Source organism: Callorhinus ursinus, unplaced genomic scaffold, assembly GCF_003265705.2.
Source record: "Callorhinus ursinus isolate GAN/ISIS: 27379988/994484 unplaced genomic scaffold, GSC_fseal_2.0 scaffold41, whole genome shotgun sequence".
Lineage (NCBI taxonomy): Eukaryota > Metazoa > Chordata > Mammalia > Carnivora > Otariidae > Callorhinus > Callorhinus ursinus.
This window is the reverse complement of record NW_027397103.1, coordinates 214,811-284,887: the sequence shown is the minus strand read 5'-3', so window position 1 is coordinate 284,887 and position 70,077 is coordinate 214,811. Positions and strand designations below refer to the sequence as shown.

Below are 70,077 nucleotides of genomic sequence, written 5' to 3'. Positions count from 1 at the left end.
CCTCAACTGCAAAATGAGACCCAGGTGCAGCCCCCCCCCACACACACACATACCTGTTACAGCCACATGTCTCACTGACCTCATTAGGGCAGTTAGCCTGGAAGCAGCGGTCCCTGGCGGAAGCTCGGCCGCAAACCCCGTCTCAACTAGGCCAGCAACAACAGGATCCCCCTGTGGGCATTTGGCCTAATTGGCATCGGACCCCCGGGAGCTGTGCCAACTTCGCTGTGATCATTTTACACACCCAGCAAACACTCGCCTGGAGCACCTCTGAGCCAACCCTAGGACTCAGCTCCTCTGTGGCTGGAATACGAGCTTCACACCCCAGACCAGGCTTCTCTCCCTGCCAGGCCCATGCTGGGTGCCTCCCGTAGATGCCTTTGCTTGATTCCCAAAGCACCCGGTGAGGTTAGTACCTCTGTCCCCACCTTCCAGAAGAGTCCCAGGGCAAAGCCAGGGAGGTGACCATCCACAGAGCCCTCACCATGCTGGATGCAGCCTGTGAGGGGCTCCCTGGTGTTCCAGACCCTGGTCCCCCCACCCCCCGCTGTAAAATGAGGACGATGAAGGCCGTCTCGTGGGTAAGGCACTGGTCACTGGCCTTGTTTTTCTCATCTGTAAAATGGTGTGGACCTGACTTGCCAGGTTAGTGTAATAATTAACCCCCCAAATAATAACAAGAGTGCACAATTACTGAGCACCTGTGTGTCGGGTACTTTTTAAGGGCTCTGAGTGTATTTACTCTTAACCTTCATAGCAGTCACAGGAGGTAGCTCCTGCTGTTATCCCCATTTTGCGGTTGAGCAAATAGAGGCACCAAGAGGTTAAGAAACTCACCCAAACTTAGCACAGGAGGCCAAGTCAATAAAGGCGAGCTTTTATTTCTGTTCCACTCCCTTTAGCGTCCAAAGAACCCCTGCCCACATTCCCCAACCTTCCTGTATCTTCTGCCTCCTCCTAGCCAGCGACAGAGGGTGGCCTTCATGGGATCACCTGGGGGACAGAGTTGCAGATGCTTTTACCTTGACTCAAGTTGGACAGCAGAAGGAACTTCTGAGCCACGGGGGCTGCGAGGAGAAGAGTGTGTTCCTCATCGTCAAGGCCAAGAGATGCCGAGGTAAAAATGTGAACCAAGCCAGCAATAGGGAGACACACGCCAGCCCCCCAGAGCAGCTGGGCAGCATTGCTGCTGTCTGCGGGCTCATTTATCATTCCGAGGGGGGCATTGCCGCCGTGAGGTCCCCTGGGACAGCTCTGCCATGGCCCCATCTGATTGAAATCCAGGCCCCGTGCACACCCGGCCCAGGGAAGGGGCCGCCCAAACCCGAAATAAATAATACCACAGGCAGGAGGCACAAATCTGCCGCTAATTACGGCATATCCTGATTAAATGGGGTGCATAAATAAATATTTCAGCTTGGAAGATGAATCAGTCAGGAGGACTGCCATACCAGCCCCACTCTGAGCCTCTCTTGTTCTGCTGCTTCCCCAGAGGGGCAGACAAAGACAGAGCCTTGCCCCCCCCCCGCCCCCACCGTGCGGCTCAGGATCCGTCACCACCCACCCCACCCCACCCCCCAGCTTGGCCTCGATTTCCTTATCCATCAGATGGGGTGTCAATGATCACCCCTCAGCCAAGCCACAGGGAGAATCTGAAAGAGCATTTGGGGTGATCGGGTTTTGACAGAACCAAGGAGGCAGTGATTATAGATAGTAGAGAACAAAGAATTCGGGGCCAGGCGGTCGTGTGTTTGAATCCCAGGTCTGGGACCATCCCTGTGCCTCGGTTTCCCCTTCTGTAGATTAGGTGGGTGTGACCAGCCACATGCTCTGAGCCACACCTAGCACACAGCTTAAGAGGGAGCTGCTGTGAGGAGGAGGAACACCACACGCTCAAATCCTGGCAGTCACTGTCATTAACTGGGGAGGTCCCCAGAAGACCCAGCCCCAGGCATGGTCCACACTCTTCACACCTGCTTGGAGGCCCTGCCTAGAGACCTGTGCCTGTCCTCACAGACGCCACCTACTCATTTCCGAGAGGCAGAGCGATAATAGAATCGGGGGCCCAGGGGAGGGGGGAGGAGGGAGATCATCCTGGAAAAGTTTAAATCAATTAACTCCCTTCCAGAAAACAGCCTGAGAAATGTAATGGAGAAATAATGACTTTTCTCCACAGGATTAAATGACATAGACCAGGGCCCAGTGAGGAATCAGGAAGGCGGGCACAGGAGCCATGTCTGTGACTTTCTGTGTGGCCTTGAGCAAGTCTTATTTTCTTCTCTGAGCCTTAGTTTCCCCACCTGTACAAGGGGAGGGCTTGGGCCAGCACAGGAACGGCTAATAGAAGGCATGCCTTTTGTCACTCTCCCCACCCTCGCCCACGGCAGGCATTGCTAATCGATTGTAGTACTGTTCTCATTGAGCCTGGAGGGGAGAGCAAAGCCAATCCAAGCCAGAGCTCTGGGCATTCCCTCCGGATGGGCCAGACCTGACACACAGGCACCAGGTTAGGTTTAGATGGTCTGAAAGGTGTCCCCTCTAACACTAGGTTGATATTCGCCAATAGTGTTATTACTGCTGTGATCGACTCAGAGTCTCCTTCTCTTCCTCCGTCTCCCTCTCTCTCTGTGTAAGTATGCATATATATTAAAAAAAAAATTTTTTTTTAAGTAGGCTCCACACCCAACGTGGGGCTCAAACTCACGACCCCGAGATCAACAGTGGCACGTTCCACTGACTGAGCCAGCCCGGTGCTCCTATGCTTTCATATGCTAACTCGTTGAAACCTCACAACCATCAGATAAGGAAGTTACTATTATTACTGTGCTTATCTTACAGAAGAGAAAACCAAGGTCCAGAGAGGGGAAATGATTTGGCCCAAGGTCACAGAGCTACTATGTGGAGTCAAGATTTGAACCCATACCCATCTTCCCTGGAAACAGTCCAGATGGGGTAACGTGACCCTTCTCTTCTGATCGGCAGTCTGGGGAGGAGGGTTGCCATTTCTCTGCACCGAGCTCTGTGCCCCATGCGTCACACACACTGTCGGTTTGGAACTACAGTTATCTTCATTCTCTAAACGGAGGAAACTGAAGCTCTGAGGGATGATGGGACCTGCCCAAGGACATGTGACCGATCATTCGCTGGGGCAGGGTGAGGTGGCACTGTTCATTGTCCTGCTGCCCCTCTCCCTGCAGGAAAGGTGCCTATTTCTCCTGGAATTCCAGTGCCCAGCCGAAGCCTGGCACGCTGGAATAGAATCAATGAATGAATGAATGAATGAATGAGTGAATGAGTGAATGAATGAATATGACAGCTGGTACTAGAAGAGTTCCAGAGTTAGGGTATACCCCACCCCTTCCATTACTAGCCCTCAGACTCCCAAGCTGACTCCCTGGCCCTGGCCCTTACTGATCCACCTGCCCTGGCTGGCTGACCTCTCACCTCTGCCCGTGGCCCTGGATGACCCTGGGGGCTTCTGGTCAGGGCCCAAATTCATCATTCCTGAGTGGTCTGTCCCAGCCCTGCCTCCCCCCATCCATCTTCTCCCCATAGTTAGAGAGAAGGGGGTGGTGTGGGGATGGAGGGGGAGGGTCCCACTCCAGGACACTCCTGGTCCCACTGAAGTCTTCTCCAGGGCCCCCCTCCACCACCTCCCAGGCGGTCACTCCCCACCTGCAGAACGCTTAGGTCAAATACCTTGGATCCCAACATAGAAGACAGCCAAAGGCCAAAAGGGCTCTAGCTGGAGGGTGCAGGATATGAAGGAGCCCTGTCTGGTGCCACACCCACCCTCTTTGCCTCCAAGCAGCCCCCAGGGTGAAGACCCCCCGGAGAACCTCCAGAAAGCCATGGAGAATGACTGTCCTGGGAACCAGAAGACCTGGGTGTGAATTTCTGCCCAGCCACTGGCTCACCGTGCAACCTGGTGCAAGTCTCTTCCCGCTCTGAACCTCACATTCCCCATCGATCACCCCCAGAGGATTGAACTCAGTGGCTTTCAGGCTTTTATTGTCAGAGCAGTGGAAACCTTTTCTCAAATTAAAATCACATGCAGAACTCCAATATGAAAAAGCAAGGAAATGGACCACGCTCTAGTTGAAGTGGGTGGGGCAGAGGGTGATAGTGGGGACCCCAGAGCTCTCCCTTTTCCAGCTTCCTCTGCCCACCCCCACCATAACCAGTGGTCCCTGACACATCTTCCTAAAGCCCTAAGGTTCCTTGGAAGATTTTGAAACTATCAGAATAGATATTTTTTTCAATCATTTTATTATGAAACATTTCAAACATACAGCAAAGTTGGAAGACATTTACAATGAACACATATATCCACTACGTGGATTCTCCCATTCGTGTACTTGCTTTATTAAATAAGGGTCTCCTCTCAGCTCTGTAAAATTTCATGGCTTGGAGAGGACTGCGCTGGTGTGTGTGTGTTTGGGGGCAGCAGGGAGAGGGGGGCGGTGCTCTGAGTCCCTTCTGGGCAGCCCTGTGATTTTGTAACAGCACCAGGATTGCTGTAACAAACAATCCCTGGCATCTTACTGGCGCAACTCAACAGACGTTCATCTCTCATATAACAGTCCAAAGCCTGTGCTGTTGGTCAACAGGTGGGCATATTTCCTCCACGAGTGATTTAAGGACCCAGGCTCCATCCATCTTTTGGTTCTGCTCTATGCCAGAAAGGTCAGTCGTCTGCCCTGGGGCAGAAGAGAAAACTTGTGTACGAGAGGCATAATCACTTCTTACACTGTGCTTGCTCGCATTTCAGTGGCAAAAGCTACTCATTCCGCCCTGCCTAGAAATGTGGCGGCGAGCTACATACTCCCGCTGAGCTCTGCTTCCCAGTACCCATTTCATCCCATGGAAGGAGGTATGAATTTCAGCAGTTGAGTGGGTTGTCTGTGCCAGACCCAGTGTGGCGAGAAGCACCCCCAAACCCATCCCAAATCATCCTAACCATCCCGCTGTCTCCATGCTATCCCATGCCAGATGGAGAAGTCCTAGTCAGCTCTCCAGATGAGTTTAACTTTGTTCAACAAACACGCACGGAGATCTTACTGTAGACCTGGGCTTTGCACCAAACATTGACCACGCAAAGAGGAACAAACATTGGCCCCTGTCCTTAAGAACCTTCCAGATAACTCTTTCCTCTGGAAGCTTTCCTTTCCTGAGAGAAATCCCATGCAAGCTTCTGTTCTCTGAGGGTGGGTTGATCTGATGTTGGAACACTGGAGGAAGGATCTGATTTGATGACTCTTTACTGGTCACTTTCTGCATGCCCACAACAGTGAGCTCGTTTTGTTCTTCTTTACTCTTGTGAAGGCACTTTTTCTCTACTATACAAGGGAATGAATGCCCAGGCTCAGAGTGGTCAAGTGACTTGCCTAAGGTCCCACAGCTGGCAGAGGAGCTGGGATCTGAGCCTTGATATCACTTCCTCATTCCCTGTTTCTTTCTGCCCCATCTAGGTGTCTGCTGGAATGTGTAGTAAAGAGAGACACAGAGGGTTAGCTTCCTGACACGGGCCCTAAGTGAGCAGCTTCACATGTGTCCCCTCACTTCTTCCTCCCTGCCCCCATGAAGTTGGTGCTGTTACTCTTAGAAAACAGGAAGCCAGGGCTCAGAGAGGTGAAGTGACTTATCCCAGGTCGCCCAGCCAGTGTGGTTTCATATCCTGATCCATTTGACCTGATTGGGGCACATCTTGACAGATGGGTGGTTTTTTATGGCTAAACGTAGAGACAATGGGATCGTCCCTTGTCAGAAGGATGGCTCAAAGGCAGAGGGATGCTTTTTCTATTAACAATGGGGTGAACTTATTTTAAGGCAATGGAATGGCATCTCTGAACCATAGAATGGTTTACAAAACAGCAGCAGACAGCTTAGCAGATCCCCTCCCTGCTGGATCCCAGCCAGAAAGGGGCTCCGGGACCAGGGCGGAGGCACCTTTTCTCTCTGGGTCTGAGCCAGGGGCTGGGGCTGCGGGATGGAGCTCAAGGCAACCGGGCAGGAAGCGGGGACTTGGCCTATCGACAGCATAGGGCCCAATCAATGCTATCTCCCCAGGCCATGCCTGGCCAGACATTGATTTCTGCCGCTGTTGTTAACTCCCTGTTTATGTAACGCCTGAACTTTGCACAACTGAACAGTTTCATGTGCAGAAGGGAGCCTGAGAAGAGAGCCTGTTGCCATGAAAACCAGGCCGCGCATGACAGCCGGGATGCGGCGGTATCCCTGTTTTATTGGCCTGCGCTGAATGTATTTTAACCTTGATAAGTCAATAACTTTTTGTACAAAAGGAGATCTGCCAGGCGGGCCTGGGAGGGCCTGTTGGCCTTTCCAGGCCAGGGCGGGGAGGCAGGGTGGGCTGGGTTTAATCCTCTGGAAATCTCCCTGCCACTCAGAGCCTGGGAGAACCAGGCCCAGCGGGGCCAGAAAAGCAGAGATCAACCTTGTAGGGGTGTCATGGGGACCACCCCCCACATCCGGTCACTGTTTCCTGTGTGTTAAGGCCTCCAGCTAAATCGGAAACCTATCAGGGAGACCCATCAGTGTTCACATCCAGGTGCCGCCCACCCAGGAGCTCCGTGCCACCTCAAGCAAGGCCACGGACGTCAGCCTCAGGGTCCACATGTGTAACACAGGCCAGTGGTTCCCCTCCGTGGGCTTGCTGCGAGGTTTACAGATCACAGAGCAGAAGTACCTGGGGTGGTGCCAGGCCCGTAGTGGGGCCTCGCTAGATGCATATTCCTATTACTGTTGCCACTTTATTTTACCCTAGTTATCTTTGATTACCTTTTGTAGAGCCTGTTCGATGCTTTTGGAAATGTTATCCCCGTTTTCTCATTATAGTCCTTCCTTGTAATAGGCAGGGCCAGGGTAAGTAGTCCCAACTTTCGGTTGAGGAAACTGAAGCCCAGGGGAGCTGCCTGGCTTATCTAGAGGGGTCCCAAGATAAGAGGGTGGTGCTGATTGAAGGAAAGAAATCCCAGACTCCCAGTCCAGTGCTCTTTCAAACTCCTGTTCACAGGAATAGCCTCTGTGCAGCTACTGACTCAGCAGACATCACTAATCGATGGCAGCACAGCACTTGTTCCCTTCGGAGCCTGGGTCTGGCCTCAGAATCCCCCTTGACACAGAGCTGGTATGTGAGATGAGACTCAGATGAAACTCTGTGCCCCAAGAGGGCTCTGGGCTCAAGTCCCACCTCTGGCCCACACTTACCACATGACTTTGAGCAAGTGCCTTCCCCTCTCTGGGCCTCCTGATCCCCAGGGATGAAATAAAGGGATTTAACAATTCCTAGATTGTCTCGGGTTCTCCCAGGCAGAAGGGACCCCACTACCTTCTGGTTGCTATCCCAACTCCCCAGACATCTTGAACCTTCTCCAATTCCATAAACAAGTATTGACCTAGAACCTACTGTGTGCACATGATCACGTGAGGTGGTAGCAATACAGCACCGCCGAAGATGATGACCAGGAGTCCTCCCCACACCCCGCCCCCCGCCCGCAGAGCTGACCGCAGAGACAGGGAGACAGAAAATAAGCAAGTCAATCCACAAGTGCACAGGGAGTTGCCGACAATAATAAGCACTGCAGAGGACAGGCAAAGGAGGGGCCTCTGGGGAGAATAACTGTAGATGGGGTGGTCAGGAAGGGCTTCTCAGAGGAGGTAACATTGGAGCTGAGACCTAAAGTATGATAATGAGTCAGCTGTGCAAAGAGCAGAAGGAAGAGTGTTCCGGGCAGAGCGAACAGCTTGGCCAAAGGGCTCAGGGGGAAACAGTTTGGCATCTGCCAGCAATTAAGAGGAGGCCAAAGTGGCTAGAGGTGAGTGTGGCAGGGGCCAGTCCCTGAGGCTATGTGGGCCTCCTTGGCCCTCCCTCCCCTGGGCTCCTGGCCCCATCTCCCTGGGCCTGCCCTAGAGAGAGGCTCCAGGTACTGGGGGGCAGGGCTGGGTGAATAACAAGGTTACACGTGCTTCTTCTTTCCCCTTTTCTCCAGGAGGAGCATAAAGAGCTCTTTCTTTTCTGCTTATTAATAGCTCTGATTAAATTATCTCTGAAAAACCTACATGGTGTGCACCAATGGGGGCTCGGCTCCCTCCAGGCTCTGGCCTAGATTATGGCAACAAGGGCAGGTGAGGCAGGTGGGGGCTGGGGAGGGAGGCTGGGACAGGCCTGCTCCCCCCACCAGGACAAAGACTCAGTCTCTGCCTCCCCACCCCACTCCCCAGCCCAGCTCAGACTCTGACCACCTCTACTCTTGGGACATTCACAGCCCCCTCACTTGGGACACTAGGCCTTACGTTGGCGATTCCCTCTGCCAAGACCACTCTTCCCCTCACCCCTCCCCTTGGCTACCTTCTACTCACTTCTCACAGGGCCACTGATCAGCCTTTCCACCATCACCAGCCCACCGGCTAGGTCAGGTGCCTGGCTCTGTGCTTTTCCCTTCCCCGTTACCATTTTAATTACTATGTGTCTTGGTGTGGACCTCCTTGGGTTGAATTTGTTGGGTGATCTCTTTCCCTCCCCAGATATGGGATGTTTTCAGCTAGCCGATAACTGCTAGTTGTCTTATCTGTCCCCCCATGAAACTTGAGCCCCCCAAGGTCAAGGACTGTGTTTGGATCACTGCTGAATCCCTAGTGGCTGGCACAAAGCAGGTACTTAGGAAATGTTGAATGAATGAATGAACGAATGAGCAGATTTAAAGAGGGAACGGGCATGACTCGCCTTACACACATGGGAGGGTGGAAGCAAAAGTTTCAGGGTCCAGACCCCTTGAGCAGTGCCTCTGTGACAATTAACCCCATTTCGAAGATGGGGAAAACCAAGGCACAGAGCAGATGAGTCACATGGCTAACAACCTGAAGAGTCAGGATTCAAACCCAGTCGGTCTGATTCCACTCCTCCTCTCCCTGTTTTTCCACTACAAAGAAAACCTGGGCCATATTTATTCATTGATTCAGAGATTAATTCAACAAAACTGAATATTGAGTGCTGACTGTATACCAGGCTTGTGCTAGGGCTAACACAGTTCAAATGCAGCCCCTGCCCTCTCAGAGTCCTCAGGTTGGTGGGGAAGACTGTCCAATAAGTGGGCCCTTATAAGACAGACCAGGCACATCTATGAAGGGGGAAGGACTCCAGCCTAGAGGGCAGTAGTCAGGGAGGGCTTCCCGGAGGAGGTGGCACCCTAGCTTAAAATCTGAAGGAGGAGCAAGAGTTAACTACCCGGAGGGAGGCTATTCTCGTTGGAACGGACAGAATGGGTAAAGAACTGGAAGTCAGAGAGACACCTGGGAGGATGTGCAGGCATTTCAGCAAGGCTGAAATATAGGCGATATACACGGACAGTGAGGACTGAGGTTCTCTCTGTTCCCCAACCCCCTCAGGGCCTCTTGAACCCCTGGCTGGAGCCAGCATTCGAGCGCTGGCCGGCCTGGTGGTTCTGCGGACCGTGGCAAATCTATCTTGACACTGTTTCCATTCACATAATGCAGAGTTATTGCACATGACCATAGCAAGGGGAGGCTGTATCAAGGCTGGGAACTGGGGGGCCGGTGGGGGGGCATGGACAGGAGGGCCTGACCTCAGGGAGGGTGTAAGTGAAGGCCTGCGGCGGAGCATCTATGAGGCTGTTCCCCTTCCCGGACCGGTAGGAGAGGAAGACTCAGCTCTCCGCTTCTATAGCTGCCTTCCAGCCCGCTGCTGCCTGAAATCCCACCATTAGCTCATCATGAGCTCACAGGCCTTCAGAGATGGAGGGGATTTTTGAGACCTTCTAAACCCCTGGCCGTACATTGGAACCACAGTGGGACCTTTGGAAGCTACCGGGTCAGGGGAGGGGTGCCAGTCCACGAGAGCCTGATTGGTTGGGCTGGGTCATAAGTCCCACCCTCCATTTTACAACAGAGGAAACTGAGGTCCAAAGAGGAGAGGAAATCTGCCCTCAAGGCCACACCCAGTCAATTAGTGGCTGGCACAGGGTGCAATAAATCAAGATCAGGGGCTCTGGCATTTGGGCCCTGGTTCTGTCATTGTGTGACCTTGTGCGAGTCACGTGGCCTTCCTCAGCTGTAAGATGTGGACAGTAATCGAATAGACCTCCCAGGGGGTGCTGTGAAGGTAAAAGGAGATAGAAATAGGTGATATAAACAGCACCGAGCATGTGCCCTGAACATAGTAGGTGTCAAGTCATGGTAACCGACGATGGAAAAAAATCCCAAATCGGAAAATAGATGGTGTGGCCACACAGCCTTCTTCTCTACTTCCTGCCCTCTCTTTCTTCCCAGGGTTTTGGTGGTCGCCGTCCCTCTCCCTGCACCTGGCTTGAGCCCTGCACCATATTTTCCCCACCTGTCCACACCCTGGGTCCACCCAGTGCATTGCCTGGGCAGCCTGCCCTGATGTCACTAGCAGCTCTGGCTGCTTGGCCCCTGGAGCAGAGCGAGAGGAAGCAGCTGGGAGTTGGATCAAGTTCCCAGGTAAATCCCCACCCCCATCCCAACTCCAAGAGGGTTGGGTGGAACAGCCCGGGAGAACTAGAGCAGGGCACTGAAGCCAGGGGCTGCTGGATATGGCACTCATGGCAGCTGCTCCAGGGCCTGAAACAGGACCTGCTCCTGCCCTAGATAAGACGATGGGTGGCCTACTTGGTTGGCCCTGGAGCTCCCCTGCGGGCGCCTCTCCCAGGCTCTGGGTAGGGGTGGGTTGGCTCCTAAAAGTAGGCTAGCCAACCCCCCTCTCACCTGCCCCTATAAGCAGCCCATCACACTGGGTACACTCACCAGGGTCTTCAAAGCCTTCCGGGTCTGGATGACTACAGTTGGCATTTATTAAGCACTTAGTGTGTTCTGAATCCTTTCCAGCAACTTTTTGTCCACACAACAACCCCCTCGGATAGGAATTATGATACACAGACAGGAAACTGAGGCACAGAGCCATGAAGGTAAATGTCCAAAGCCAACAGCCAACGAGGACAAGGTTGGAATCGCACACAAGTTCCATGGGATTCCACAGGGTCACACAGACATAGCCTGAGAGTGGTCAGAGGAGTTCTGGCTGCGGCTTTGCATTTCTGTAGGGATCGTGAAGTCTTTCCTGCAAAGCTCCCTACCCAACTTGCTGTGGGATGGACACATGGCAACTGAGGGAACTATCCCTCCCAGGACTCAATTTCTCCAGCTGTAAAATGGGACTGCTAAGCAGGCCACTCATGGGCTATCAGAGAGACCTATTGAGAACCTATGAAGCTACTTAGAAGGTAAAAGGCAAGGTGCAGTACAGTTTGATGGATTCAAAATTTGGGCACCAGGTGATACTGTGCCTCAGTTTCCCCGTTTGTTAAGTGGAGGAGAATACCAGGACCTGCCTCCCATATATGTGGTGTGGATACCATGCGGTGGACTTTGTAAAAAGCTCAGCACAGTGCCTGGGTATATAGTTAGTGGTCCACAGATCTCAAATGTGATCCCAAAAGTCATTCACTTCCAAAAATATGCCTTGGGGCAAAACACTCCGGACAGAGTGTCACTTCATATCTCTTAACCTCAATTTCCTCTATAAGCTGGGAATATAATAATAATACCTACCATATCGGTTTTCTCATCTGTAAAATAGGGGTGATAATACATACCTTACAGGGTTGTTGTGAGCATTAGGCAGAGTACTTCATTACGTGTTAGCTTTCTATTATTTTTAACAAATTCCTCATAGGGTTCTTTTCAAGATTAAATGAAACGATGCAGGTAATGCTCTTAGCATAGTGCCTTGCCCCAGATATGTGTTCAATAAAGGATACTGGTTTTTCCACCTCTGGGTCCCGACAAAGGGACTACAAATACCAGCATGCTCTGCGCCTCAAGTCGGGGCCCCTCCGCCCGGCGTCGGCGCGCTGCATGCCGGGAGTTGCAGTCCCCGCGAGGCCGGTCCCGCCTCGCCCCAGCTTGGGGGAGGAGGTTGGAGAGCCGCCCTGCCGGCCTTTGAATTTTGCCGCGAAAAGCGCGCGTGGCGGCCCCCGGCCCCGCCCCCCGCAGGATGCGGCGCCGCGTCACCCTGGTAACCGCCTCTCGGCCGCCGCTGATTGGGCAGAACCTTAGGGGGCGGGCGGGGGGCGAGACGCCGCAGCCGCTGCCGGCGCTCGCGCCTGTCAGTCGGGCCGGAGCGGAGCAGCGGGCAGGAGGGCCGGGCCGGCAGCTCCGCTGAAAGGCTGCGTGCTCCAGCCGAGGGAGGTGAAGAGCCGGGCCCGCCGCCTGCGGGACGCGGCACGCGGCACCTGGGCCTGAGGCGAGGCGAGGCGCCGGCGCGCGCCAGGCGGCGCGAGGCTGAGCCCCGGGAGCCCCTGCGCGCCGCCAGGGGCCATGGGCGCGTGAGAGCCCGGCGCGCGCCGCCCCTGCTGCAGCTCGAGAGCTCGCACGCCCGGTGTACCGTGCTCCAGGCCCTTCCCACGTCCGCCCTGCGCCACCCGGACCGGTTATTTTTCGCGGCGCCGAGGCCCCTGGGGCTGCATCCGAGCCTCCGCCGCCCGCCGCCGCCGCCGCGGCTGCCGCTGCTCTCCAGCTTCCCCTCCCCCCACACCCAGGGCTCGGAGGAGGAGGAGGAGGGGCCGGTGCCTTCTCGCCGCCTCTCTTTTGCAACCTGCGGGGGCCGGTGCATGCCCGGCGAGGAGCCGGGGCCGCTGCAGGTGCGTGCAACCCCGGAGGAGACGACCCCCTCCCACCCCCAGGCGGACCCGGGGGCTGCGAGCCGCGGGCGGGAGGTCGAGCGAGAGGAAGCAACAAAGACAGGCTGCAGCTGGGGCCGGCGAGAGGGGCCGCGGCCGCCGGGCTCCTGGCGCGGGCGGAGAGGGCGCCCCGGGGAGCGGCGCGGGCCGAGCTGCAGCCCTGAGCGGGACCCCGAGGGGAGGCGCAGCGCCGCCCGCCGGACGCGGTGAGCACAGGCCCCGGCGAGGATGCGCCGCCTGAGCGCCCGCACGGCCCAGGTCCCGGGCGGGCACGACCCACGCTGAGCGGACAGACCTGCCATCCCCGACTTCGGACGGCGCGGGTCAGTGCCTGGATCACCCTCACCGACAGCGTCTCTTTCCACCCGGAGAGAGGCATCGGCCCCCAAGGGGGGCTCCCTCAGGCAGCCTCTGCCACCTCTGCATGGCTGCGACCCGGCGAGCGGAGAGTCGTCGCCGCTGAGACCTGGTGCCCTTCAACGGCCTGGCTGATCTGGTGAGTTCCGCGGGGCGGGGTTCCGGGCTGGAGCTGGGGGCACTCCTTGGCGTCGGGGCGGCCGGATCGGAAATAAAGGGGCCCTGAGCTGTTGGGAATCCTGAAGCAGCCGTGCTCCTCGTCTCCCCCCAACCGTTTCCCTTTCACACACAACTTGTCTAGACCGGCCAAGCGGCCGGAGTGGAGGTTGGGGGCCCGTTGGGGAACTCCACGGAGCCCCGGGCGAGGCTGAGGCATATGCCTGAGAGGAAAGGTCACCCCACCCCTAAAGCCAACAAAGGTAGCAGCTCCGTCATCCGAAATTTCCCTGGGAACTCCCGCGTCTTGGAGGGCCAAGGAGGAGGGCACCCAAGATGGAACCCTTGGGGTGCTCCCAAGCAGCCTGTGAGATCCTCAGGGGACATCAGCTCCGAGGTGGATTGTGGAGTCCCAGCCATGCAGGTGGCTGCGTTTGAGGATTGGGTCCTCCAAGGCTAGATCTGAGCAGGGTGTCCCGTACAGCCCCCATTCCTCAAAAAAGCTCGCAGGGATGGTGGGTTCCCCAGAGGGGCCACAGCGTGACGTCACTTCCAGGCCTCTGACGTCACTGGGGTTGCAGTGGTGATGCGACTCTCTTTGACCCAGGGCCGGAGGTGGTGGGGTCGTGGTAACCAGGGGCGAGACTGGAAGTCTTTGGGTAATGGAGGGGTGAAGGCAGATTCCGCGCCCCCCCCCACCCTCAACTGCAGTCCTCTGACCTAAATCCCCAGCTCTTCCATGAGGTGGGGGAGGGAAGCAGGGCCAGCTGTCCCTGCTGATGCTCCTCCCCCCAAGGACAGGTGTTCAGCTTTGCCCAAATAGCCTGGCACTGCCTGGGGGCTCAGGACTGCCAAACAGAGCAACTTTATGCTTTCAAAAGGGATGCTACGGAGAACACTTCCTTGAATCCCGCTATACACCCAACCAGCAGACTGAAGTTCCCAGGGTCCCTAGAGAGGTGTGCCCCCACTCTCCCCCCACCCCACCCCTGCACGCCCTTCCCACCCCCGCACCTTAAAAGAGGCCACTTCTGCTCAGGAAACAGTGTGTGCTCCCCCAGCCAGGGAAGGTGCAGAGGAGCTGCTGCCTGCTACCCCTCAAGTCCAGGGGTTCCCCCTGCTGCACAACCCCAGGATGAAGGGCCTTGGCCAAGCCTGGACTCCTATCTGCCCCACTCTCTTCCTTTTGCTGTTTAAGATGATTTTGACAGGCACAGTGTGGTGCTCATTAAGCGAACGGAGGGCAAGTCAGGCCCGTCAGTGCCAAGGTCTGAAAAAAGTGTGTCCTTGCCAGGGGCCAGCTTTGATGGGAGTCAGGCACCAGCCCTCTCTTCCCCACACCCCCACCAGTACTGGCCCTGTGCCTTGTGAAGGGCCAGAGAACCCCCAGCCAGCATCCTGCTGCTGCATTCTTTGATTCCTCTTCTGAGTTCCTTCCAGCGATTGGTACTATTGTCGGATGTGGGTGAAAGTGCTGTGACCACATTTGGAGGTAAAGGTTAGAGAACTGTGGCGCTGCTTCGTTGTGGGGCGGGCTGGGAGCAGAGGGAAGTGTGTGGGGGGTCATTATGAGAAGCCAGGCCCCAGTCTCTATGCAGCCAGCATTTTTTCTCTTCTCCTACCAGGCTCTCTAGCTAGATTAACAGGTCAATAAATATCAGTGGAGCTGCTTTTGGGGGCTTGGCAGGGAGATGATATTTCCAGCTGAAATGGTGTCGTTAAACACACAGGCTTCCAAGGACAGAGCAACAGCAGATGGGGGGAGAAGTGGGAGAGGTGGGCAGAAGGGCTGTTTGCGCTGCCTCTCGAAGCTTCCCAGTTTAGAAACAAACCCGGAGTGTGCGCCAGAGATCCACAAACACAGGCAGTTGGAGGTTCTCCGTGGAGTATTTACACTTCCACAGCCAAAGCGGAGGGAAAGGCTGTCAGAATTGGGCAATTCCTTCTGTTCCCTTCGCTGGGCTTGGCAATAGCACTGGGCGACGAGCAGGAGGGGATGCCAGCTTACCCGGCGTCTCCCTGTGTGCCAGGCATTGTATAGGAGGATCTCAGTGACCCGCTTGGAGTGGCTCATGCCCCGTCGTGGCCCATTTTACAGATGAGGAAACAGGCTCAGGTGCTCAGCCAGGCAGCTGCAGGGGTTTGGCTCCCAAGTGCTTTGGCTCCAGAGTCCCCAGGTGTTCCCACCCCCTTCCCCGGGTGGAGGGGAGCCCTTATACCACTTGTTGGACAGGGTCTCTGCAAGAGTCGGGGGGGGGGGGCTTTCGGCTATGGAAGGAGTCTGGCCTCACCAAGATGCCTTCCCACATTGAAACCTGGGTTTGAATCTGCTTCCCCATTACTTACAGGATACTGTTGAGCAGAGTAGCAACTTCTGCGCTGGCCTTGTGGATGGCCTGCTCCCCTCACCCCTGGCACCCCTTTCTCCATCACTTGGGGAAGGAAGGTGGGGCATGAAACCTGCCCAAGGAAGGGTTGAGAGAGCTGGCCCCGGGCTCCTTGTCATCTGCCCCTCTGGCTCCCCACAGGGAGGGATGAGGCTGCACTCACTTACCCCAGGGGACCCTCCAGGTCGGCACTCAGCTGGTGGAGAAGTCAAGGATGTAGATGGGTCAATGGCAACATTGGTAGATGTGGCTCCTTACCAGCCTGAATGTTGGCAAGGGCCCTCTAGGAGGGGTGCCCTGTGACTCTTGGGACCAATAGGGATCCACCAGGCAGAGGAGTGCAGAGAGTGTTCTGGGCATTGGGTGTGGCTTGTGAGTGCTGGGGTGTACTGGATGAGGGGAGGTGGTGGCCCTGGTGTGGGTGTGTCCTGGAGACTTAGGTGGTTGGGTGAGGTTGAAGCCCGAGAGAGGATCCAGTTAGGGCTCCCTTAAAAGGGATGGTAACCCTGGCCAGTCTCCTCTCTCAAGGTTAGCTCCCACCCACCCCAGTAATCCTTATCACTTGTCTAATTCCACCTAAGCTCGTAAGCTTGCCCATCCCCTATCCCTTTTGAGCCTCACAGTTGCTCTGGCCAGGGCCTGGGCTGGGTTGCTTAACCCCCATTGGTGGGCAGTGGCTCATGGCTAAGAGCCAGGCTATGGAATGGGTCCACCCTTGTTGGCTGTGTGAGTAGCTTTGCCTCTCTGAGCCTCATCCTCAGAACAGCCTTGAATGGCTCTCCCTGTCCCTCCTGGAGCCAAAGATCAAAGACTGCAGGGTAGGCAGGGACCCTTCTAGCCGCCCTCGACTGGGTCTCCCACCCACCTACCCAGGGCACCCCACGTGGTGAGCACACGTGGCTCCCTCCCATCTGAGTTCCTACGAGGCTGGGGCCTGGCCAGACTCCCCCTCTCCAAACCTCTCCCGGCCCCCTCCACCTTACAGTTCCTCGCACACCGGAGGAAGCAAGCGGAGCTGCTCATATTCATGAACAGTAATTCAATCAGGCGGCGATTCCTCTGGGCTCGGGGCGGGGGTGAGAACGAGGAGGCGCGCACAAAAGGGCCGCTTTATTACCTCCCGCGGGCCGGGAATTGCTGCTCTCCCCCAGCAGCGGCCGGAGCCGCCTTTATTGTGTTAACCCATTTGCGTGTCAAGAGCTATTGTGCGCTTTCTCCGCCTGTGCCGGGCGGACTGCGGGCGGAGGGCTGCACGCCGGCCGGTCACCTCCGCGGGCTCCGCCCACCGCCCTGATTGGTTGCTAAGTGATTTGCATCCAAGGTAATCACTTTTATCTCAGAAGGATGTCGACTATAATTATAAGCTACTGACATCTTTTGAAATCTGCCTAATGACTATTTTAGTCTGCACGGGCTGGGGGTGGGGAAGGGGATTCTGGAGGCTGGGGTGGGCGGGGAGGAGGCTGGAAGGGGGATGGATTCCTTACACCTGGACCATTGATTCGTTAGTTGAGAAATATCCGAGTGCCTACTGCATGCCTTGAACAAAAGAGAGGTTCCGAGATCGGGCTTGCTTTGGTTCGTGTGGGTGGAGTTAGTACCATTTCAGAGATGGGGAAATAGAGGCCTGGAGGAATGAACCACCAGCTCGGAATCAAATATGAGTAAGTGGTTGGAACCGAAGTCTCTCTGACCCCCAAATTCATGTGCTGGCCCCCGGATGAGGTGCAGACGGAAATAATAGCATTCCTGGGTAGAGGTCACCTGTCTGGTACCTCCCAGAGAGTATGTCATCGCCCTAAGAAATGCGGGTGCTGTTACTACCCCCATTTTACTGGGGAGGAAGTGGGCACGGGGAGGTTACTTCCCTGCCCAAGGTCACAGAGCCTGGAAGGAGCACAAGTATGAAGTCTGTTGGTGGCCAGAAGTGGGGGTGCAGGACGCAGCATGGCCAGTGAGAAGAGGATGAAGGAGTGAGCCTGGGCTCCAGCTACCCCCTCCTCCATCCCCTGGGTCCACTCGGGTGCTGGGCATCGGGCTGGGCAAGGGCACCCTGCCGGCCACCATCTATGTGGCAGAGCTCTAAGCAATCAGATGGCCCACAGCCTCCATGGGGAGGAAGAGGGGTCTGCAACTAACTCGAATTCTGGTCAGAGCCAGAGCAGGGCTGGAGGAGAGACATGGAGGAGGGAAAAACTGCGGCTGGTCATGGAGGGCTTCCTGACAGAGGGGGCTTTTGCTCTCGGGCCTGAGGACTGGGTGGATCTGCCCAGCGTGTAAGAGTAAATGATGATGTTGCCGGCAGAGGGACTTGGAGATTCGAGGACATGACCCCGAGAGGCAGGGAGAGCTTCTAAGAGGGAAGAGGAAAGGGAGAAAAACTAAGAGAGTGTGCAGGGCCCCGAGTGCTGAGCTGAGTACTTGATGTATCTAGAGGAAGAACCCCCTAAAGCCAGCAAGGGCATCGGTGGGGGGGGCGGGGGAAGGTGATCTGGGTGCTGTAGAGGTCAGTCTGGCCGCCTGTGCACGGCCTTGGGCGTTGCAGATTGGGAGGGAATCCTGGGCTCCTGCACTCTCACCGCCTGTGTGTCCTCAGACAAGTCACTTTGCCTCTCTGGGCCTCACTTTTCTCATCTGTTCAAGGAAGTAATAGCAGTTTTCCCCTAGGCTTGTGGGTGGGATGAGCGTGAGTGAGCAGAGTGTCCCGGTGAGTCTGAGCCCTTCAGAAGGGGTGGGGGGGGGGCTCAGGCACAGGCCCCAGCCAGTCACCCCAGCCCCACAGCAAACCAGCATCCCAGCCACAGCAGCTGTTTGGGGCCCTGGGAAGCCCCTGCCATTGTGCAGAGGGCACAGGGGACAAAGGCCTGGGAGGTCAGGGGGTAAGGCCGAGGCTGGCTGTGAACAGGCTCCTGGGGACGATGGGGACTTAATGACGCAGAACTTAATGACCCGGACTGTGGGGGAGGGGGGCCTCCCTTGGAGGAGGAGGAGAGGGCGGTCCAGCCGCCAGCTGTCTGCTCCAGGATTCGCTGCCAAGGCAGGAGCCGCTCCCCACAGGGTCCAGGCCTGAGCTTGGCACCGGGAGAGGCAGAGGTGACAGGCCCTCCAGCCTACAGTCCCGGGGCCTGAATTGGGAGCTTGGCCCTGTCCCTCAGCATCTGCGCGGCCTCCATCTCCTCATCTGTCAGGTGGGCCAGGGGTCCACTTTGGAGGGCAGCTGTGAGGCTTGGCAGGAGCCCGTCGCAAGTGGGCAGTAAACAGGACCTGCTATTTTTACTCTTTATTCATCCGTTCATTCACAGAGCTCACTGCTCTGTGCCAGGCTCCCTGCCAGGTGCTGGGGACGCAAAGATGAACAAGCCCAGTTGCCTTAAAAGGTGGTGAGGCCTCAGGCACACCATCACAGTGCAGTGGGTCCGTCACCACAGTACAAGAATTCATAGTGTGCAGGCACTGTGCCAGGAGCAGGGGGGCTGCGGTGGACCAACCACATATGGCCCCCTGCCCTCTGGCGCCCCAGTCTCTCAAAGCAGGCTAGGAAATCAGACGCAGAAACCATTACTATCCGCTGGGAGAGCCAGGGAGGGCTCCGTGGAGGAAGAGGAGGCATTTTCAATTGCCAGCCTTGGAGATTTCTGTCCAAACACCTTTGCCTATTACGGGAATCACAGGACACTGCCGGCCTCCACTGTGCTCCAGACTAAGCTTCCTGCTTTGACGTTTTGTTCTCTCATTTAATCCTCCTATGACTGTGGGAAGGGTGTTTTTATCCCTGTTGCGTAATAAAGAAACTGAGGCTCAGCAAAGGTAAAATGACAGCCCAGGGGCCCCTGGCAGGTCAGCAGAATCCCCTTGGTTATCCATGCAAGCTTCTGCTTGTCTTCCTCCCGGGAGGGCGCCAGGCAGGTTGGGGCTGGGAGGCTCCTAGGGCAGGGGCCCAGGGGACCCAGTTCTGGGGCAGCTGTTTTGTTTATGAGATGCACCACCTTGAGCAAGTTACCTCCCACCCCAGCCCAGCTTCAGCTGCGTCCTCTGTAAAATGTCAAGGATGGCAAATCTGTGGCAGGCCTGGCTTGCCTTCCACCGCTGTGCCCTTGGCAGACATCGCCAATCAATTGCTGCCCTCTTCCCCTGCCGAGTTCTTTGCCTGACCTTGGGTTCTTTCCAGGGCTCTGGGCAGGCAGCTCCAATCAATCAGTGGGGCCTGTGAGCTGAACCCCCTTGTCTGCCTGGCTTCGATGAGCTCAGAGGTCGCTCCGGCCCATCTCCATACGGTACCAGAATGAGGGACACTAGGGGAGCTTCTCTGTGGATATAGGTGGTTCTGCAGTCACGGGAGTTGTTGAAGTGTAAGAGTCCATTAGCTTCCTCCAGCTCCCTGAGAAACCTGTGTCTGTGTGGCCCAGTACAAGCTCATTTCAAGTGCACTGGGTGGATTCCAAAAGCTTTCCACCTGCATAAATAATAACAGCCTTTAGTGAGCTCTTCCTGAGAGCTCGGCCCTTCATGGATACCCTCTCGTTCATCATTCTGCAGAGCACCTGCAGAGTGCCTCTCAGCACCTCTAGGAAGAAATCTTAACCCATTTTAGAGATGAGAAAATTGAGGCTCAGAGCCATTAAGCAGAATAGGGTAGTGCACTTTGCTGAGTGGCTGAGCTGATATTCACACTCACGTCTCGAGGTCTACAGCCTGAAGCAGGGCCGAGCGTGGCAGGCAGCCAGGGCAGGCTTCCTGGAGGAGGTGTTGTTAAAGGCCTGGTGGGCTTCTGACAGGCAGAGCTGGACCTTCCAAGAAAGGGAGGGGGGCCCCCTCTGGGTGAAAGGAACAACAGGAGAAGCAGCTCAGAGACAGGCAGGTAGGCAGGAGTGACCTAGTGTGGGTCGAGGGACCAGTGTGTGGCTGGATGTGGCTGGAATATGGAGACCTGGGGGACTGTGGAAGGAGCCAGGCCTGGGCTTGGCATTTGGACTCCATGGGCAGGAACTGTGGCAGCTCTTTGAGCAGAGGAACGCTCCTGGCCCATCTCACTGTATTTATTCAGCATTTCCTCGAACCCAGGGCGAGGTTAGCTGGTGCTCGGGGCTACCTCTGGTCTACCGGAAGCTTTAACCTAGAGCAGTGCTGAATGAATAAGCAAACGAATGCTCACCGGACTGCCATGCTCCTGACTTCCCAGCGGGCCCAGCTGCGCGGAGGAGAGAGGCCTGGGGTGGTGGGGGGGGATGGAGCCAGGCAGATACCGGGCCGGGGCTTCCCTCCAGGCACTGCACACCTTGCTGCCTCCCCACAGCCTCTCCTCGACCTTCCCGCTGGGCTGTCCAAGCCTGGCAGGCAGCCTGGACCCGGTGCTTGGGGGGATAAAAGATGAAGGTTCTTGACCATTTTTTAACTCAATAAAGGGAGAGACGAGCTGCAGGCTGCAGGCCGGAGATATAATTAGTTCGCAGCAGTGGTGCTTTCTTGATTTAGCTTCTGAGAGAACAAGACAAGGATGTTATACCCAATTAGCAGTAACATCCAGTCGGAACCTCAATAGGTGAGATAACAAGCTATTTTTATGACTTTTCTTTCCCTGCTTGGAAGGGGCGGCGGGGCGGGGGGAAGGGGGTACCGGGGCCTTATTTCTTTTCATCAGGGAACAATTATTAGCGATCTCAGGATTTCCCAAAGCCAAATGATGCATTTGTGAACCCAAACAAGCCAGCATCCCTGGGTGGCAGCTGCTGGGGGTGGGCAGGCTGGCGTTTTGAGGCCAAGAGTAGTAGAAGGGGTGCAGGCCCCTTGCCCCCCATTTAGAAGCCCTCTGAAAAGGCTCCCAAAGGTAGAGCCTGTTGGTTTGGCACGGGCAGCCCGGGCCCCCGAGATACTCGCAGTGCCTGCCTTGATTTCCCTACCTGCTTCACAGAGGCATCAGGAGGCTGGGCCAGTTCCCCTGGGGATAAGGAAGGAGCCAGTTCTGCTGGCTCTTGGCAGTTCTTCCTGGCACCCTCCTAGACCTTTCTGCCAACTGGGCCAGTGGTTCTGGCTCCTCAGCCTCGAACCTGCCATCGCACTCTGCTTGCTGGACCCCCATGATGGCTCACACTGCCCGGCCCCCTCCTGCCTGTCCTCGTCCCAGACCCAGGCTCTGGCAGAGCTGAGTGGTGATTAGCTCCTCTCTCTCTCCCTCATTACCCCCACAGCCAGGGCACCCGGCACTGGCCAAGTCTCTATTGGGCTGGGAAACCCTGCCAAGCCCCACCCCAGCTGCCTGGCCACACTCCGAGTCCTGGCGAGGGCTGGGGGACGCCCAGAGAGGGGGGTGGCGTGGCTGTCATGACACCCCATCATCTTGGGCCCCAAGCCCAGAGCAGGTTCCTGGGCCTCCGCCCATCCTGCAGAATCCAGCCCCACCCTGCCCCGAGTCCCATCTCCCTGTCCGCGTGGAGCCCCACACTCAAGGTTCAAACAACTGACAAATCCAGCCATGCAAAGTGGGAGTTTAATTGCAAACAGTTTTTATGGATCATGGGCCCATCTGTGCCACCATATGCAAAAGGGAAAAAAAAAATCCCCATTTAAAAAAAAAAAAAATTCTCCCTGCCCCACACCCTAAACTGACTCCAAAAGGAATAGTTGCCAAGGTTTTGCTGGCTGGAGCCAAGCACGAGCAGAGACCCATCCGGGGGGGGGGGCTTCCTGCTGAGTGGGCCTAGCAAAGTCAGGGGGCCGGGTGGGACGGGTGACTGCTGATCACCACTTAGTTTGCCTCCACAAACTGCCAGCATTTCAAAGCCTCCCCCCCGCCCCCCGGGCATCTTGCACAGCTCCGGGCCTTTGCACATGCCATGTAGCTGTCCAAAGACCCGCTGTCGTTTTGCTGCCACCTCGCTGATGCTGTTTGGCTGGCCTCTACAGCAGGACTTGTGCAGCTCTGCCCAGCGTTGACAGAAATGTGGGAAAGAGTGGTGTTGTGGGGCCCATGGATGAGGGACTTCCTCTTCCATTTCCAGCCCAGCGGGATGGGGCTGTCCAGGCCCTATAGATTCCCTTCCCCTGGGTGGTCCGGCCTCCTGCCATGGTGGCCAGCCCGGCTGGGCAGGTGAGCCCCATTCCCGGGGTCAGCCCTCAGAAGGGGCTTTCACCCAGGGCCGGAGTGGGCTGGTCATCAGGTGGGTCTGAGAGGACTCACCTCTGAGGCAGCTTGCCAGGGTTCGATTGCTGGGCCACCTCATCCCAACTGGGAGACTTCATGTCTCCCTCACTGTGCCTCAGTTGCTCCCTCTGTAAAATGGGGAGAATTCAATAGGATAACATATCCAAAGTGCATCTAAATCTGTCATAATTTTTCCTCAAGGGAGGATCTTTGCTTTGTTCAGTGATGTCCTCCCAGGTTCCCTTTTTATTTTATTTTTTTAAGATTTAATGTATTTGTCAGAGAGAGAGCACACGTTGGGGGGGAGCGGGCAGCAGGCAGAGGGAGAAGCAGGCAGCAGGCAGAGGGAGAAGCAGGCTCCCTGCTGAGCAAGGAGCCTGATGCAGGACTCGATCCCAGGACCCTGGGATCATGGCCTGAGCCCAAATCAGACAGACGCTCAACCAACTGAGCCACCCAGGCGACCTTCCCTTTTTCTTTTTTTTTTTAAAGATTTTATTCATTTGTTTAGAGACAGGAAGAGAGAGCGTGTGTGCGTGAGTTGGGGGAGGGGCAGAGGGAAAGGGAAAGAGGGAATCTCAAACAGACTCTGCACTGAGCACGGAGCCCAATGCGGGGCTGGATCTCACGACCCTGAGATCCTGACCTGAGCTGAAATCAAGAGGCAGATACTCAACCAACAGCCACCCAGGCGCCCTTCCTCCCAGGTTCCTAATCAGGACACTTGATGTTTACTGAGTGGACATGTGAGTAAGTGAGGGTTTGGAGGACTGTCCAGGAGGAAATGGGACACAGGCTCTTGGCTGGCCAGAGATTCAGGGTTTTTACACCCTTTCTGTTGGAGTCCAGGAACCAGTCTGCAGCCTGCAGGGGTTGTGAACTCTGTTCCACAGATGAGGAAAACGGACTCAGACCACAGGGCTCTCCCAAGGTCGTGCAGCTGGGACTGGAATGGTGATGTGTGACTGGCCGACCAAGTCCCTGCTGCTCACGTTGTAGGTGAAGGAGGATGGGCCCTGAGCGGGGGTGGGATTTGGCCAAGGTCACGTGGCAAAGAAATAGCTGCCAGCATCTGTGGGGTCCTTCCTACCCTACATCGTAAGATGAGGCAACTGAGGCCCTCCAGCTTCAGAGCCAGGTCAGCCAAATCCCACGGCTCTTCCTTCCCTCCCCTGCCCTCCTTCTGCCCCAGGTCTGCACCCAGGATCACCGAGCCTGTGGGTTTCCCCATCAGCTTCTGAGCTGGGGGCTCAGTGTGTGCCTGCAGCCAGGCCCCATGCGGGGGGCCTGGTTCCCCAGGCCTGGTACTTGGCACAGCCCTCCTGCAACAGGTAGCAGGGGAAAGTGGGTCCCCTGGGCCCCGGGCAAGCACAGCCTGGACAGACCCCTGGCAGCAGCCCAGGCCAGGCACCAGGCAGCCCATTCCCCACCCAGCAGTGATCACCAGCTCCCGTTGTAATCATTAAAACTATTAGAAGGAAATGTTCGCTTGAAGCAAATGTCAGGCGCCGAGTTGTGCTTTGTAAACGCTCACAATTAATGCCAATCAGGCCCGGAAAAAAGCCGGCCCGGAATCCTGTCTGTTTCGTCTCATTTGTCAGCTGGTGCCGCTCCATGTTGCACATTTTCATACAATTGCTATAAACATAAAAGGGAAACTCCACAGTGTTCCTGGGCGCCCGGATGGTGTGCGCCGACTTAATTACTTGGTATTCCGCTGCTCACTTGGCCGCTCAGAGCGGGTGGGAGAGAGAAGGGGGACTGTGTGGGGCAGGGTGAGGGCTCCTGGAGGTCAGCCAGGGGGACGGGTCAGGCTCCAGGCTTGGGTCTCCCTTCCCACCCTCCGCCAGCTGCACGGCCCACCGAGCCGAGGACACCTGTCAGACAAGAAAAAACTGCCAAAATATGTTTGCAGCATCCTCAGGCAGAAAAGGGGGAGTCAGAGTCCACCAGACTCGGCCTCGAACCCTGAGTCCCGCTCTTGGAATGATCCGTCGGGTTTCTCGCCCTCCTCCTGCACACCAGGCACGTGTGGCTTGCCAGCTGGGCCTCAGTTTCCCCACCTGTGAGTTAGGACTAATAGTTCGGTGGTGAGGAGTTTAGGCTTACTGGGGCTGCGCCCTGGGCTGACGGCATTGAGCGTCTTGTTCCCATTGGGTTGTTGCTCGGGCCCTCTGAGGGTCAGCTGCCCTTGCCCCCAGGGGGTGGGCGGAGTCTTGCTGCCGAAAGTGGTGCTGGGATTTGCACCTGGCTCACCGGGCTCTGGAGCCTGTCGCCATCATGCCAACCAGCTGCACCCTCTCAGTATGGCAGTGCGGCTGAAAGAAGATGATGGATCTGAAAGTCCTAGCACACAGTGGGTGTTTTCATAAATAGTAACTGTTGTCATTCACCCCCTGCAGAGGGGCTCAGGCAGGAGGGGGCACACCCTGGCCCGAGAGGGTCAGCACCAGCATATGTGGATTTTGCTAGATGGAGGGGTCTACAGGGGGTGCTGTGCCCCCTCCCTCCCCAGGGGGTTGGGCCCACCAGGCTTCCAGGGTAGGGCTCTCCCGGTTGCCTCTAATCTGGCCCTGAGGTGCTGACTGTGTGTTAGGCCCTGCATCCCCTAACTGAGCTCTCAGGAACCCCAAAAGTTGGGCATTGTCCCCATTGTACAGATGAGAAAACAGGTCCAAACCGACCTGTGGTTACACAGCTACGGGCTGCTGGACCACGTTCAAGTTCATCAGCCTTCCTAGCCACCCTCCCCCCACCATCGTGGCCTGGACGTGAGGCCTTGCCACACACTATGAACCTGCCCCAGGACCCTTTTGAGCTCTCTAGCTCTCTGCAGATGGGGTCTTCTAAGGCCAGGCTGGCTTGGCGGGGACACACCAGCCTTTGTGTAGGTTCGGGTAGGCTCGGGCCAGGCAGGGCCGCCCCAGAGTGGGGAGAGGGCGGTGTGGCCAGCCGGCCGGGAATAAATGGTCGGAGCAGGGAATAGAGGCCCTTTGTGTGGGGCTCAGTGGGGGAGGGGATGCTGCCACTGCCACCCTGTATGACCGGGGAGGCCCGAGCCCTCCACAGAGAGCTGCCACCACCCCCAGGGGACTGGCCGGGGGAGCCTGTCATCTCCCCTGCCGCCACCTTCCACCATTATTTGCCTGCTCTTGTCTTCTGGGACCTCTGGCTGCTGGAGGGGCCAAGGGCGGTCATTACCCTGGTTGGCTGTAGGCCTACTGTGTGCCAGCACCGGGCCAGACACTCCAGCAACCCTGCAGGGAAAGGGCAGTAGTCCCTTCACAGATGAAGACAGAGGCTCAGAGAGGACAGGGGACTCGCCATACTCGCAGCTGCTCACGGGGCCAGTATTTGGCACACTCCAACACCTTTTCTTTCCATGGAGTTGCCCTTTGTGCCCTGCTGGTCCCGAGACCCAGGGCTGCGACTTGAGGTGCCCGTCTCCATTGCCTAGGTGGCTTCGGGAAGGCTGCCGGCTGCCTTTGTTCCCTGGGCAGGCACCAGGCATCCATTCTGTCCCTCCATCCTGGCCAGGCTCCGCGCTAGCAGCTGTCACCTTAGTGGGGATCGAGGACAGAACCTTGTTGACGGCCGCCCTTCCCGCTAAACTTTCTCTGAGTCTCCGTCTCCTAAGCTTAAAAATGGGAATGGAATAGAATCCACCACTGGGAGCGCTGGGAGATGCGCCAGGACACGGGTAAAGGGCTGAGCTTAGAGCCTGTACATGCTCAGGCTGCAAGAACGTGGCCTGGGCCCTCTGGCATCCCTACCCCCTCCTGGGAGAGGTAGGAGGACAGGCTGAGGCAGTGTACAGGGGACAGGGGTCAGTCTTAGGAGCAGAAACACATGGCAGGGAATGTCTCATGGGGGTCCCTGCTGCAGCCCCACTTTACAGAAAGGCAGACCGAGGCTCGGATAACTGAAGCGACTTGTCAAGGGTCCTGGGAACACAGAGAAGGTACTTTCCCACAAGGCCCGGCCCTTCGTCTCTTCCTGACCTCCACCCAGCCCATTGGGCAGCTGTCCACTGTAGACACTGACCAAGTCCCCTCTGTGCTGTGGGAGGCCCAGAACACCGACAGGCAGCCCCAAAGGCCACTTGGCTTCCCATGGCATATCGTAGCAACCTGGGACCCCAGCTCACACCCACCAGGCCATTCCCTCCTCTGTGCCTTTGTCAGCCCGAGGCTTCCACGGCGACTGCCTTCATTGTCCCCCTTCCAACCCACACACACCCCAGCCCCCAGCACACACATGCCTCCCTTCTCTGCAGAGTAAGTCCAGCTCGACTCTCCCCTAGTTGTCTTCTATCCCGGTGGGGCTTGGAGTCCCCCCTCCCTGGGTCCCGCACCTTGCCTCCTGCCACCAGAGCCCCAAGCCTTTTCACCTCTCCCAGCTCTTCTGCCGCAGCATGGTGCGTAGTAGGCTGTCAGTCCGAGATAGAGACACAGCCCTGGCCTCAGACCCCGGGTCCCTGCCCAACAGAAGAAAGGTATACGAAACAGATCAGAGACAAGGCTGCCCGTCCCAGGATGGGGTCCAGTGCAGGACACCTGGGGAGCAGGAAGCTCCCACCCCCAGCAGACCCTCCTCTCCAGGAGGGCGCCAACCCTTCTGCGCCCCGACTCTGCTCCTGAAATCTCCACGCCATCTTATTTCAATCCTGCCAAGGCCAAGGCAAGGCAGGGGTTTTGCGGATGGGAGAAGAGCCTGGGGAAGGCAGATACTGGCTGAAGCCACACAGCTTCTGAGGGCAGAACCTTGGTCTGAGCCTCAGATCATGCAACCCCAAAACCCATGCACTTCTCCAGGGTGGAAAACTCAGGTGCCCAGGGGGGCCGACCAGGTGATGTGATGAACAAAGCAGCTGCCGCCCAGCCTCGAGGGAGTGCGGGCTCAGAGGCTCCAGAGCTAGCTGCCAGTTTTAGTTTGTTTTCGAGACCAACCAGACAGAATTTGGGGTGAAATTTTCGTTTTTCTTTCCTTGTTCATATTGGCAACCATAGCACAATTTTTTTTTTTTTTTAACTGCAGCAAACAGGGCAAAGGGAAGATGTTTGTGGGTGGGATTTTGCACCCTTCAGGGATACGGTGTTTTCTGGGCAGAGAGCATGAGGTGGGTCCCAGGATGTCGCGCCTTCTCCGTCCCCAGCTGGCAAGGGCCCCCAGAACCCGGCAGCAACTCCATGCACCCCTCGAGACACCCCCAGATGCCGCCTTCACTGCCAGAGGCAGGAGGCAGGGCCCAGAGCCCCGCGAGGGCACCACCCAAATAGCTATAATCAGCAGCCTCGCCAAGACTTCAAACTCACCCAATTATCCTGCGAGGGAAAAAAAACACAAAATGAAAACAAATTAACATGTTTGCATAGAAGCTGCTGCAGCAACAGACACAGCCGTGCGTTTGCGTGCGCACATGCCGGTGCGCGTCCCAGCAGGCCCTGAGCCGCCGCCGCCGCCACCCCCTCCCCAGACCTGACACCCCCTGGCAAGGCTGGGCTGGGCCGTGCCAGTCTGTGCCCACTGCCCTGAGCCAAAATGTGCCCCAGGCCCAGTGACCAGATTGTCCCCAAACCTGGCGAGGCACTGTCTCAGTCCGCCAGCCTTCGGGTTTTTTTCTTTTTCTTTTTTGTTTTTCTTTTTTTCCAATTTAATAAACACGTGAAATTCACTCTGTGCCAAAATTCAACCTCATTGTCCTGTGTCCCTTCCTTCAGATGGGGAAATAAGCCCAGAGAGGTTAGTTGACCTACCCAAGCCTGCACAGCCAGTGAGTGGAAGAGCTGGGGTTTAAGTCCAGAGAGGCCAGCTCCAGAGGCCTCGCCATAACCACCCCACCTCCTCTGTGGCTCCCTCTGGTCTGCGGATGATGTGCCAAGACCTCAGGCTGGCCTTCAAGACCACTGCCCCCACCCCGTGTTCTCTTAGACGGAGGGGCTGTGGGCGTGGTGGGCGTGATCGCCGAGCCAAATGGATATGGGTTCAAATCCCTGTTCACCAGTCCCTTACTGGATGGCTTTGGGCAAGTGGCTTCACCTCTCTCTGTGCCTCAGTTTCCCCTCCTGGAAGATTGGGATAATAATAGTCTCTACCTCAGGGAGATTAGGAGGATTCAGTGGGTGAATGACTGCAAAGTACTGCCTCTGGCGTCTGCCCATGGGGTGGGGTTCCTCCATCAGAATACACACACACACACACACACACACACACACACACCTCCTTATAGTTCAGTGAGCCCTAGAAGGCCTGGCGCATCAGACTCAGTAAGCACATCCATTGTGTGCCTCTGTGCTCCATGCGGTTCCCAAGCACACAGTCAGGGGGCTAAGATGCTCCCCCTTCCTCCTGGGAATGACCCTTCTTCCCTGGACTCCCTTGAAGCTCCATCTGACCAGGGTTGGGGTTACTGGGCTTGTGCCTCATCATCCCTGCTGTTCTCATTCTCTGGGTCCCCACAGCCCAGCACCACAGGTGATGCTCAGGCAAGGTTTTGTGAAGGGAGCCATGCCCTGTGTGGGGCTTGTCCCCTCGCCCTGCTCTGCATGGCCATGGACAAATCCCTTCACCTCTTGAAGCCACCAGCTGTCATCTCTGGCCCTTGACGGTGAAAGTTGAGGGTGGACGTTGCCAGCACAGTGGGCCCCCCGTGAGTGTGGGATTTCAAGGAGCTAGAAGGGCACCACCGAGGAAGTGATGGCATCCCATGTACACATCATCCAGCTTAGTCCTCACCATGGCCAGGTGACAGAGGTGCTATTTCTAGCCCCATTTTTCACACGGAGAAACTGAGGCCCCCCGCAAGGGACCTGGTGACTTCCTCAAGAGAATCCTGCTAGAAGTGGCAGGGCTGGGTTTCTAGGTTTGTGCCTTAGCCTTCCTGGATACTGCTGGTCGGGCTAAAGCAGGCAGCACCTTGCAGGTCTGGAGGGTGAGGCCCAGTAGGACGCCATCCAGGTGGTGGTGGTAGAAGGCTAACTTCATGGTACTCAGGGTGGCCCCTTTGGAATCAGCCTCTCGGCCTGCTGTCATGCCCACTACTCAGGGCCAGGATGGCGTCCAGGGGAGGTGACCCAGTGCCCATTGCTGGAGTGGCCCGTGAGACACTGGGCGCCCACTTGGAATCCCAGGCTTCCCTTGGCATGGCTCTGCAATGGGCTTCAGAGTGCAGTGGACCTGGCTTCACGTCCAGACCCCACCAGGTGGCCTTGGACAAACCCTGAGCCTCTCTGAGCCTTTGCTTGCCCCTGGAGAATGGGAGGCGTGGCTATGCCCGCTCTTCTCAGGATGGGCCCGAGGCTGGGTGAAGCAGCCCCCTGCCCAGACCGCTTGAGGAAGGAGCCCTCCCCCTCCCCCCTTCCAGAAGCTTCCCAGCCCTGGAGGCTCCATGACACCCCTAAGGGTGGGGCTCCCATTGCCACCCAGCCCACGTCCCACTCACCCACCTGTGTTGTCGAGCACCCACTTGGTTCTCCAGGGTCCCCTGTGTTCCAGATGTGTGAAGAGGTTGATAGGACTGAAGAGGTAGGTGTGCTGTGCGGTGAAATGAGGAAAAGACCCCAGGGGCCAGGGCAGGTGTCCAGAGAGGAGAGCCGTGAACCCTGGGCCATGCAAACGGTGGTCGACAAGGAAAGGCTCAGGGCGTCCCTCTGTTCAATGGGATGTACTGAGCATCTCCTGTGTTCCTGGCCTTGGTGTAGAAAGAGCCTAGAGTTGGGTCTGTGAGGCCCCAGGCTCTGCCACCTCCCTGCTGTGCACCTCTGGGCAAGCCCCGGTCTCCCCGGACCCAGTCTTGTCGCACAGGGTAGTGGAGAGAGTTGACATTGAGTACTAAGTGGTTGAGAGCCTGGGAATCGCACACGGAGGTTCATCCCCCACCCCGCCTCTTGGGGGCAGGGGAAGAGCTGGTCCTGTGGCTGTCATGGAGCTATGTATGGCAGGGGACACCTGCCCACCCTTCTGAGGCAGAAGCTGGGTACTGCTGGAGTGTAAGAAGTGGGGAGAATGTCCTTTTGCCTCCCCCATTGCAAAAGTGAAATGCATCTTTCAGTATTTGGAACCAAGTCCGATGAAGAAAAATTCAGCAGTCACCCAGCTGCCCAGCGCTCAGCACTTGGTCTCATGCTGAGGACTTTCTTCCTAGGTGTTGGGCATTTGGGGAGTGTCTCATTTCGCCTTGCGGAAGTGACCGTCCTGGTCAGGTGGGGCTTGTGTGAGCAGGTGTGTGGACAAGGCCAGGCCTGGCCCAGAGGAAGGGCCCATTCTGCGCTAAGCCTGTCCTGGGCCCCTGCACCGATGGACGCATTCCGGCCTGGGCTTCTGGGCACCACCTGCCCGCCCTCCCGCCCGGCAGCCCGTTGTCTGGCATGGGGGGGGGGGGGCTCGGAGCAGCCGTTGTTCTGCACACATCTGATCCTGTCTCTTCCACATCAGATCATTTGTAACCGTCACCAGGCAATCGGGCCCGTCGCTGATTCAATCTCGGCTTTGTGCTGTCACAGCTGTTTTTCCGCGCCGGGCTGATTTTGAAAGGAGGCCCATCTTCTAGGCCCGCTCTTCAGAAGCAGGGGGAGGGGGTGGGGGTCTTTGTGTGTGTGTGTGTGTGTGTGTGTGTGTGTGTGTGTGTGTGTGTACATCCTCCCCCTTTCAGCAAACCCCCACCCCACACACACGCAGGCCTCCGCCTCTCCTCACCGAAAGTAGAATTTGGAATGAGGTGCATGGACAAGGGCCGTGGGGCCCCACCCCCATCCCCTACCACCTGCCCACCCTGGGCACCTGTGTGCCCCAGTGTGCAAACACAGCAGAGTCTGTGCTCTGGTAGAAAAGACAGATGCTAAACAATTCATCAACAAGGTCATTTCAGAGTGGTAATGACACTGAAGGATCTACAGCCCTGATGGGTTAGTGGCTGGAGCAGTCAAGGAGGACCTCTTGGAGGAGGTGATGTTTGAGTTGAGGTGCGAATGAGGGGTTAGAGCTGACATGGAGAGCGCCACCCCGTCTGAACTGAGAAGTCCTGTAAATGTAAAATCAACCCCCACTTTCAAAGACTTAGTGTGGAAAAAAGGAAAATATCTCGTGAGTCATTTTTAAATATTGATTACATGTTGAAGCGATACTATTTTGGATATATTAGATTAAATAAAATACGTTAGTAAACATCTTCCAGGGCGCCTGACTGGCTCAGTTGGGAGAGTGTGCGTCTCTTGATCTCAGGCTTGTGAGTTCGAGGCCCACGCTGGGTGCGGAGATTACTTAAAATTTTTAAAAACAAACAAAAAGACATAATTTCCCTTGTGGATACTAGAAAATTTGTAATTACATTATATTTCTACTGGAGAGCCCTGGGGCAGAGTGTTTAGATGGAGACAAAACTGTAAGTGCCAAGGTCCTGGGATGAGACCAAGGTTGACCTGTTGGAAGACGAGGGTAAGCAAGGGGAGAGGGACAGTGTGGGCAGGGAGTGGAGACGGGGTTCACACATAGCCTTAGAGGATGTTGTTAGAAATGCCAGGGAAGCCAGCAGGGGAGTTTTGAGTGGAGAAGGAAGTGAGTTCCACATGGAAGCCCAGCCTGGCCCTGTGGGGTGGAGAATAGCATGCAGGGGCCCTGGGACGTTGGGACGTGATGAGGCACATGGTCAGAACAGGGGTCTGTCGTGGCAGAGTTGCAGGAAGGACCTGCTAGAGGGCTGGCTGGACCAGACTTGCTTCCCTTTGCTCCTGAATTTCAAAGCCTCTGGGCCTTCTGGTGCTCCTGCCTCTTCCTCCACCCACCCCCATCTTCCCTGGCCACTCACTGTCTCCTCCCTGAGCAGCCGCTCCCTGTCTCAGCCAAGAATTTACAATATGTCCAGCTCCTCACCTCCAGGTGGTCAGTGGTTGAAATCCCTTTCCAAAAAGTAACTTAAAACACACACACACACAGAAAGAAGGGATGGACAATCACTGTAGAAAAATTAGAAATAGAAACACAAAGAAGAATCAAACTCCCTAGAGATAAACACAGTCCCACTGCCAGCCTGGGGTGGAGCTGGGGTTTGAACCCACGTGGTCTGGCCCCAGCATCCCAAGTGCTAGGATCATAGTGCCCTGTGGACAGATGATGGGGGCTTAGAGACACTGTGCCTCCAGCCCAGCTCACAGCAAAGGACACCTGGCCCACACACAAGTGGGGCTTGGCTCTGGGGGTTAGCATCTATATAAATATGTTGATGGTGGTGTTGGGCCAGAGTGCTCTGTCGTTTCCCCTGCCCCCTATCCCGAAGGCCCTACTCATTTCTGTTCTAGCCTGATCCTCTGAAGCATCTGTTGATCCTTGGCTCCTGGCTCAGAGTCAAGACCAGCCCTCCCCTTAGCCCATCCCCCCACCTGGGCTTCTGTCTCCTGGTCTCCTAAGCCTGGCCTTCCTGCCCTGGGCCCAGTTTTCTTCCCTTTCTCTCTCCCCTTGGGGTCTAAGTCTGGCACAGGCCCACCTCTTCTGCTGGGCTTCCCTGCCCCCCTGCACCAACTAACTGCCTGCCCTGTGGCCCTGGACAGCCCCCGCCCCCGGCCTCTTCTGTTTCGTCACGGGTACACAGACCATAGTAATCCTCTTTCTCTGGGTTGTGGGGTGGGTTAAATGAGGTGATGTCTGTAAAGTGCTGAGCCCGTGGGAACACTAAAAATAAAAGCCAGCTCCTATTATTGCTCTGATTATTAGATTTTCTCCTTCTCCGTCACTGAGTTAACCCTGAATTGTAGGGTGCAAGGGCCTGGGGGTGTGCAGGGGGATAGGTGAGAGAATGGGTGGGAGCGCCCACCTCCACGATGGGTCTTACCTTCAGCCTTTGCATGGTGTTCCCCCTTCTGGACCCATTATCCCCAGAGTCATCTGGTAATACCCAGTATCGTTTTGGTCTCCACTTGTATGTTGCTCCTTCACGAAGGTTCCATGACCTCCAACAAAAATACTGGGTTGGGGCCTTCCTGCTGATGATACCAGTTATATTGATGCCCGCGGCTTCACCCCTTGGCTGGAAGGTGACAATGGAGAGTTGGCTGTCACTTAAGGCCAGGCCAGAACTAGGGGAAGAACAAGTGACTTATACAGTCATGCCACCCCCCCCCCACTCACTCCCTACCTTGGGATCTGACTCTCAGGGAGTGGAAGCTGGATAGGGGGGGTCTGAGATTGGGTGGCTTTGCTCCCCCATCTAGGGCTTCCCGAAGGCTCATTTTTGTGAGAATGAGCCCTGCCCCCATTCACTCCCTAGGTGCTCCTGGGTGACCCTTGGTTCTGGGAGAGGGCCCAAACCAGCCCTCCCCTCAGCCCATCCCACCTGGGCTTCTGATAGGCTGCTATCACGAGAGAGAGTGGTTTTCAAGCCCTCCTGTGAGCCCTCCATCCACCCAGCACCTTCTCTCAGCCCCTCCCTGCCCTGAACCAGCACTTGTCCTCAGCAAGTGGATCTTGCCGCCTTGAGCTTGGGCTCCCTGCCCCTATTCCCTCTGCCCTGGTGACCCTGCCTGGCCTCAACACAGATGGGGTGCTCTTACTCATCCAGAGGGTTTCTTCTCCCTCCTGGAGCTGCTTCAAGTTCTTCATACTCCCCAATTTTTTTCAAGTCTTTCTAGGCTTGTGCGTGCAGTCCTGTGCTTCGGACCCCTTCTCCCCCCATCTTCAGGAAGCCCTAGATGGGATAGCACGATCCCTGCCTCCCTGCTGATGGTAATCATTGACGATACTAATAATAGCTACCACTTGGGCAGGTACTGTGATGACAACCCTGGCACCTTATTTGTAGAATCCGTGGTATAACCCCTTGTACAATCTGTGGAATTAACCCCTTTTTTTAAGAGGAGGAAACTGAGTCTCAGAGGAATGTGCCCCACGCATCAGAGTTAAGGGACAAAGCTCAGACATCAGGATCCAAAGACTGGAACGATATTGTTAATCCTCCTTATGAAGGCAGCGGGGCTGTCCTTTCATCGTGAGACCGCCAAGCTAGGTAGGCTGTCCCCACCATGGCTACCACTTGTCTCCTTCCTTGTAATTGCTCCTCTGGCGCCCCATCCCCTCCGTCAGGGTCTGTCACTGCTTCAGCCTCTCACACACAGTAGGTGCTTAATTTGTCATGTCTCCAGAGGTTGGAGTGCTGCCCAGGGCAGATAACAGCAAGATTAGTTCCCATGGCGACTGACGTCACCAGGCTCCCAAGCTCTGCCTGGCCCCTGTCTCCGGGGTGAGTGCACTGGGAGCTGGCCGTGGTGCTGAAGGCTCATGCGAGCTGCCCGCCCCAAACCTCCGCCCTCTGTCCCTGTCAGTCACTGATGCCAGCCTGGTGCTTCTGGCCCATCCTTCCTTCAGGAGATGGTTTCCTGGGGGCCCACTGTGCATGGTCACTGGTCACAGCACCGTGGACCCAAGGAGGAAGGATCAGAGAGAGCCACATGAGGAGCCCCGTTAATTTGATTACTGACCGACCATTTATCAAACGCGTCTCTGAGAAGCCCTTGAGGAACCTGGGCTTCAGGTGAAAGTCAAGTAGAATTTCATGGGGACAGGTAGAGACTCAGGAAGGGTGCAAGCAGAAGGGATTCCCCAGGCCAAGACCTGCACGTGTGGCAGTGAGAAGCTCGCGCCCACCTCAGGGCTCCAGCTGCGGCTGCCTGCCCTCTGGCCTTCGTGATTATTGGTTCACTTTTTGGTCTCTCCCGGTGGCCCAGAACGACCGGCACATCTGGCTCCAGTGCCCGGCCCAGGGCTGGGCCCAGACTGAATGGAGAGTTGCTGTCTCCCAGGCCCGGGGTTGGCCTCCGCCTCTTGGGAACAGAGGGAGCCAGGTATGCTTTGTGGCCAGATTTGCATTTTAGAGAGACCTCTGGCCCTGTGGGGATGGGGATGGACGGCATAATGATCCTGGCAGTGGATGAGGCCTCCTGTTGAAGGGGGCAATGCCCCTCCACCCCAGCCTTTAAAAAAATAAGAGAGTGAAAATCCCCTTCTGGTGCTGCGGCCCAAATGGCAGTGGGGAAATAATCACTTTTCACAGACCCCTTATCCACAGCCCAGCCCCGCGCCAGTTTAATCAGCAGTGGCGGTGTGACTTGAAGATTCCCGGGCTTGAGAGATCAGGAGAGGGGTTAAAGAAAATTACCCTCGCCTCCTCCATGCTAATGTAATCTCTAACCAGATCTGCCTAGCCGCAGCTCAAATTGCTTTTTAGATTAACATTTAATTATTAACAGGGTCCCCTGGAAGGCCTCAGGCTCAGAACAGGGATGGGGGAGGGAGCGGCAGGAGGGGGTTGGGGTGGGCTTCTACTCTGGCTGCCTTGCAGAGAGACAGGGTGGGGGGGAGGGGGGTGGCGAGAGGCAGAGAGAGGGAAGGAGTAGGGGAGAGGGGGGTCAGGAGGGGAACAAGAATGAGGGACAGCGGGGGAAAAAGAAGGGAGACAGCAGGCCAGGGGGGCAGACGGAGTAAGGGAGAAGGAGAGAGACAGGGAAGAGGAAGAAAGAGACGGCGGCGGAGCCTCCTATTGTGGGGGAGGGCCTGTGCACCCAGACTCGCGAAGGTACTGCTGGGCAAGGGTCCCTCTGGCCCGCCATCCTGGCGGGGGGCAGGCGATTTCCTGTCCCTCGCTGTTTAGGGAGGACTGAGCTTTCTGAGGCTTCGTGCTGGCCTGGCTTGTGGTGCTGGGGACCGTCACAGAAAAGTGACTCAGGGCCACAGACCCGGGATCTGACTCCAGCTGTCCCAGGCCCTGGGCCTCCCATCACCACTTCACATTGTTCCTGGCACTTGTGCTCAGGCTCCGTGGCCAGGACAGAGGAGAGGAGAACAAGGCTTCCTGTCCAGCCGTAGGGATCCGGGTGAGAACAGTTGGCAGGCCCTGCCCCCTCCCCCATGAAGGTTGTGGGGCCCTGAGGAAGAGCAGGGTCCCAACAGTCCACTCCAGCACTTTATGTGAATTGCTGGATGTTCCCAGCTCCCCATCTCATCCCAACTCAACCTTCTAAATCCCTCAAGCACAGACCGCATCGAGAACCCCCTCTGTGTGCCAACAGAGGACCTAGCCTGTTGCCTTGCACACAGTTAGTGCACTGGATTGTTTGAAAACCAAATCGTAAAACATTCCCTCCTGTCCAAGCTGGAAGTCCCTCCTATGAAATCCACTGGGCTGTTTCCCATCAAGATTCAGTGAGGAAAAGAGGGAGGGACTGTGACTTCCTCCAGGTCACTGAGCCAGTCAGAGCCCTGGTGTGGGCTGGTGACCCCCCCCCCCCGGAGGCATCCAGGGCTGGCTCTCCTCTGTGAAGTCCAACTCCCATTGGACACTGGGAAGGGCCTGGCATGACCTTCCCCTCCAAGCCCCAGCTAGTCTTTGGCCTTGGGTAGAGCCAGCGAGGCCAGAGTAGGCAGCTCCAGGAGCGGGGAAGGGCAAGGGCTGGAAGTGGCATAGCCGTGGCCTTCATGAGGTCACAGCCTCGCCCTTGTGTGGAGCCCAAGCATGTCCTCATACTCTGCCCTGCTCTCGGGCCAGCCCGGCCTGGCAAGGGGCAGACTGCAGACCTGCAGGATGCATGAGGGAAAGTTCTGCCCCCCTGCCACTTTCGGGAAATAGCATCTGGGGAGGGGAGAAGCCAGGAAAGTGCATTTTTTTTTTAAGATTTTATTTATTTTTTGAGAGAGAGAGAGAAAGAGCCCATGAGTGGGGGGAGGGGCAGAGGGAGAAGCAGACTCCCCACTGAGCAGGAAGCCACCATGGGACTCGATCCCAGGACCCCGGGATCATGACCTGAGCCCAGGGCAGATGCTTAACTGACTGAGCCACCCAGGCGCCCCAGGAAAGTTCATTTTCATTGGGTTGGATTTGGGAGTGGGAAGTCAGTGCTTACTGGATGTTCAAGAGAACATTGGCAGGACTTTTTTTTTTTTTTTTTAAGATTTTATTTGTATTTGACAGAGAGCACAAGCAGGAGGAGTGGCAGGGAGAGGGAGAAGCAGGCCCCAAGGATGGACAGGACATTCTTACTGGTTTTTGTACAGTGCATATGGCACGGGGCTAGCCCTCAAAGGTTGCTCAGGGAGTATTTGCTGCCTGAATGAATGAATGAGCGAGTGAATGGGTGGGTAAATGACAGCCACCTCAGAAGGGTTCTCCCAGAGGCAGGGTCTGCGGTTTAGTCCTCTCAGTATTGTTCTGCCCAGCGCAGGCCGCACACGCTGTCCTCCGCGAATGTTTATGGGATGGGTAAGTGGTCTCCTGGGAGCCACTCCTCCTCCTTCCCCTCCTCACCTCCTTCCCTGTGATCCCAGCCCCTGCTGGAGTAGAATCAGAGTGGATTTGGGCACTGGGGAGAAGCAGGCCTTTGCCTCGGCTCCTTCCTGCCCAGCTGCCCAGGAGCTGGGGGCTGAGGGCACCCCACCACCACCACGATGGAGCCTGGGTGGCGGCCGCACACGTGTGAGGCTGAGGGTGCAGTCTCTGGTTGGGGGGACACCTAAAAGCTGTGTGACCTTGTGCAGATTACTTCCCCTCTCTGGGGCCATTTCCTAATCTGTGAAATGGGGATAAAAACAGAATCCACCGCAGAGGCTGCTAGGAAGCAGCAGTGAGGTATAACGGACAGGATGCACGTGGGACGCAGCACAGAAGGAACATTCGATAAATGGGCAGCGCTATTATTAGTACTAATGTGTGCATGGTTATTGTAAGCAACCCCTCCCACTGGCTGGGGGCTTCCCAAGGCCCCCTGCAGCCAGACAGGCAGGGAGAGATGACAAAAGGCAGGCAGGGCCAAAGGCCCCAATTCCCTGTTCTTTTAATAAAAATAAAGACAGCCTTTAGACATCCTTCTCCTATGCATTGTTCTGCCGAGGCAAGCAGCACAGACTCAATTCTTCCTCGGACTTGGAAAGTTCCTTCCTTTCTTTCCCCTCCCCTGTCACATTTCTTTTATCTAAATCCTCAGCCATGAAAGGGCATATCGACAGCTGGGGGTGTTATCTGGTGGAGGGGACCTTTTCCTAGGGGTGCCTCTGAGATAAGACGTCTTATCAGCCCCCACGTCAGGAATGATGCCAAAGCATTCTAATCATTGAGGCTTGCGACATTTTCTGCCTCCCTCCCCCCACCCCCTTTTTTTTTATTAAAGTCACAAAAGACCTTGGGCTTATAAACAGCCTGATTTGCAGATAGGGTTTCAAAGTGAGCAGCGTTCCGGATGGTCCCCGGCTGGGGGAGTCATGAGTCAGGGTGGGGCCTCAGAGGAGCTGGCTTTCTGCAGATGGGATGATGCCAAGCAGAGAGGGGGCAGGGTGGGGTTACGGGAAGAACATGAGCGTTTTAGGCGCCTGCCCCATTCCTGTCCCCAGCTTGCTGTGTGACGTTTCCCAGGATGCTTGGCTTCTCTGGGCCTTGGTCACTTCGTCTGACAATAAGTGATTCATTGATTCAGCCAGTCATTCAGCACTATTTATTAAATGATTACTCTTTGCCAGGCACCAGGAGAAAGAGACAAATAAGACATGGTCCTTGCTCCTGAGAAACTCACAGTCCAATGGAGAAGAGACAGACATGAAAATTGGCAGTTACCACTTGGTGTGATTAAGACTGTGTGGGGGGTGCCCAGAGGAAGGACAGCTGAGCCAGAGTCTGGGTTAAAATGGACTGGGGTGGCGGTGCTGTGGGCAGAGGGACCAGCATGGGCAAAGGTTTGGGGGTGTGGGGCAGCTGGTTGGAGGGAGGGCTGGGAGGGCTGGCCGGGATAGGCAAAGAAAGCTGGGCTCTGTTCTGGGGTTGGAGGGGGGACGGACTCTGTCCTGTTGTAGATGGTTGGGATGATGCGGGAACTGGTGGTAACACCCACTCATCACCGTGCTAGGCTGGCTCCTGTCCCCTCCCACACTGACCCCCCACCTGCCCCAGCAGCAGGGCACAGGGTTCCTGAGGAAATGAACAGTGAATTGGGATTAGAGGCACAGAGAGAAAAACCCCTCCCCTTCAAGTGAAGATGGTCTCTTGGGCTGTGGGGAGTCCAGAAGCCAGTGATGAAATGATGCAGGCTGTTGTACTGAGCTGAGGCCTGGACATGGATCCTGTCTCTTCTGGGGGAATCTTCTGTCGCTCCCTGAGCTGGTGACCTCTCGGCTCCCAGAACTGCTTAGGCATCCACCATCGGAGCACTCTGAAAACCAGAGCCCCACTGAGAGGGCAGCTGCTGAGGTCCAGAGAGGCCCCAGATTAGGCAGCCTGCCCTTCACCCCCAACAATTACAGTCCCCAGCCTGCCTCTTTAAGCGGCAAAGCATGCTGGCATGTGCGGCCCATGGGGAGTTGCAGGGGAGGACCTGGACAGGGGCTAGGCTTCTTGGGCCCCTGGCACCCAAGTGAAAGACAAGAAGTGAGGAGGACCTGCAGGGGTGGGGGGTGGGGGTGCTGGGCATGGTCAGGACGCTGTTGGATAATGACCTGGGAGGGATCAGAGGCTCCCTTGGGGTCACACATTGGGCATTGGGGCAGGGGTATGTAGTTTCCAGCCCAGCCCTGGGGGCTACCCGCTGGTGAGGGGGCAGGCTCATCTAGCCACTGCTAGCCACTGCCTGCTGGGTGGCCCTGGGCGGGGTGCTAGCTCTCCCTGGCTTGGGTTTTCCCATCTGCGGGTGGAGAGGACGTTCACCTGCGGCTGGCCGGCTTTCTCGGGCTCTCCCCTCTGTCCCCCACACCCTGTGTCAGAGCGGTGAGAGGTGGACGCGGGGCCGGGCAGGCGTGTCGGGGGGAGAGGCTGCGCAGCCGGCCCCTTACCTTGCAGGCGCGCATGCAATTGCGCGTGACCGTGGACAGCCTGCATGTGCACGCGAGGGCGCCAGGGGGCGCGGCGGGGCGCGGCGCTGTGGGTATGGGTGGGCGGCGGCGTGCCCATCTCGGGAGATGTACGTAGTGCGCGTGGACGGCGTCCTGCCCGCGTGTCCCCAGGTGTCCGAGCGGGACAGTGTGTGTGCAGCTCTGTCCTAAAGGGCCTGGGTCCCCTGTCCCCCAGGAGTGATGCCTCCTTCCCACTGTCAGGGGCTTTCATCCCTGCAATAAACCCCACTTCATTCCCTTTTTAAACTGTGTAATTTCTGTCTGATTGTAATGGCATATTTTAAAATTACCAGAAATCAAAGCCGGGAAGTGGATAGCGCAGCTCTGACTGCATCGTGGCTGCATTAAGGCTGGCGATTGGGGGGTGGGGGTGGGGGGTGAGAACCAACTCCCCTTCCCCATCCCCCCCTTTTTTTTGAGACAGTAATAGGAGAAAATTGGTTTTGAAACTGAATAAAAGTCCCTTTCAGAGTAAATCATTTCTTTCAGGGTACCTTTGCTGAAAGTAAAATAGAGCATAATGAAAGGTGGTTACGTGATTGTCTTTCATTTACCGAGAGGCCAGGACAGACAGGAGGCTGCAACCGTCTCGGGGAAATTCAAGATTGGAATAATTGCGCCGTAACAAGGAGCTTGTTGTGAAATTAGTATCTTAAGAAAGTAGTGAAAAAAGGCTTTTCCTCATGAATACTTCATTATTAGAAGAAAGCAGCAGAATTTAAGGGCTCCAGACACCTGTTTAGTATTAAATAACTCCCCTTTCTTCCCCCTTAAACACCCCCCACCCCGTCTTTCTTCCTTTTTTTTTAAGAACTGGCAGGAGGATTGAGCTGGCCCAGCTTGGCTGCTCAGGACACTTGTGGGGCTGGGTTCGGGTCGGGTTGGGTGGGCACCAGGGCTGTCTGGCTGCTGGTTCTGGCTCCTTACCTGGAAGAGAGGAAGGGAGGAGCCCTGCAGAGAAATCCCCGCCCTCCCTTCATGGCCTCCAGGGCAGGCCCCAGCTGGCCTGTGTTCACCTTGCCCCATGTTCACCTTGCCCCACAAGGGGCTCTGCGTTCTGGGAACCCTGGTGGCCCTTGGGACCTGGGCTCAGTGCTTAGGCTCAGCACTGGTCAGGGTTGGGGACCGCGTTCTGCCAGGGATGCCGTCCTGGACGTCTCCTTGTAGGGGTGCTGTGAGCATGCTCCAGAACAACACTTCAGTACACTGGAACACCCATACGCCTACTGGCGGTTCCTGGGCGCCCCACCCCCACCCCCGTGTACCTTCCAAAGGTGACCACATGGCGTCTTTGCTCTCCATGAGCTCAAAACTGAAGAGCAGGGACAGACCCACTCAGCTCAAACTGAAGAGCAGTGACAGGAGAGCCACAGGCCACGCCTGGCTGGAAGGGCAACCTGCTGAGGAAACCCGTAGGGGGTGAGGATCTAACCAGGCCTGGGGGCATCGGCGCAGCCCCTTGGAGGAGATGACCCACACAGTGAGCAGGGCCAGGGCATGTGGGACCGGTCAGTTCTGGCCCCGGCGTGGTGGAAATCTACCACTCGAGATCTGGGTTCTTTTCCTTTCTTTCCTTTGGTGTCTCTAGGCCTCAGTGTCCTCATCTGTCAGATAAGGGAGGAGTATCTGCTTTGAGAGTCTCCAGTGTTCTGCTGGGTAGTGGGGAGGCTGCTGGAAGTAGCCGGGGGAAGTGGGAGGCGGGCACGGAGCAGCCCAAGTGACAAGTACCTCATCTCCCTCCTCACAGGGACCCTGCTGCTCCGTGCGCCCCACCGCGGGCCCCCAGCTCCGCCATGCTGGCCTGTCTCCAGAGGACCCAGAACCCACCGGGCCAACACCTGGCCTGCCCGAGCAAGAGCCTGGAGCTCCGAAAGTGTGAGTGCACACCCTCCCCCTGCGCATGCCTCTCCAGCCCCCGTCTCTGTCCCCTCCCTCTGCCCACTGAGTTCACACCCAGCTTTTCCCACCTCAGGCCTTTGTGGGGGCAGATCCCAGCAGGGAATGCCACCGGAACCCCAGAACATCCACCCACCACGGCCCTGCCCAGAGCTCTCCGTGGTCTAGGCCTTTGCTGTGCTATACCCCCTCCCCCACAACGGCACCCACCCCCTTTGGTTGACTCCCATGGAGTGTGACCTCCTTCCCAGGAGTCCCCTCTGACCCCAACCCTCTGCCTGGGACCCCACGATGCACGATGTCTGTCTCACTCACCATGATTTTCTGGCACTGGTGGCAAAGAGGACTATGTGGAAGCACATAGTCCTCAGTGATATCCCAGCTCGGGGCCCGATTTGCTGTGTGATCTTGGGCATGTCTTTCCCCTCTCTGGGCCTTGCTTTTTCAGTGTGTCAAATTAGGGAGCTGGACTTGGTGATCTCCAGGGGTCTGTCTTCCTTGACCATCTAGGACAGGAATACCAAACCCTCTGATCTGATTTTTTTTTAGCCACCATAGGGTCTTTTTTGTAATTTGAAGTATTTGGAAACATTTGAAAACAGGGAGATTTGCATAATAATCTGGATTTATAATGTCTCTTGGAAAAAAAAAAATCAGAGGATCTGGTAACATAGGCCTGGGTTCTTAAACTGCAGCTCTCAGTTAGAAATGAACTATTATTGTCTCTTCAAAGGGGACAGCTATTGGGGCACACCTGGGTGGCTCAGCCAGGTAAGCGTCCAACTCTTGATTTCAGCTCAGGTCATGATCTCCGGGTTATGATCTCAGGATTGTGAGATCAAGCTCCATGTCGGCTCCACGCTGGGCATGGTGGAGTCTGCTTAAGCTTCATCCCCCCCCGCTCATGTGCGTGCACTTGCTCTCTTTGTAAGTAAAAGGGTAGGGGGACAGCTATCTCCCTGTTGGTGCTGTCCTATAGCACAAGATTGGTTGCCCTTCATCATTGCGCTTACACTGTTACGCTTTTTCTTTTAATAAGTGTTTATAATTTTTTTTTTTTTTTAGATTTTATTTGAGAGAGAGAGAGCGAGCATAAGCAGGTGGAGGGGCAGAGAGAGGGGGAGAAACAGACTCACTGCTGAGCAGAGAGCCCGATGCGGGAGTAGATCCCAGGACCCTGGGTTCATGACCTGAACCGAAGGCAGACACTTAACCGACTGAGCCACCCAGGCGCCCCTGGTGTTTATCTTTAGACAGGTAGTACATTCATGTGGTCCAGGATACAAAAGGAATGAAGGGGTATACAGATTGAAGTCTCCATCTCATTCCTGTTGTATAGCTGCCTCCTCCCCTTCTCACAGGCAGCCCGTGTTGTCCTGTGTGTCCTTCCAGATGGTTCTCTGCATGACCCAGCACACCTTGGGACATCATCATGCACCTCCCTTTTTCACTTAGCCATACATCCTATAGGTCAGCATCTAAAGAGCTTCTTCCTTCTTTGGCCACTTAGTTTTCCATAACAAGGGGGAGCTGTAATTTATTTGACCAGTCCTCTGTATACACTGGACCCAACCTGTTGTCTTTACAAGCAGTGTGACAATACGCAACCAAGTGTGTGTCACCAAGGGTGACTAAATCTACAAGATAAACTTCTAGAAAGGGAAATACTGGGTCAAAGGTCTATGCCTTTGTAATTTTGATAGATGTAGTCTGAGGAACATCTTGAGATGACTCTGGGTGAGACAGCCTGTTTGCCCACACTGTCACCATCACAGCATGGTATCAGTCTTCTAGGCTGGTTCACCTCATCAGTGAAAGTAGGATCACAGTGTAGTTTTAAGTTTAACATGAATGAGGATGACTGTCTTTTCATGTTGGAACCATTTGTTTTATCTTTGAACTTATTCATCTCCTTGGTCCGTTTTTTCAATTGGGTGGCTTTTTGTCCTTATTGAATTATAGGAACTCTTTGTATATTGCGGAATTAGACCTCTGTCATCTGAATTGCATATGGTTTCCCCAATTTATCATTTGTCTTTGATTCTGCCATGTCTTTGTGAAGTGAAATCTGTATTTACTTTTAGGGCCTTTGGATTTTGTGTCATACTTAGAATGTCCTTCCTCATGCTGAGATTATTTTTTTTAAAGTTCCCCAGGCTTGCTTCTAGTTTTTTTATGGTTTAATTTTTTAAATACATGGTATAAAGTGTAAGGTATGGATTCAAGCATATGCAAGTCATTAGGGCAATGCTGTTTTAATTGTTACGGAGTTATAATACATTAAAAATTTTAACAACTTTATTGAAATAGAATTCATATACCATAAAACCCACCCATGTGAAGTGTACAATTAAGGTTTTTTAGTATAATTACAGAATTTTGCATCCGTCACCCCAGTCATCTTTAGAACATTCTTATCACCGCAAGAAGAAACCCTATACCCTATTCTGGACTTTCCTAAGAAGGGAACCCTATAGCATGTGGTCTTTTGCAACTTGCTTCTTTCACTTAGCATCGTGTTTTCAAGGTTCATTTGCATTGTATCATGCACATAACCCCTTTTAATATTTGGTGGTGCTTGTTGTTCCTTGTTAGGCCCCCACCCTAAATTCCTAGAAGTGGAAATTGGCTATTTTTCTGCCTGAACTATAGAATCAACTCATCTGGGTAAGAACAAAAATCCTGTTTTTTCTGGGATTGCATGAAATTTATAATTCAGGGAGAAACTATTTTTTATGTTGATGCCCTCCAGGACCATCAGTTTGTTCAGACTTTTCTGTGTCTCTGGGAATGTTTTAATATTTGCTTCATCTAGATCTTGCATATTTTAAAAGTTTAATTCTGGGTAGTTATCCCTTTTTTTTTTTTGGCTAGTCTTTTCTTCCTGAAATGGAGGTTATTTATATAAAGGCTATTAAGTCCTGCCCTTACTGAATTCTTTTATTGTTTGTAATGGTTTTTCAATTTGGTTTCTTGGATTTTCCAGTTACTCTATTTTATCATGTGCAAATGATAACCTTACCTCCTACTTTGGAAGTTTTATACCTTAATTTCTTTGTCTTACTTAATAGTGTTGGCTGTGATCCTTGGAACAATGAGAAATAATGGTGATAATGGACACTCTTGCTTCATTCCTGACTTTAATGAGAAGCTTTTAGGATGTCCCCATCATGCAAAATGCTGGTTTCAGGGGCAGATGTTTTATCAGGTTAAATAAGTGTCCAAGTATTCCTGTTTTATTAAGAATTTTAAAAAATTAAGAATGGAAGTTGAAGCTTACCAAAAGCCTTTTCAGTGTCTATGAAGACAATGTTTTTTTCCTTTAATCATGTAATAGGAGTAAAGATAGAAGATCCCTTTACATCAAACTATCCTTGCATTCCTGGTTGAATCCCAGTTGGTCATGGTGACTATTTCAATATAGTGTTGGATTGGCTTGTCTACTTAGGGGTTTTGCTGCAATTTCATCTGTGAGATTAGTTTTCAGTTTTTTGGAACAATTTTTGTTGGGTTTCACGATCAGTGTTATGCTTGCCTCATAAAGAAAATGGAGGCTTCCCTCCTTTCTCTATGCTTTGTGATAGTTTAAGTAGAAATGGATTATCTGTTCTTTAAAGATTAGTTGATCCTCCATGAAATAGTCTGGGCCAGTGCCTTTCTTTGGGGTGGGAGCGCTTTGATTCTTCTGTAATAATTGATGTTATAATTATTCTGCTCCTTGAATGAGTTTGGTAAATTATGTCTGTCTAGAAAAGTATTCATTCTATCCAGCTGTCAAATTTACTTGCATGAGGTTGAACAAATTAATTTACCGTTTTTAAATGACTATTTCATCCTTATTTCTTGTATATTTTGTGCTTCCCTCCCCAACCCCATTCCCCATTTTTCTTGATTAGTAGGATAGTTAGTTAGCTAAGAGGTTACCAACCTCCCCTTCCCAAAGATCCATCTTTGAGATTTATTAGTAATTACCCTTTTCCGGCTTCTAATTTATTAATTTTTGTTTTTATTTGTATTTAAATCTTCTTTGTACTTTCCTTGTTTCTTAAAAAATTTGAGTTAGAGGCTTAATTTCTTCATACTGATAAACAAGAAAAGAAAAAAATATTAAGGCCATGAAATCTCCAAGCACTGCTTTAGTTGTATCCTATAGGTTCCAATAGAAGGTATTTTTATCATTTTTTAAATCTCTCATGATTTGGTTTTGATTTCTTCTTTGACCTAAGGCTCGTTTGAATTCCACCTATCCATTCAGGTAGTAGGTGCTTTTGTAATTCATTCTCTCGAGTTACAATGCATTATGATCAGAGAATGTTGTCTGTGATTTCTACTTTTTTGGACTTAAATTTTTCTTTGTGGTGTAATCAGGTTTTGTGAGTTTTGTGACTTTTCAAATGGGACTTGGAAAGAAGTGTGGTTATTTTGGGGATTCAGAGTGTGGGGTATACAAATTATGTCTCCCCCATTAATGGTGTTAGTTATGTCTTCTACATCCTTGCTTACCTGTCATGGATGGAGAAATGAATGAGGCACGTACTACTCCCCTGTTCCCAGTCTGTCTCTTCTGGCAGCATCTACAGCTGTGGCCTTACACCAGGCCTTAGGCATGGTGGTGCAATGTCATTTAACACAGAGATAGTAACACTGCAAATCTTTGTAGTGAATTGCATCTTTCTTGGCCATACTTAATGTGATGGTAACCTCTGCTTTTTTGATTCACATTTTCCTTGAAACTTTACCAATCTTTTCATTTCAACCTTTCTAAATTACTCGGTTTAGATGTGACTCATATACCATAGAGCTGGATTAAGCTTGGTGAGACAATCTGAATGGCTTTTTAAAAATTTTTGAATGTTTTAGCCCATTTACATTTATTGATATGACAGGTGTCTGATCTATTTTGTGCTTTAATTGGTTTGAAAAGTCTATCTCGGGGCACCTGGGTGGCTCAGTTGGTTAAGCATCTGCCTTCAGCTCAGGTCACGATCCCAGGGTCCTGAGATTGAGCCCTGTGTCAGGCTCCCTGCTCACTGGGGAGTCTGCTTCTCTTGCTCACACTCTCAAATAAATAAAATCTTAAAAGAAGCTATCTCTATGTGATCTGTGCTGCTCTGTGTACCCACGAATCATAAAGAAGGTTGTTTTGTTCTAGTGCTGTAGCTCTAATACCCTGATCTCTATTTCTTTGGAACAGTATCTGTTACTGTCCCTAAAATGAACAAAATGATGAAATCAATGTATTTCCTTTTTCTCCCTACATTTTCTTAGAGTTCATCTCTTCGAATTAAGCCTTCATTACCTGACATCGGTTCCCTTTTTAAGATTTATTTATTTTAGAGAGTAAGCACAAGCAGGAGGAGCAGAGGGAGAGGAAGAAGGAATCTCAAGGAAACTCCACACTGAGCACCGAGCCCCACGCAGGGCTCAGCGCAGAGCTTGATGCGGAGCTCTGTCTCACGAGCCTGAGATCACAGCCTGAGCTGAAACCAAGAGTCGGACACTTAACCAAGCCTGTGCCACTCAGGTGTCCCTACCTGACATCAGTTTTAAATATCTTTTGGAGCATCTTGGGCGCCTGGGTGGCTCCGTTGGTTAAGCGACTGCCTTCGGCTCAGGTCATGATCCTGGAGTCCCTGGATCGAGTCCCGCATCGGGCTCCCTGCTCGGCAGGGAGCCTGCTTCTCCCTCTGACCCTCCCCCCTCTCATGTACTCTCTCTCATTCTTGCTCTCTCAAATAAATAAATCTTAAAAAAAAAAAAAAAGATTTAAATATCTTTTGGAGCATCTGGCTGGCTCAGTCAGTAGAGCATACAACTCTTGGTCTCAGGGTTGTGAGTTCGAGCCCCATGTTGGGTGTAGAGACTACTAAAAAAAATAATCTTAAAAAAATATATCTTTTGATCCCAACTACTAAATATGAGGCTATCTATGTACTTCTACTTCCATTCCTCTCTTTCCCCTTCCCAACCTTCTTAGTGATACCATTACTCTGTTCCCAGGACTTGTAATGTTGGTTACATCACCACATTCCCAGTTATTTCAGTCTCTCCTAGAGAAATAGGGTCAGTGCTCACCACCAGTACTTGCACCTTAGTTTCCCATCATCCAGTTAGTCTGTGGGTATATGACTTAAGGCCTCAAGTGAACAGCATTCCAGCAGTTCCCCCAAGTACAGAAAGGTATATCTTGTCGACTTTCTGCTTGAATGAGTGAAAAATTATCCCTGGGTCACTTTGTTTCTTTGAGGATCTTCGCAGACCATATTCTGTTCTCTAAAGTTGAATGTTGCCATGGAGAAGTTGAAGCCTGATTTTTCCTCCTTTATATTTCACTTTGATCTTTCCATGTCTTTCCTGTTACTGCTTTTACTAGCATGTGTCTTGGTGTTGACCGTTCAGAGTCTCTTTTGCCCAGAACACAGTACCGTGCCCTTTTGACAGGCAGATCCAAGGCTTGTATAATTTCAGTTTCCTTCTTTGGAGACTCTAGTTAAGCAAAGATTGTCTTTTGCCTGTCTTCCTGATGTACCCTTTTCACTTTGCTCACTTTTTTTTTGCACTTTTTTTCCTTGGACATTTTTCCTTGGACATTCCATTTTCCCCTTTTGCTTTTACAAGTTTTTTCTTCTACTCTTGTATGTCTGTTTTGTGTTTTTGTTTTATAGAAACAATTGTTTACAAAGTTTTTCCCCTCACAGTGAAACATTTGGCTATAATCTTCATCTCATCTGTGGCTACATTTTTCTGATGGGAAGTGGGGTTTTTTTATTTTTTTTTGCCAGCCGTTACTTAGGCTTTGCCTTTCTTTCTCATTTTCCTTTCGATTAAATACCATGCTGGTTCAGTTTTATTACTTGCCTCTGGAGGAGATGAGTTTTTTCTCAGCCCGGCTATTTCCCTCGAGTTGCCTCAGAGACAAACCAGTTCCTACAAGTATGGCTTATTCAAGGGATTTCTTTTTAGCCCTACCTTATTTGATTTTCAGAACCAAGTGGGCCCAGGGAAGGTCTATAAAAGCTGATGCATCCCTGGTTTCACTGCAGCAAAGAAGGGGGTTTAGATTTTGTTTAGATTGGCACAGGGTGTACAGTTGGGAAGGGTATGCTGCTGGTTTTTTCCGAAATGCACAGCAATGGCACTCTTTCTGCTTCCTCCCTCAGCCCCACTTGATCTCTGTTGCTTTGGGCAGCCCGTCTACCTGTTGTTGTTTAGGGGTTTAGCTATCTCCTAGTTTTGCCAAAAAATGGAACTTGTGTTTTTGTTCCATGTTGCTTCTGGGGTATATTTGTAGAAAGAGAAGGTATTATATCAACATGCATCAAAACTGAGGTGGTTCTGCTAGTTGCTAGTGTTCTTTCAGAGATGGGGTAGAGAGAAATATTTGTCTGCCTTATCAAAAACAGAACAAGGACAGATAATTTGGCATGGGGGGGGGGCTTTGGTTTCAAGGAATATGTTTTTCATGCATAGTCCCTTTCATTCCTTTATATGACCTTCAGGGAGAACATATGCTCTTTTATTAAATTAAGTACTTCACTGAATAGATTGTCCATGGCACCCATTCAGAAAGCATGAGAATTTAAAATGAAAAATAACTCTTTTTCTCAGAGGAAACCAATGTTGGCAGTTTCTTAAATACCCTTCTGAAAAATACACATGCAGGGGGAACAATAAATACTTTTGTATAAACATTCACATCCCCCCCACCTTCTTCATTCCTTGCCTTTTTTCATTACCAATATATCCCGGCAATTATTCACCATCTGACAGAAAGAATGCCCTCATTCTTTTTAACAGCTGCATTGTATTCCATCTGTTGGACATTTAGGTTGTTTCTAGTCTCTTGCTATTCAGAACAGGGCTATAATGAATCTTTGTACATGTATGTGTATTTGTGCAAAACAAAATTCTCCCAGGGTGGACTTACTGGCTCCGAGGAGCTGTTTTAACCTATGTCACCAGCTGGAGGCAGGGGCTGGGCCCGATGACCCGGACGAGTCCTTCCTTCCTGCTCCAAGGCTTGAACAAGACAGTGTGGAGGGCCACCAAGGACGTCCTGCTTCTCCAGCTCAGTCAGACCCTTTGACATCTTCGCACTTATTGGAAAAGACAGTGACTCTGCTTGTAATTGAAGAGCACAGGAAAGCGGGAGGCAGGAAGGGAGATAAGCAAATTGAATTGGGTGCCCGGCTGCCGGTCAAGGCCTGGACACTTGGCAGAGGAGGCTCCTGCCCTTTCCTCCTGGGCATGACTCTGGGGCAGTCAGGCCTTAGGCAGACCCTCCTGTGCCTGTGGCCTTCGGGCAGAACTGAGACGGAAAGGGCTCTCCTTGAGCTTTGTGACCAGACCATAGGCTGTGCTGCATTTCTTACCCCAGGAGAAAGGTCTCAACTGGGCCATGTGTACTGTCCTTGGACAAGTTGGTCAGCTTCTTAGGGCCAGTGTTCTCACTTCTGTAAAGCAAGGGGTCGGGTCAGGTGGACCTAAGAAGCCATCCAGCTCTGACCACCTGTGACAATAATGTCAAAAGCCTGGTCGAAGGAAGACGTGGCCCAGTCTGAGATGCCCTTCCTCCATTCCTTATAAAATAGGATCAAAGCAGCCTGCCTCCTCCACACAAGGCTACACAAGGCATGGCAACCACATAGGCCCAGAACATGGCCAGCAAACCAGAAATGGCTGCAATTTCCCTCTCTGGGGCCTGAAGTCAGGCAGGTGGAGGAGCCAGGAGTGGGGGTGGCCCTGTGTCCAGGAGCCTGGGCAGCTGGAACAGGTGACCAGAGAAAGTGACCTGGAGAGAAAAAAAAGGTGTGTGTGTGTGTGGGGGTGTGTGTGTGTGTGTGTGTATGCACACGCACACGCACACGCGCACGCGCACATGCAGGTAGGGGTCCATTTCCCCTCCCCTACCTCAGGCCTAACTTCTTAGGCCACTCCCAGCTGGCCACAGTCCCTGGGTCCCAAACAGGACCTGCCGATACCTGGGACAAAAGCATGTTTTTCTCAGCTGCTCAGGACCTTCCCTGCTAATAAATAGTTGACTTTCTCATCGTGGTGTTGAATCATAAACTTGGAGTCCGCACTGCTTTAAGTATAGGCTGTGCAGAGAGCCCCAGAGAGGCACCATGAGGGTTTGGGGGTGGCATTCAGGGATCTGCCATCCAGGAAGGGAAGAGCTGAGGCAGCTACCCCAGGAGACTGATGGGAGCTGCCACCCTTGCTCTGCCAGGCCTTAGGTAAGCGGCACAGCCTCTCTGAGCCTCAGACTGCCCTTCCGCAGGTGAGAGTAGCGGGCCCACCCTGCCTTCCCTCCCATGAGCCCCCAGGGCAAAGGCTTGGAGACGGAGATGGTCCAGGGGGTCAAATCCTGGCTGTGCCCCAAATGGGGCATGTGTGTGGTCTTGGACGAGTGACTGGCCAGCTCCGGCCCTGTTAACTCCACTGTGATGGGAGGGTAAGAACAGAGAACCCCCAGGGCCTGGTAGCAGACTCAAACACTTCACCTGCCCCACCTCCCCCCAGAAAGTGGGAGCCCCCCGCCCTGCACTCACAAAGGGACAAAAGGTTTCCAGCCCACTCCCTCATCTTCATGGGAGGAAGGGCTTGCTAACCCCAGAGGAGCAGGGAGAGGCTCTTCTCCCCCGTTCCCACCCCTCACCCACCAACCTTGACCCCAAAAGGCTGGAACGGCAGCCCCACGAGCATTCCTGCAGGTGCAGCTGCTTCCACTGACACTAATAAAATACGGAAGAAACAAAGCAATTTAAAATTCCAATAAAATTAAAAACAAACCTCTAGTAGCAGATTCAATTATGGAGCTGTTGCTGAGTGCAGCCTGGGGACAGAAGGAAGGTCCAGTGCCACCCCCGCCACAGGAACCATGCCTAGGAGGGGACAGAAGCTCAGAGATGAAAGGCTGGGAGAGGGCCAGACAGGGTCAGGCCCCTTTCTATGATTTAACAAATAAAAATCAGCTCTTACACTAGGAAGGAAGGCAAACTTCCTCTGCGACAGAGCATCCACAAATAATCCACCACAAACCAACCCGAGGGTTGCTAAAATCAGAGCCAGACAAAGATCCAAATCACTGCCTTTCCACCCTGCACAGAGGTCGTGGCCAGCTTAGTGAGACAGAGAAAATAAACAACAAGCTATAAGGATTAGAAAGAAGTGAAACTAGCTGCATAGAAACCCCAAAAGAATTCAGCAAGATTGCAGATATAAGGCCAACACACAAACGCCGCCGTGTTCCCCTGCACCAGGAGTTGGCAAACATTTCCTGTAACTTTTCAGATATTTTCATCCCTGCAGGCCATAGAGTCTCTATGGCAACATACTCAGCTCGGCCATGTGGTAGCGCGGAAATGAATCGGCGTGGCTGTATTCCAATAAAACTTTATTTACAAAAGCAGGCAGCAGGCCAGGCTTGGCCTATACGTGGTGGTTTGCTGGCTCCTACTGTATACCAACTACAAAGAGCTGGAAATTACATTTTTAAAAAAGACACTATTACTTTTTTTTTTTTTTTTTGGAAACAGCTTTCCGTGTACGGTAACACGTACCACACACTCCATCCATTCAAAGCGTACTGGTGAATACTTTGTAGAGTGAATTCACAGGGTTGTGCCATCATCGCCAAAACAGAAAGCCCGCACCCATGAACAGTCAGTCCCCATTTCTTCCAGACTCCTGATATTCAGCTTGCTCACCCACTGTCTCTGCATTTGCCTGTCTCGGACATTTCTGATAAATGCAATCCTACAAGGTGAGGCCCTTTGTGTTTGGCTGTTTTCATTTCCTATGTTTTCGGGGTTCGGCCCCCAGGTAGCTTGTGCCCATACGTCATTCCTCGTCATCACTGAGTAATCTTCCCTTGCATGGCTACATCATGTTTTCTTTACCACGTACCCATGGACAGGGGTGTGGGTTGCTCCACCTTTGGGGGCGATCCTGAGTAATGCTGCTGTGAATGTTCGTGTACAAGTCTTTGCGGGGACACAGGTTTTCATTGGTCTCGCGGGTAAACCTGAGAGTTGTGTTGCTTGGGCACGTGGCCATTCTCTGACTCTCTGAGGAGCTGCCAGAACAGTCCCCGGAGCAGCTGTGCTGTTGTGCGCACCCGCCGGCCGCAGGTGAGGCACCACTTCCTCCACATCTTTACCGAAACTTAACCACCCAGCTTTCTGATTCCAGCCATCCCCCTGGCTGGGAAGTGGGATCTCACTGTGGTGTTGACTTGTAAGGGGAGTGTTCTGATGACTAATTCCAGCTCTTTATTGGTTCTAGGTCTGTTTGGATTTTCTCTTTCTTCGTAAGTCAGTCAGGTAGTTTGTGTCTTTCTAGGAATTGTCCATTTTATCCACGTTACAGTATTATTGTGTTAGGAAACTAAAATAAATTGGTGAAGGAGGTAAATGACGTTTGTGGAGAAAAGCATGTTCAGTGATATTTTTTAAAGACCTAAATAAACGTAGATATACGCCCTGCACATGGACAGAGATTTCAGTAGGGTGAAAATCAATCCAATCCTTACATCCTGACCATTTGTGTATGTGTGTGTGTAACTTGAAAAGCTGACTTTGAAGTTGATAAGAACAAAAGGTCAAGAATGGGCAAGGCGCTTCTGACAAAGAGTATAAGTGTAGAGGACCAGACTAGTACTGCTCTGGCTTAAGGCTGAGGTGGTGGGATCAGCACGGGGACAGAGGGAGCCAGGGCATGGAGCAGAACATCTAGACATGGACCAGTGTGCATGTAAGCTCAGTTTGGGACAAAGCAGAAGCTGCAGATCCCTGGAGATGGACATATAGTGCTAGGACCCTGGTTATTCACATGGAATGAATGACGTTGGAGCCCTACCTCACACCACACACAATGAGGACTTCCAGACAGACTAAAAATCTGGTACCATGCGATGCAAAACCATATCATTCTTTGAAGCAAATGACGGGGAATATCCACCAGGAAGGATTTGCAAATGGAAGGGGGGGCGGGAAGCACAAATAAAGGAAACAAGTTGGAACACATTAAAATTAAAAACTGCCGCTCAGCAAAATGCACCATAAAAAAGTCATGACTAGCCAAAGATTGAGAGGGGGTGTCTGCAGCACCAATGATGGACCAGTATCCAGAACAGACAGCCAGGGATGTGACTGCAGAGAGAGAGCGAGAGAGCAATGCGGAGGGGCAGGGGGTGGGAGGGGGCCGGGCACATGGGGAGGGAAGGGTAGATGAGTCAAACCTACGTGGTTGTGGATGGCGACAGAGGGGGTATGTATGTGGCCACAAGGAGGGAAGGTGAGGCAGCAGTCCCAGAGGGCACCAGGCAGGCAGCAGTCAGCGAGCTGGGCAGAGGGAGACCGTGAGCAGTAGGCTCTCAGAGGCCAGGCAGGGAGCAGGTAAGGGAAACTGAGACACATGTGAGGGGCAGGAAGGCCAGGCTGCGTGAGGGATTAAAATCCACCCAGCCCAGCCTGCAGGGCCCCCTTGGGCACTCCAGGGCGTGGAAGGCATGTGCGGATGCACGCGTGAGCCTCTGAGCACCTCCCCGTCTGTGTACAGGACAGCCCTCAATATCTGGGCACCTGTGAGTCCACACGCGTGCCCCTAAACATCTGAGCGTGTGTACATGTGAGCCTGCATGCACGTGCACGCACATGGTTGGAGAAAGAGAGGATCCTTCCTGCAGTGCCCAGTGATCACCGCCACCCTGCACTGCCTGGTCTGGTCCAGAAAGAGCTAGAAGGCAGGCGGCCAGCCTTCTCTGAGCACCCACGTTGTACCAAGATTTCTGACATGCATTCTCTCACGGAAGACCCACTCTGTTCTCTTAGGGCAGGTGGAGACCAGGGAGCTGCGTCACCCCCCTGAAGGCACCCTGCTGGTGACTGGGGCACCTGGATTCACACCCCAGGCAGCGGGCTGGGGGCAGGCCAGGGTTGTTGGCAGCCACCCTCGTCCCTTCCCCCCCAGCCCTCCCAGCGCAGGCCAGAGGACAGCTGCGTCTGCCCCGGCCCAGCCGCCTTCCCCACCTCCCCCACCTTCCTGGGCGGCCTCATTAGGGATTCTGCTGGTGCCACCAGCTAATTAGCGTCACGTTAATTGAGCATTCAGGAGGCTGCCACCTCCAAGGGCAGAGTGTCGGCAGCAAAGGGGAATGCAGATGCGGACTGCTCCTCCCTGTGGGCTTGGGCCAGGCCCTATGCTCAGGGACCCCTTGTGCCCTCGATGGCCCGGGACACCCCTCCCCCATTTCAGCAAGGTAACGCGAGTTTGGTGGCTTCTGGAGCCCGAGGCAAGGACAGGCAAAATGTGCAACCGCATGAGAAAGAAATGACATTTGCTGAGCACCTGCTCTGGGCCTGGTACACCTTTAGTCCTCCCAGTCCTCCGAGGGGAAAGCCACAGTCAGCTCCATCTTACAGTCAAAAAAAAAAAAAAAAAAAAAAAAAAAATCCCAGGTCCCCCAAGGGAACAACTTCTGTAGGAGTGTGTCCAGTGGACCGGCAGGAAACTGCCATCAGCTGGACAGTACCTGCAGGGCAGGCATGTGGCCATGGGAGGTGCCTGGGGGCCCACGGAAAACCCCGGAGCCTGGAGCAGGAATTCTGGGCTGGCGTCTCCCCACCCCCCCCAACCCCCCCCCCGAATCCCCCACCATGCCCTCCTCTACCTGCCCCTCGGGGAGCGACCACCATGGGCCTTACAGCGCGGAGTATCGCATGGACTTCGGCCACCTGTGATTTGTCCACCCCTTCTCCCCTCAGAGATGAGAAACTGAGGGTCCCGTTAAGCGGCGTGCCCAGGGTCAGCCACTGAAAGCGGTAACAGTGCGCATCAGTCCACCACGGTCCCACCCCAGCCAGGGTCCGAGCTTTGCACCTGTGTGGGCTCTCCTGCAGAGCCCCCACCCGTCCACCCGGGCTTCTCCCTTCCTGACGGGGGGCTGCCAGGGGCCACCAAGTCCCGCTCTCCTGTCTCCCTGTAGCAATATAAATCCCACTCAAAGGGCTGCTTTTAATTGGCTTAACATACTCGTTAATAACCACGTCTCTTTAAGGCACCTGTAAAAGGCCCATAACATTAACGTAATGGCAGGAACAACTCATCCGCACTTGCAGCCAGCCTTTTAAATCTCCCGACAGGACTCTAATGGGGGCCGTGGGGCAGGGCAGCCCAGCTCGCAGGGTGGGTGCTGTGGTTCCCGCGCACGGGAGCCCCGGTTCCATCTGTCTGCTGCCCCCGCAGCCTCCCGGGGGCCTCGGAACAGGGGCGTCGCTGGACTCCGCAGCGCCTTGCAAGCACCTGCTGTGGTTCCACACTTTTTTCAGGGGTCAGGGTGGTGAGAAAGAGCCGGGCTTGCCCTCAGCATTTCGCCCAGGAGACAAGGGACAGTTACAGCCTGGGGGCCCCGGGACGGGGGAGGGGGTGCAGAGCCTGTCCCCGCGGAGACCTGGCGCATCAGAGCCAGCGGCTTCTTACTCCATTCTCGCAGTGCCTAACTCAGACACCTTCTGTACGCCAGGCTCTATATGGACAGTTCCACCCGACCCCAGACTCACCACTCTCCACCAGGAGCTGAGGGTGCAGTGGGCAGAGACGGGGGATTTCCCACCAAGGTGTGGGGGACCGATGGACACAGACCAGAGGAGGAGGGTGTCCACGGGTTGTGAGCACAAGGGGACATCATTCCAGCTGGGCTCTAAAGGACCAGTGGGAATTTGGTTACCGAGGGGAAGCATGTCAGGGTGAGAGACCCGTCCCGAGCCAGGGCGTCCGTGGTGCGCAGCGACTGAGAGAGGGGGCCTGGGGGACAGATGACGGGGGCTCAGAATCTGGCTCACAGATCTTTTCTGTGCCACCAGGGCTCTTGAACTGGTGGGTCCTCGGGGCACCTTCCACCCGGCAGGTGTACGGTTTGCCCTGAGCCGTGTTCTGAGCACGGTTTTGGGGGTGCACGCCTCTGGGCCGGGCGCAGCCTCCCCACCTACCCCAGTCCCTGCCCGGGCCATTCCCAGCCCCCCCGTCCTCCAGTACTCAGCAACAACATTCAGGGAGTCGCATTAGCAATCCACACTTGACACCCTGTTCCCTGAATGTCTCCGCTCCTCTTCCGAAACCCAGGGGCGTCAGAGGGCAGGGCTGGGAAGATGGGGCCCAGGGCAACGCTCCACCGAGGGTGTTTGTCGGCACGTGAGAGGGGTCCCAGGGACACTGTGGGTGTGTCCACGGGGCCTGTGGGGAAGGAGGGCTGCAGAGAGAGGTCACATGGCCGAGGCCTCGAATGCCAACCTGAGTGTTTCAGACTTCACACAAACAGGGGCTCAATGGAGGGTGTTACAGAGACGCACCCGGGGGCTTTAGTGAACTCATCACCACCAGCCACCATGGCACCCTGAGGATAGGCCCCTTGACGGCCCTCATAAAAACTCTCCCAAGACCGGCAGCAGCGTCCCCATTTTGCCCAAGAGAAAACTGAGGCCCAGAGAGGGGTAGCAGCCTGCCTGGAGCCACACCATGAGCGGCAGAGCCAAGATTTGAACCCAGACGTCTGTGACTCAGCCCACGTTTGCTTCCCCCCCCCCCTCCCCCGCGCTGTGCTGCCTTCTCAAAAGGCTGCCAACCGCCCTTCGTGCTCTGCTCAGGAGTAGAGGCAGCCTGACGGTGGCGGGGGCCCAGGCAGGGAGCCAGGGAGGGCCTCGGGCTGCTCAAGGCCAAGGGAAGAGGCGGCAGCTCTGAAGCAGGCTGCATGACGCAGGCGTCAAGGGCAGGGCCCTGGGAGGAAGGAGAGCTGCGGGCCTGTCCCCCACCCTAACGCGACACACGGTCATGGCCAGCCCCTGGCGACTGCAGAAAAGCACAGAGAAGAAATAAAATAGCCCCCCTCACCAGGCAGGGCCATGCTGGCATCCGGGGCTTTTCTCTTCAAGTCTTGGCTTGACCCCTCCCCCTTCGAGAGGGAAGGAGAGAGACTGAGGGCTCATGGGTACAGCCCCTCTGCAACCTCCTTTACACAGGCCTGTACTGCACACCTTTGCCCACTTCGTCAGAGCCTTCTAGAACCCGGGTTTTAAGGCCCAGCAAAGCACATTTCTGCTGAGGACCTGCTGGGTACTCTGTCTCGTGGGAACACTGAGGGTGCTCCCAGGACTTCTTCGTGAGCCTCCTTTACCTGCCCTATTTCCCACCCAGGAGCCTGAGGGGTCCCATCAAAACTCAAGGAAGGTCATGTCGCTGCTCTGGTCCCCGCCCTCCAATGCAGAGCAAGAGCCTAGGCCCTCATAGTGCCCGCCCCCGTCCACCTTCTACGACCCTCGCCTGTAGACTCTGTTTCCCCAGTCCCCTTGGCCTTGGCACTTGCTGTCCCCTAGCGGAGACCACTCTTCCGTCAGAGAGCCACGTGGCTCTCTCCCTCACTTCGCAGCCTTCCCTCAAAGGCCACGTGATCAGAGATGCCTCCTTCACTGATCACCAAGTCCACACTAGGCACCCCTCCCCCGGGTCACTCCCTGCCCCCTGTGCCCTGCTGTTTTGCTTACTGTGCTTGCATAACAAACTACCCCCAGATTCAGAAGCCTACAACAGCCATCTATCCATGCTCGGAGCACAGACAAGGGCACAGTGGGGAGGGTGTGTCAGCTCCGTGACGCTGCCGGGAGCAGGGTCGGGAAGGCCTCTGCTGGCCTGGGAAGACCCGGGCTGGGGGCTGGAAACTTCTGAAGGCTTGCTACCTCACACATCAGGTGGTGGATGCCAGCGGTCCACTCAAACGCCCACACGGGGTCTCTCCATGTGGCCTGGGCTTAGCAGAGCACAGTGGCTGGGTGCCAGGGATGGACACCCCGACAGACCGACACAGAGCCACCTCGGTCTCTGTGCAAAGCCACGCTGCCTGTAACTGCCCAGCCAGGATGGCCGCCCGGCACCACGCCTGCCACGCCCCCCTCAACAGAACGGAGTAGCTGAGTTACCTCCCGTTAGAGCGAAGGAAGATCGGCCTCCAGTACTTGTGGGAGGAGTGCCAAAGAATTCGTGGACAGGTTTTAAAAACTAGCACGCCTGCTTTGTCCTTGTTGCCGGGGCCTGTGGCTGCCTGACGTGGTTATAGGATTGTCGCCCCTGCTAGACTGTCACTCCGTGAGGGCACGGACTCTGCTCTCACCGCCGCTGCTCCTCCAAGGCCCTGTACACGGCCCGCATAGACAAGGGCCTGGAAGCTGGAGGGAGGCTTCAGAGAGGCAGCTCTCCACGGGGCTGTCTCCTTGGCTTAGCTCCCCCTGGGACTCATTCTCCCACGTGTCATGACTGGCCGCGAACAGGGGCCCCCAGGCCGGAGGCGTCCGTCCGGACACCGCCTCGTCATCCAGTAAGACATTCCCAGAAACCTACTCTGTGTCCTGTAGACACCTGGGGACACGGCAGTGAACAGGCCAGCTCAGGGAGCCCGAGTCTGCTGGGGCAGGAGGACAGGCCCAGGGCCACCAGGATCTGCTGTGGTGCCCGAGGTGGCCGTGCCCAGGCACTGATGGGACCTCCGGGGGAGGGGCTCCCCTAGTCCAGCTGGAGGTATCAGGGAAGGCAGGGAGGGAGTAGCATCGAAGAGAGACCCTGGGGTCCCCCAGCAGGCTCCCCACCTCGCCCGCCACACGTTAACCCTGTGAGCCCTGCCGCCCATCCTCACCACTGGGGACGGCTGGCTCAGCTGGCTCCTTCTGTGAGGCCCTCTCTGTGTCATTACCCTGACCACACGGGGCTGTGCAGCTGGGCTGAACTTGTGGCTGCCCCCCTCCTCCAGGGGAGAGTCTAGAGCCTTCACCAAGCTCCGGGTAAGGGGCCCAGCCTGGCCCGAGTGGCCAGAGACACCCCCACCCCCACCCCAAGCCACGGCTGCCATCCCTTGGGGGGAAAGGCTGGGTCTGAGGTACCGAGGCTGGCTCAGGAGAAAGCCCCTCAGGAACAAGGGGTAGAGTAGGAGCTGTAGACTCCCGGGGCCACAGAGACACTGCAGCCAGGCCAGGTTTGGGACAAGGGACTCTGGTCACATGCAGGGGCAGGTCCACGCCCCCCGCCCGAGGCACTCACAGTCACAACACTAAAGAACCCTGAGCACAGGCCCAGGTGAGGTCTGTTGGGGGCTGCCAGCCGGCAGGCTCCAGGAGCCGGCCGAGGGCAGGAGTGACAGCTGCCTGGCCTGTGACCTCTGGGGACTCACCTCCCACCTCTCTGGGCCTCCAGGCTGACTTAAAGGCCCCTCCTTGGGATGCAGGTGCGGTGGAGGGGACTTGGAAGGAAGGCAGACCGGGTCCGCAGCTCAGCTCTGCTCCTCGCCCAGTTGTGTGGCCTCTGAGGCTGGGAGCTCCCTTCCTCGTCTGCCAGCTGGGAGCCTGTGCTGGTTATCTACTGCTGTGTTAACTGGTTGCTTCAGAACTTAGTGGCTTAAGACATCGATAGACATGTATTCTCTCTTATGGTTTCTGTGAGTCAGGAATTCACGGGCAGCTTCGCTGGGTAGCTCTGCTCTGTGTCTCCCCTGAGGCTGCAGTCAGGGTGTCGGCTGGGGCTGCACTCATCCGAAGGCCTGACTGGGGCTGGAGGACCTGCTTCCAGAAGGCCACCTCACGCAGCTGTGGGCAGGAGACCCCAGTTCATCTCGCCGCGGGCTGCTCAGTGGGCTGCTCCCAGAGCAAGTGATTCGAGTGGGTGAGGAGGAAGCCCAGTGCGTCCGTGACAGTCACACTGTGTCTCCTCCCCTGGACCTCAGAGGTCCCGCAGGTCGCCTGGCCTGGGAGGAGCCTGTACCCAGGGGTGAGAATCAGGAGGTGAGGAGGACTGCACAGGGAGCATGGCAGATCCTGGAGGCTGCCTGCCAAATGCCACAACCCGTCTCCTTCCTCCTCTGTAAAACGGGGACCCCTCCCAGCTCTCAGAGGGGTCAGGTGCTCCAAACAAGAGACGTCAAGAAAAGCTGTGGGCGCAGAGCCTAGCCCATAGCGCAGCCAAAGGGCGGCCCCCATCCGCTCCCACAAATGGAGACCCCAACCCAGCCTCGTGGAGCCCCGCTGACCAGCCGGGGCCCAGACAGGCTCCTCCTCGCAGTGAATGGGAACCAGTGACAGGCAGGACTCTTTTTATCCGCCCCCTCCTTCTTCTTCTTCTTAAAGGTTTTAAACACCTAATTTATTCCATCCATTAGATAGATTTTGTAGATTTAATCATTTTCACAGTTGGTGGCTCATTGGATACTCAAGATAAACTCCAAATGAAAGTATAATGGTGAGGACAAATGAGTTTTCACACCACAATGGCAGAAACCTGCTTGGGAAGAGGGTTTAAGAGGAACAAAAATACACACAGATATAATTTTTTTCCCCGGCAGCCTCTTTTGCTGACTATAGTAGGTTACCACAGTTAATTTCACCAGTTTTGTTCATCTGTAAAATTGCATAAAAGTGACATTTTTGTGCTCATTATAGCAACTGCTGATTTATGGCTGGTAAATGAAGAGCTGGTCCCTTTTTTGCGGGACTCTCCGAGCGGCGCTAAGTGCCCATGAAATTGCTTGTATAATGTAGTTTAAATCCAATCTCGGAGAAAGATTCCCCCGTTGGCCAAAGTGACATTTCCATTCTCCACACTGAGTTTATTTTAGGCCACTTAGGAGGGGGCTGCCCCAGGCAGGGTCAGGATGGAGGCCTGTGGCCTGACAGGGGTCAGCTCCACCTGCCCAGTCTCCTTGGGGTGCTGAGGGCTGCCTACCTCTTCCTTCCCTGCTGCCCTGCCCAGGTCAGACCACATTCCTGCACCTCAGGGCAGAGGGGGATGACCTTTCTAACACGCATACCTGCCCCTACCCCTCCCCTGCGTAAAACCTGGGCCAGGGCTTCTCCAACACTCTTGTGGAGGCGGCAGTCCTGTGCGCTGTAGGATGTCCTGTGGCATCCCTGGCCACTACCCACTGGACACCAGTAGCTGGGGTGGAGGCTCCCCCAACCCAAGTGTGAGGACCAAATACATCACCAGGCTGGTCAATGTGCCCTGGGCGGGGGGGGGGTGGGGGGGTTGGGGGGGGGGGGGGCGGCGGCGGGATGGAGAACCACTGCCCTACAGTGTGAGGAGGCCCCTCTGCACCAGCCCGATGCCCTCCCAGGCCGCCTCTCTCGCACGATTGTCTGCCCTGGGCTTCTGCTCTCATTCTGAATTACTTACATTTCCCACTCGGGACAGGCTTCCTCACCTCTGGAACTCTGCCTGTGCTGTTTCTTCTGCCTGAAATCTGTTTCTCTGCTCCCTCCTCACCCCTTTCAAGAACATCGCCTTAACTGGGATGCTCTTTCTTCTAAAAAGCGGTCTCGCTTTCCAAAGCCTGCCTGAGTGAGGCCCCCCTGCATCCCAGAATGCCTGTGCCTCCCTATCACAGCACGTATCTTGCTCAGATTGGCTGTGAGCCCAACAAGGGGATTGGGGGTGAGCCTCGGGAAGGATGGGATGTGGGGTAAGGCCTTCCAACGGATGGGGAGGAGGCCGGAGAAAGGTGGTGGCGTCAGCACTCCACCCCAGCCACCATGCCGGGCCCACCTGTGCTGGTCAGGAGGAAGGGCAGCCCAAGCCCCTGCCCCCTCCTCCCCAGGAAGGCCCTTATTCCAGGCAGATGGGGAGGGTATTACCACTCCCGTGTAGTGAGCACCTGCTTCTGCTAATGCCACCCCACCACACACAACTCACAGCTGCCCTGGGAGGCAGTGTCCCCGGCAACATCACCCCCATTTTACAGATGAGGAAACCGAGGCCAGAGTGAAGAAGCCTCATTCTCAAGTACCCCCCTAGAGTCACTGGTGGGCCCAAGGGGTGCCCATGGGGCAGGAGGAAGGCAGTGTGCCGTGGAGACCTTGAGGGGTCCCCTCGCCCCCTTCCGGGCCCAGAGAGGTCACCCCCTCCCAGCACCAACTGCATGCCTCACACCCTCTGCTCAGCCCCTTGGCACAGTCATTCCTCCAAGCCACCCTGCAGGACTGGTACAATCATGATCCCCATTCCACAGGTGGGGAAACTGAGGCTCAGCCAGGCAAGCCATTTGCCCACAGCCAGAAAGCCCCACAAGCAGACAGGATTCTACCCAGCCAGCCAGTTCTAAAGCCCAGGGTCTTCCCAGCTATTGCATGGAGGCCCCTGCTCCCTTCCCCACCCAGGGACGGTCCTGGGCAGCACCGAGGAATCTCTCAGGCCCAGGGAGGGGCTTGGGATGGGAGACGGGGGGTCCTCCCACAGCAACCCACCTCCCCCACGGGAGGGGCCGGTTGTGCCACCAAGAGTAGAACAGTCAACCTGTCGCACAGAGTGCACCCTTCAGCCCCATGCTGACCGTGTGCAGAAAAGGCAGGGGTGACAGGCAGACTCGGGGAGGAGCTGGGCAGCCGGGGTGTATGAAGTCCCTCCTCACCAGCTACGGACTGAGCACGGGCGTGTGAGCAGCCGGTGGAAGCCAACAGAGCAGCTCCCGCCTGCATCACGTCCCCCGCTCTAGGCCTTGGGCTCCGTCCGTGGAGCAGCACGCTTAACCGTCCCACAGAGTTCGGCAGGTCCTCATCGCCCCATTTTACAGGTGAGGAAAGGGAGGCAGAGAGGATGATGAAGAAATAGGAGGAACGGCCTCCCAGCGGTGGTGTTAAGGCAGGTGACACCAAGCATCACTGAGCGTGTGGAGGCCCCAGAACTCCTGTGCTCTGCCGGGATGGGGGCGGGGGCGAGCCTGGCACATTCTCTTTGGCAAAAACTGCAGGTATTTTCTCCTAGGGTTGCATCTTCACCTGCCCCGAATCCCCCTGCTAGGCATAGTCCCAACAGAAATCACTGGATAACGTGGGCATGAGGGCGCGTGGTGCTAAGTGTATCGGCCCCAACGCCACCAACAGTAGCAAGGATGAGTACATTGTGATGTCGCGTCCCACAGGAGGACCACGGAGCAGTGAGAAAGCACGAACCACGCCCCCCCACCCCCAGGCGAATCCCATAAGCCACCCTAAGTGGCAGAGGCCGATGCGGGCGGGGTCGCGTGGCAGGATTCCATTCTCCCTGTACAGACACTGCCATCAGACGTCAGGACAGCTGTGCACTCGGGCGGGGACACAGGGGGCTCTGGGGGACTGGCAGCGTCCCATCGCTCGGGCACACGGGTCTTACAGGAGCACGCTCCATCCGTGAAAGTTCAGCTTACGAAATGTGTGGTTTCCTTCCCCTACTTGACACCAGATCCGGAGCTTCGGAGCGTAGAAGGAACAAAGTGGAGGAGCGGGGAGGGGGGATGGATGGGGAACCGGGGCAGAGTGAGCCCCCCCCACCCCGGCTGGCGGCGGCGGAGCTGTGGCCTTCCCGGCTCACAGGGCCGGCTCTCACCTGTGCTTTCCTCTCCGACTCGTCCCCGTAGGCGAGACGGCGGCCAGCTCCATGCATTCGTCCCGTTACCCGAGCCCGGCCGAGCTGGACGCCTACGCCGAGAAGGTGGCCAACAGCCCGCTGTCCATCAAGATCTTCCCCACCAACATCCGGGTGCCGCAGCACAAGCACCTCGGCCGCACCGTCAACGGCTATGACACGAGTGGCCAGCGCTACAGCCCGTACCCGCAGCACGCCGCCGGCTACCAGGGCCTGCTGGCCATCGTCAAGGCCGCCGTCTCCTCCTCGGGCGCCGCCGCACCCGCCGGGCCCGCCAAAAGCGTGCTCAAGAGCGCTGAGGGCAAGCGGACCAAGCTGTCGCCGGCCGCCGTGCAGGTGGGCATCGCGCCCTACCCGGCGCCCAGCACTCTGGGGCCCCTGGCCTACCCCAAGCCCCCCGAGGCGCCCGCCCCGCCACCCGGCCTGCCCGCAGCCGCCGCCACCGCCGCCTCCGTCATTCCCCTGCCCGGCCGTGGCCTGCCCCTGCCGCCTTCCAACCTGCCCTCCATCCACAGCATCCTCTACCAGCTCAACCAGCAGTGCCAGGCCCCGGGCGCTGCGCCCGCCGCCTGCCAGGCCGTAGCCGGTCCCCGCCCCAGCCCGGCCAAGCACGGTCCCGTGCCCGGCTTCCCCGGCATGGCCTACGCGGCCGCTGCCGGCCTGCCCGACTGCCGGAAGGGCGCCGAGCTGGGCCAGGGGAGCACGGCAGCCTTGACGTTGGCTGGGGCCACCAAGCCTGCAGGGTACGCGGACGGGGGCCTGGATTACCTGCTGTGGCCGCAGAAGCCGCCCCCACCGCCACCCCAGCCACTGCGGGCCTACAGTGGCGGCACGGTGGCCAGCAAGTCCCCCGAGGCCTGTGGGGGGCGGGTGTATGAGCGGGCCGGCGGGTCGCCCCTCAACTGCGGCATGGGGCTGCCCACCGGCTTCACTGTGGGCCAGTATTTCGCCGCCCCCTGGAACAGCGTGCTGGTGACCCCCACCAGCGACTGCTACAACCCAGCGGCGGCAGCGGTGGCAGTCACCGAGCTGGGGCCGGGGGCGGCCCGGGAGCTGGCGGGGCCCCCCGTGGAGGCCCTCTCGGGCCTGCCCAGCAAGAGCATGTGCAACACGGCGGTGCTGAGCAGCAGCCTGCAGTCGCTGGAGTATCTCATCAATGACATCCGGCCCCCCTGCATCAAGGAGCAGATGCTGGGCAAGGGCTATGAGACAGTGGCCGTGCCCCGGCTGCTCGACCACCAGCACGCCCACATCCGCCTGCCCGTCTACAGATAAGGCCTGCCCGGCGGCCGCACGGACAGACGGACAGGGCGCCGAGCGGGGAGGCAGGCCGCGGAGCAGGGTGGGCGGTGCCCTGGGGCACCCGGCCTCGCCCCATGCCCGGGTGCCCGTGGAGGCCCACAGGGAAGCCAGGCTGGCTGCTGCTGTGCGGCCACCTGATGGGGAGTAGCAGGGCGACCTGGCTCCCCCAGGCCCCTCCCTGCCATCGGCTGCCCTAGGATACGGCGGGGGGGGGGTTGCCCAGGGCAGCCGCGGACGGCCAGCCTGTCCTCCTTCCAAGCTGGCAGAGGCAGGGAGAGAGAAACCACCTTAAAACAGGAATGGTTCTTTCTGGCTTTCCCAGGAGAGGAGCTCAGGCCAGGGTGGGATACAGGAGAAAATGTGACAGTCTAGAGTCAGGGTGGGGTCAGAGCAGCCCCCCGGGGTTCAGACATCTCCTCCCCGCTCCCCCATAGCTCCCCGGTCTTGGAAAAGGAGCCAAGAAGGGGCATAGGAAGTCACAGGGCCTACAGTGTCCCCTGCTGGCCAATCCAGGTGAAGACCACTCTAATAGAGGCTCCAAGGACTACCAGTGCCCCCCGCTCCTCCCTCCTCCTCTAGGTTCTCCTTCCCCTCCTCCCATTCCTTCCCAACACAGAATTGTACCCCCATCCCCACTCTCTCCAAACCCTGTACTACCACCTTCCCCCTTCTCGCCACATCTTACAGGGCTGCTGGACACAGTTGTATAGGCTGTGCACTGCACAAGGGCACCTCGTCCAAGGAGACACCATTTGCATCCTAGACTTGTATATTTATTATGGCAATTTTCCGAATCTTGAGGAAGGGGTGCCATTTTCCCTATTCGCACAAAGGCACCACAGGGGCTAACAGTGGGCCTGCCATCTTCGACACCAGTCAGAAGGACCCTACCCTCCCTTCTTCGGGGGTTTCCCTAGGAGCCAGCGAGGAGGCGACCTACTGGTTTTAGTTGGGAGAGCCAATCCAACTCCCTTCTTGCAAGCTGCCCTCCAAGGCCTGCCGCGCACCATCAAGGGTCCAGGGGGGGAGGCAGGCAGGGATTCCCCCCCCTTCCCCGTTACGTCCCCAAGGCCCGGATTCCCCGAGCCCTGGCCCCTCTGGCACTCCGGAAGCGGTACTGTATCTCTCCAAGGCCTGTTCAAGCACTAAGTGCATTTACAAATCTCTGAGAATGTTTTTTTTTTATACTAAAATTGACCATTATATTCTACTGTGAGAAGTGCAGTCTGCACTATATTGTTTTAAAAACGAAGAGAAAGAAAAAAGGAAAACACAGATGGTGTCTCAGCTGTGGAATTGTTCTGTAGCTCGTTTTGTTCTTCCTTCCTTCCCTCCCTTAGGAGTAAAACGGGCCGTCTCCTCCCCTGCTGACCGGGCACGGAGCCCTGAGGAAGCAGGCCAGGAGCCTCCTGGCACCCACCGCACTGGGCATTCTGTGGGTCATTTACTTCTCCAGCTCTTTAGGGGTGGACGCTGTCATGTACCCTGTTTATGTCAGCACACAGGCTGAAGGCCACTGGGTCACGGCCAGCAATCGGTCTGCAGAGTGGCTGAGGCAGAACCAAGCCTGGGCCCTGTGGCTCGTTCCCTGAATGGTGCGGAGGTGGTCTGGGGATGGTGTCCCCCCCCTGCATCACTACATTCCTTCCCAGCTTCTCCTCTGTGCCTGACACACTCCAAGCTTCCGTGGGGGAACAGTGCGGCTGCGGGCAGGCCAAAGTGGCTGGGCAGCCCCAGCACACACCCCACCCCGGGCCTGGGTGCCGGCGGGGGGCGGATCTGCAGGAGACCACCCAGGATGCTCAGCATTTAGCAGGCACTTCATTTGTGCTGGGCCTTTTCATCTAGACTATATCTCCCTGGAGCCTCACCACATCCTTGCAAGGTAGTAGGTGTTCCAGGAAGAAACTGAGGCTCAGAGATGTGAAGTGACCTGCCTAAGGTCACACAGCAAGTCTGGAAAATTGGGGTTTGAACCCCATGGCGTGGACTCTTTCGCATCCTGTCTTTGCCTTATCCCCTCGCAGGGGAGCCTGCCATCTGGCCTGGGGGGGCCTGGAGAGCCCCTAGTTTAATGCAGGCCTCCCCTCCCATGCACAGAGCCTTACCTGGGTGCCAGGTGCCAGGCCCTTCTGACCTGGGTCAATGAACAAAGCATAGCACCCCTCACGCCCTGGGGAGCAGCCCAGGGGTTGTGCCGGGTGATGAGCTGACCAAGTCCGCGCTGCGCAGAAGGCCGCCGGGGGTGACCATAAGTGGTATGTAAGCGGCAGCTGACAAAGCGCTTTTCTGACCTCCCAAAACAGCTTCACAACTGCACCATCAGATGTGTGACAAAATCATCCCCATTTTAAAGATGAGAACACAGAACCTGAGAACGGCCACAAGGACGCTAAGAGGGAGCCAGGTTCTGGCATCAGGACCCACACCCCGGCTCAGGCCACCTCCAGAGCCCCCAGATCTCTCCCGCAGCCTCCACCCTCACATGGCGCTGAAGCCCGCCTGTGGCCCCACAGCACCCCAGGAGGCCCCTGGAGGCAGGCAGCCCAGGAGGCCCAGCCTCCAGTGTGAACTAGAAGCACGTGGGAATCCTGGCTTTGCTACCTGGAGTGACCCTGAGCCAGACAGGGAATTTGAGGACACAACAGCACGGGGCAGGAACTTGGGGGAAGGGCAGAGCAGCGGGGTCTAGAGCCAGGTTTAGGGCTGGGTGGTGGCCTGTGGCTCAGCTATTCCCACCAACGTGGTCTCTGGATAGCCCATGTCCCCCTGTCCCAGGGCCCACTGCCAGGCCCACCCCCACTGGGGCATCAAGGGAGCGCAAGGAGACAAGACTGGAGCCACCCTTTAGGCCAGGTCCCCCTCATTTGGAGATGCGGGCTGAGGACAGACCTGCCTCTGCTCTGGGAAAACCTCACCCTCTGTGGGCTGGGTCGGCGGGTCCACACGCAGGGCGGTGGGAGCACGTGGTACAGACAGTCTCCTGGGGCGCTAGCCCTGTCCTAGCACCAGCTCCCCGGTGCCTTGGCCGGGCTCCTCCCCGGGAGCAGGGCTGGCTGATCTCAACGGGCCCTCAAGCGGGCAGCGCTCCTGCCCTCCATTTATATAATCACCTTGGACTACCTGCCACACTGGAGGGACAGCGCGGGTGACAACGACATCGCCATCAATGCTACAACGGTCCACGGTCACCGCAGGCAGACCAGTCCCCAGGCTCAGTGCTAAACAGTACCTAGTCCCCTCCTGACCACTCAACAGGCACAGGTGCACATCCCCACGGTGCAGGTGAGGCCAGTGAGGCCCCCAGAAAGGCAATCATTTTGCCCAAAGTCAGCTGACTGTGGAGAACGGAGAAGCAGCTGGGACAGAAGCCGGGCCTGACTCAGAGCCCGCCTTCGGCGCCGCTGCACTTTGCAGAAAACACAGACCGCCCCGCCGCCAGCCCCAAGCCCCAAATATGGCCAATTTGGCTCCAGCGCGGAGCTCCAGCCGTGGGTCCTGCGCTCCGGGGGCAGGACTTCCTGCTGGGTGAAGGGGCCGAAGGGGAGAATCTGCCATCTGTCTGCCCCCCACCTCAGGCAGAGCCGCAAGCCTTTCTCTAGGTCTCCCGTGGGGACACGGCTCCTTCTCTCCCTTTAGCCGTCTTGGGCTCACACCGCTTAGAGCTGAGCTGTCCAACGTGGTCGCCACGTGTGGCTGCCACATAACCTCCCCTAGGTGACACCTCCTGTCATTAACAACTGCTAGAAGATCATCACCCCATCTTAGACATCAGAGCAGCCCCAGAGGGGCGGGAAAGCTTGGGCAAATATCTGAGCGGAGGGGCCAG

General features: G+C 55.5%; 1 protein-coding gene across 1 annotated transcript; it reads left to right on the top strand.

Annotated features, from left to right (window-relative positions):
- The first annotated feature begins 12,181 nt into the window (after positions 1 to 12,181).
- On the top strand, positions 12,182 to 67,523 carry FAM222A (family with sequence similarity 222 member A). Its single transcript, XM_025889366.2, has 3 exons — positions 12,182 to 13,230; positions 42,370 to 42,497; positions 64,939 to 67,523. Exons 2-3 carry the CDS (start codon positions 42,416 to 42,418, stop codon positions 66,219 to 66,221), a joined length of 1,365 nt encoding a protein of 454 aa, XP_025745151.1. The 5' UTR covers positions 12,182 to 13,230; positions 42,370 to 42,415; the 3' UTR covers positions 66,222 to 67,523.
- Positions 67,524 to 70,077: the final 2,554 nt, after the last annotated feature.

What these genes read in the sequence shown, in the direction of transcription:
- FAM222A (XM_025889366.2), top strand. Translation starts at nt 42,416, where the DNA reads ATGCTGGCCTGTCTCCAGAGGACCCAGAACCCACCGGGCCAACACCTG. An exon ending in GAGCCTGGAGCTCCGAAAGT is followed by an intron (nt 42,498 to 64,938) that starts GTGAGTGCACAC and finishes TCGTCCCCGTAG; the next exon opens with GCGAGACGGCGGCCAGCTCC.